A 72,089-nucleotide genomic window follows, 5' to 3' on the forward strand; every position below is an offset into this window, starting at 1 on the left:
CACACTTCAAAACCTTCAGCATAGATATCTAAGAGGTGATTTAGGCACATTTTAAAATAATCCTTCCTTGTTGAAGGATTCAAGCTCTTTAAAAGTAAAGCCATCGTAATATTTGCAGAAGACTGCACATGACTTACACATAGCTCCTTGCAAATTTTTGTATATGGGGGAAAATATAGGTGGGGCAATTTTGTTTCCTATTTGAATATATTGAATGTGATTACTACCTGTTTTGAGCTCCTGAGTCTTTGAATCAAAGTCCATTGACTGGATTTTTCTCTGGCTCTTTTCCACCATTCATCATGATTGGAAATACATGATGAGATTTTCCCTTCCAGTATAGTTCAGTTTTAACATAGTATCTAGTGAGTATGACTGCTGTATTTGGTCATCCTTTGTTACCATTTCTGTGCTCCCCTGTACCCTCGTCAAAACAGATAAACTTACACACAAGACAAACAGTACAGAAATAAAATCAGCACCAAAGGAGAAAAAAAAAAAAACAAAGGAAAAGCAAAATAATGAGAAACTTTTTGTTCCCATGTCTTGGAGTTCATTTCGATAAGTATGTGACATGACCATATGTGCATAGCTACTGAACAACTGTGATTCTCTCCTCCTTTGGTCTCACAGTATGAGTGTCTAGAGACCTGTATAAGACATGTACCAGTGTTGTTGTTTCTGTTGTTTGTTTATGTGTGTTTTACTATCCAGTTTGTTTACTTGCAGATTTATAGGTACATTCTAATGACCACAAATGAGAGGAAATCATGTAGCCTATGTTTCTTTGGCTCTGGCTTACTTCACTTATTATTATTTTTTCCAAGTCAATATAATATAATTTTCCAAGTCACTTAATATAATTGTCTTCATTTCCTATGAATGATCCAATAACATTTTTTCTGATGGAAGCATAAAATTCCATTGTCCATATACCATATGTTTGTGATCCATTTGTCCACTAAGGGGCATCTGAGTTGATTCCACATCTTGACTCTGGTAAACAATACTGCAGTGAGCATGGTTGTGTTGGTAGCTTTAGTGTAGCCTTGTTTATGGTCTATTGGATAAGTTCTCAGGAGTGGAATTGCTGGGTCATAGGGAAGCTTTATGTTCAGTTTTTTAACAAACCTGTAATATTTTCATGGTATCTGGCTTTACACTGAGGTCTTTGATCCACTTCTGCATATGTATAGCCAATTCTGCCAGCACCATGGGTTGAAGAAGTTGTCTTTCTTCCATCTTGTGATTTTGGCTCCCTTATCAAATATTGGGTGGCTATAGATCTGTGAATGCATTTGTGGATCTTTTATTCTATCCCATTGGTCCTCAGGCCTGTCTTGTACCTGTATTATGCTGTTTTATAATTATTGCTTTGTAATAGAGTTTGAAGTTTGATATTGACATTTCTCCAGCACTGTTCTTTTGGCTAAGGGTTGTTTTTGCTATTTGGGATCTCTTATTATTCCATTTGAATTTTTGGATTGTTTCTTCTATGTAACTGAAGAATGTCATTGGGAGTTTGATAGGTTAAATCCTTTATTCTTATCAGAACATCCTTTCTTTGAGTATGTTCTTAAAGGAACTTGGGAAACTGCCAGTCCCGGGCTTGAGCTCAGGGCCTGAGCCCTGTTCTTAGACTTTCTCAAGGCTAGAGCTGTACCACTTGAGCCTCAGCACCATTTCCAGATTTTTTTCTATGCATGTGGTACCAAGGAATCGAACCTGGGTCCTCGCGCATGCCAGGGAAGCACTCTACCACTAGGCCAAACTCCTAGCCCTCTGTGATTATATTTTAACTTCCTTGTTTCATGTGGAGTGCTGGAAGAGACTTTTTTTAAGTTTTGGAGATGGAACCAACCATTTGCCCATGGTACTAGCTTCTCTACTAACTTACTATACTGTAACCCCTTAAAAGACATTTCCTGAACTTGAAATGTGCTGTGGGGGATAAGAGTTGTGTTTTCTTAGGTTGGTCATCCCACTTACTCATTCTGTTAATGTATGTCATTATTTCTGCTCCAGTTTCAGTAGGTAATTAGGGTTGTGAATATTTTCATACTTTCTCCTTCAACAAAAATCACATTCCAAGATCCATGACAAATACATATCTTGGTGCCCAACTAGATGTGAGAAAGGAACATTTGGAATGTGGGGCTTTAGAGACTGTTGATCTCTTTGTAAATCATCACAGAGTTTCATGTGTTATTGTGTGTTTCCACCTGTGTACCTCAGATCACTGCCCTTTCAGGGCTGCCTGAGTAAGAGCTATTGATGTAGAACTTCAAGATCTCACGTTGTTCAGTCAGAAATACAAGGTCCAGCCTTGAGATCAAATCCCTTCCTTCCCAGTGTGGAGCCTAGACAGGGACAGTAGCTGAATCTGTCCCATGCCATTTATCAAAGTGCAGGACTGGTGTTGTCAGCCAAACCCAGCACCCCAAAATAGAACTTTCTTTTGAAATTCCGCTGTAAAATCCTCTCCATGTTTCCTAATTGTGTATGTGTGTGTATAAGTGTGCGCATACACACATGCATGTAATAAGCCAGTACTAAGTCTTACAAGAGTCTAGGCAATCCCTTAGCTTTTTCACTCAAGACGGGTACTGCTTTGGTGTGCTCTTGAGCCATGTCTGTACTTCAGGTTCTTTGGTGGTTTACCTGGAAATGAGTTTCCTGCTTGGACTCATTTGGAACTGCAATCTATGACCCTTGGATTTCAGTCTTCTGAGTAGCTGGGATTTACAGGCATGAGCCACCAGTGCCTGCCATAAATAGATAAATAAATAAATAAATAAATAAATAAATAAATAAAACAAACGTCATACAGCCATAACTTTTTTCCAATCAAATCTGTGCAGGAGGTTTTCTAATGAGAAGTGCTGTTAGGTATGGATTGTACCTTCATAAGTAAGCCAGGCATTTGTGTCATGGCAATCTCACAACTCCAATGAAAGAGTTCACACAACATTAACATGCCTTTGATGAGACACTGGTTTATTATTTTTAGTTATTTCTCAATAATCACACAACTGGCCTAATCACACAATGGACTTTGTAATAATGAATTTTCAAAAGAAAACAAACATTCCCTTTGAGGCTACATTCTCTGATGAATTTGGCATGCTCTGGTTTGAAGACTTTCATCTCCACATAGGCCAGGGTTTCTCTTTTATCTAGCTGCCTGCCTGCCTTGTTGAAAGTTTCTCGGACACACAAAGGAAAGCTTGCAGTATGCAATACAGTCTTACTCATGACTTTAGAAGTACTCAGTGAGCCAGATAAAATCTGTCCTAGGATTTTTCTCTCATCCTGACAAATATCCAGTAAAATCTCACTTCTGAGCACAGTTCTACTTAAAGCACTGATAGTTCCAAGAACAAGTTACACCTAAAAACTTGAATAACTCAGACAGACCTCTTTACCCAAAGGCTGTAATTTTATTAATTAATTAATTAATTTAACATGTAGCCGTACTGGAAGATTGAACTCATTGTATGGTACCTTTTAGGCAATTACTCTACTACTTGGACCACTCACTCAGGCTTTGTAGCTTTAGTTTATTTTTAAGACAGGTTCTTATAGATTTGCCTAGCTGACCTCAGATCAGGATCCTCCTCCCTTTGCCTTCTCAGTAACTGAGATTAGATGGGTACATCCACTAGAGTTGGCGAAACTATGGTTTCATTATATAAGGTCGTGTACTTCATCAAAACTAATAAAGTCAGCCAGATGCCAGTGGCTCCCACCTATAATCCTAACTACTCAGGAGGCTGAGATCTGAGGATTGTGGTTCAAAGCAAGCCAGGGCACAAAAGTCTGGAAGATTCTTATCTCCATTAACTATCACAAACACAAAAGTGGCATGTGGTGGCTCAAATTGGTAGCGCACTAGCCTTGAGCTGAAGTGCTCAGGGACAGTGCTCAGGCCCAGAGTTCAAGCCCCACAATTGAAAAACAAACACAAACAAACAAACAAACAAACAAAAAACTAGTAAAGCCATTCACATGTTAAAAGACAGATTAAAGGACAAAGATTTTGACCAAACTGGTTGGCAACGCCATCACCTAATTCAAATACCTTTCATAAAATTCATTCAAAGAGCAATCATAAGGCCTATAGAACCTTGAAAAATACACTAAAATAGCTCTCTGAAGATCAAAGTGATCACAATTGTTGTTTGATATAATAGACATGTGCTCCTGGATTTGCTTGTATGTTTGTTGGCAGGGTAAGCTTGTGACTAAAGTCAACAACTATAAGATCTATGGAATAGTAAGCTAAGCTGTGAGATTCTGAGCACTACTAGCTCATTAGCTATTACGTGGGCTAAACGCAATCACCTCCCTCTCTGTAGATTTGTTGGCTTACAGACAAAGATGAGACTAGACAATCTTTCTAGGTCTCCTCCAACAGAGAATCTGCTTCTTTTAATAGCCTATAGTTTAAAAAAACCTCCTAGCTAGGCACTGGTAGCTCATACCTATAATCCTTGTTACTCAGGAGTAAGATCTGAGGATCATGGTTCTAAACTATCTGGGGCAGAAAAGTCTGTGAGACATTGATCTTCAATTAATCACCAAAACACTAGAAGTCAAAGTATGGCTTAAGTGGTAGAATATTAATCTTGAATGAGAAGGCTCAGGGAGTTCCAGCCCCAGGAAAAGTACAAAAATCAAAATCTCAATCTGAGATGAGTGTTTGCACAGGATATAAAGTTCAGTCTATATAAGAACATGAATTTTTTCTAGAGTCAGAAATTTTAATCAATCGCTTAAAGTTTATGGATTATTGTTAATCTCCAAAAAGAAAGATAAGTTAAATTAAAAGGCTTAATTAGTATCATACTTTAAGATACACTTTTTTGTTAAAAGGTATACTTGTAGTTTTAATTAATTCAATAATTGGCAATGAATGGCTTTCTCTACTTGGTTAACTCCCCCAGAACTGTGGTATCTATTGGAGGAAATTAGCTTTTCTCCAGTCTTTGATCCATGAAATCCAGGGTCTGTAATTTCCCTAGTCTAGTGTCAGTTTTTGGTGGGACCCTGGGGAAAAAAAAGTTCTTAATGTCCCTTAAAACTACTTCAAACATTTAATAATGCACAGTCAGACAGAAGGTCCTAATATACTTTAGACACAGAACAAAGTTGGGCACTGCTCATAAAAGAAGGACTTTGTATCCAGCTGTCCCCAACAAAGTAGAAGGAAAAACAATTTAAACATTAGACTGTTTTCTAGGGAAATCTTTGAATCTCTTTTTATATCCAATCCAATCATCTAATCATCTAAGTCTTTTATAATAGGCACCAAAATCTCTTCTTGGCTTTTTATCTAAAGATACATTCCAAGATGTCCAATTGTCTCCTTAGAGTACAATAATAGTACAATATGAAAAGTTTGGCTATAAATTCTTTCCACCCCAGTCTATGACTTATTTCAAGCTATGCAATAATGGGATGTTTTTGTTGGGCTTGTTTTATTGCATCCTGTCTTGCTGTCCCCATTTCCTGCCCTCTACTTCATTCTCAGATACTAGTAAAAGGTAAACTAACTCATACATTGCTTAAAATATGTACTTTGCATGATAAAAAATCACATTATAATGAGATTTCTTTTTAAAAAGGGAGAAAAGTAAAGAAAACCCATAACCTTAACCTTAATTCTCTTCGCTTAAAACAGGTAGACTACTTTGGACTAAATTTTATTTTCTATGAGAAGATTTATTTACTTATTTACAGTGCTTGGAATAGGGCTTTAACTCAGTTCCTGGGAGCTTTTCCTTAGCTTCTTCAAGGCTAAGGTTCTACTACTTAAACTGGTTGAAGTATTCTGGCTTTTTCTTTGGCTAATTGTAGATAAGAATCTCATGGACTTTTCTATCATGTGTTGTTTCAAATCCAGAATCTTCAGATCTCAAACTTCTGAGTAGCTAGTATTACAAACATAAGGCACAAGAAGCTGGAAGAAAAGATTCTTTAAAATACATATGCCAGGCTGGGAGTTTGGCCTAGTGGTAGAGTGCTTGCCTACCACGAAGACCCGGGTTCGATTCCTAGGTACCACATACCTAGAAAAAAGCCAGAAGTGGTGCTGTGGTTCAAGTGGTAGAGCTCTAGCCTTGAGAAAATCCAAGGACAGTGCTCAGGCCCTGAGTTCAAGCCCCAGGACTGGCAAAAAAAAAATACATATGCCTTGTAATTGAATGTCATATGATTATTTTCTTCTGATCATGTGCCTACACTTTTGAGAATTGCTTCCTGTCTACAAATGTTATCTCCCTTCATGAAGTTGTCATGATTTGCTAGACATTTTCTCTGCGCAGCTTTATTTATTATCTACTTTTGTTCTGAACCCTAGTTTTCAGACATATTTCTACATAATCATTCTGTCTTCCCTATACAGACTCAAAGTTCCATTGTCCTAAAATCCCTTTCACAGCTCAATAAGTAGAGCAATTTTCCTCCTCAGCAGAGTGGGATTGTCTCAAACAATCTGTGACTCTCTATCTCATTTTCATTGTGTCTCTTGCTTGCCAGCTATCTGATCCCATAGTTTTAACCAAGTTCCTGTATTTACTTTGGAGCAATATCTCTTTCCTGGGGCTCATTTCACATTCTGGTGTAATAATATATCATCTACAAACTCGGGGAAGAAATTAGGAAAACAATCTATTCATAAAAAGTATTTAAGAAGCCTACTGGGTTGGAAGTCATTCGCCCCTATTTCAGATCATTTTATTTATTTTTTAAAGGCTAATCTATAAATTATATCCTTGGGGGAAACTTCATATTGAGTAAGTGCCTACCACATTCATATGTGCCCTATGCTTGCCAAGCAGAATATGTGTATATCTTGCGAGGATCATTGCATTCTTCCAGATGGTGAATTCTACAGCAAAATGGCTGGAACCTGTTCTACATTGAACCAGGAACCACTGGAGAGTGCCATAGATCTCCCTTGGCCTGGACAGAATAGCCCTGGTTTTAATTTGTCTGTGCCAGGCCTCTTTCCTGCAAATACTCAAGAGGATAGCCATTACCAAAGTCCAGATAGAAAGCATTCCTTCTGCAAAATCTTGGTTGAGAAGCAGATATATATATATATATATATATATATATATATATATGTGTATATGTATGCATGTGTATATGTATATCTGAATTTGCAAAGACCGTATCCCATCCCTGAAATTCCAGTTGTCATAAAAGAACTTCTGTAGAGGTGACTGTGGAGTTGTTGAGATTGCATTTGTGTTGGTTGCCTAAAAATCCCTGCCTGGAGCTGTTGGCCAGAAAAATTCTCCTCCCCACCCTGCCCTCTCTGTCTCTCTGTCTCTGTCTGTCTCTGTCTGCCTCTCTCTCTCTCTCTCTCTCTCTCTCAACTGTAACCGAGCGTATGATACCAAAACAAAAGACTGTGAGAGGGGCTGGCCGTGGATTTTGGCCTCCCCATTATTATCCCCACTCCTTCCCTTGTTCTAGCCTTGTTCACTCTACTTACTATAGCTGGGAAACAAATTGCCCCCAAGACTTAGCTGCTTGAAACAATCTCTTTTTTTATGGTCATAAATTTTGTGAATCAGAGAATATGGTTAGAATACAATGAATTACTTGTTGTTTTTTTTTTTTCAACAATACCCACAACCTCAACTGGAAAAATTCCACCTCCAAGGTCGACATGTCAGCTGGGGACTGGAATTTTCCTGAGGCATCTTCACTCATGTCTTGTGGTTAAGGCTGGCTCTCAGTTTGCATGTTAACCTGCACACTTATAGGCCACACTTTTCCACGTGGCCTGTGTTTCCTCACAGACTGGCCAGCATAGAGTTCCAGTTGTGAGTTTCCCAGCAAGCAGGGTAAAAATGGCATCACCTTTTCCAACTTGGTTAAGAAAGCGATGGAGCATTTTATTGGCTACAAGCCAATAACAATCCCACTAAGATTTAGAGAGAGAGGAAACAGACCCTTTCACAGGGAGGAGTGTCAAGAAATTTATAGTCATTCTTTTAAACTATCACACTTACTAACCTTTTCCCTTAAAGGCAAGTTTTATGTTTTCAAATGTATCACTTCATAATTTTCCTACACACATACAAACCCTAAGAACTCTTTACCTGAGGGCACTTACTTCATGAAACTTTTTTCTCTGTCCTTATAAAATAACAATAACAGGAACAATAAAATCCTAAAAGAACTGAGCCTGTAGGGAAAGTAACAAGTCTTGGGTCCAAAGACAAGAGAGTAAGCAAATCCAGTGATACCCAAAGATAGAACATCCTCTCTCAACCCGAAAGCAGAAGGACTTTATGCTAGTTAGCTTTCCATTACTGTAACAAAATAGCTCAGAGGAATGGTACCAGGGACTGGTAGCTCACTCACATCTGTAATACTAGCTACTTAGAAGGCTGAGGTCTAAGGATCATGGTTCAAAACCAGTCCAGGCCAGAAAGTATGTCAGACTCTTTTTTAATTTGCCAGTCTTGGGGCTTGAACTCAGGGCCTGAGCACTGTGCTTGGTCTTTCCTCAAGGCTAGTGCTCTACCACTTGAGCACAGTGCCACATCAGTTTTTCTGTTTATGTAGTACTGAGAAATTGAACCCAGAGCTTCATGTATGGCAGGCAAGCACTCTACCACTAAGCCATATTCCTAGCCCTGTGAGACTCTTATCGCCACTAAACTAGCAATCAAGCCAGAAGTGAAAATTGTGGCTCAAGTGGTAGAGTGGTAGAGTGCTAGCTTTGAGCAAAATAAGTTCAGTAATAGCACCCAGAGTTTAAGCCTCAGGACCAGCATCCAAAAATAAAGGAAGAAGAGGAAAAGAAGAAGAAAAAGGATGAATAGGAGGAGGAAGAGTAGGAGGAGGAGGAGGAAACAACAAAAAGGTAGAATTTCTAGCAAGGCCTGGTGATCCAAACTTGTAATCCTAGATACGGACGAAGCTGAGATCTGAAGATCATATTGTAAAGTCAAGCTGAAGTGACAAATCTGAGACTTATCTCCAATTAAACAGCACAAGGCTGGGGCTGGGCTTGTGGCTCAAGCTGTAAAGCACCAGCCTTGCCAATAAAATCTAATCAAGTGCTCGAGGCTCTGAGTTCAAGCTCCAGTACCAGCATGAAGAAATAAAAAAATAAAAACTCCCTGGAGTTCCTAACTATCCTACATTAACTTAGCTTGCCTCTGAGAAGTCTGAACAAGAACTGAAATGAATGGACAAGAACTAAAAACAAAAATTACATTCTTTACCCCATAAACTGGGCCATCCACTAAGTTAAATAAGACTCTTTTTTGGCTCCTGTGTTATCTCAGGAAACATCTAGCAGCTGCTATTTTAAGTTATTAATATGAAATTGAAGAAAAGAGAAATAAAGGCCCCAAATTGAAATGCATATTCAATTCATTTTCCAGGTACCCATGTCCAAGTTTTAATTTTGTTTCACCTGGTTACAATTTAAAACCCACCAAGAGATGGAATGGGTTGGAAAATATAATGAACAATGTACAATTATACACTGTATGTTTTCCTCAATTCTGTAATGACATAATTGACTGAAGACTTTTCAAGAATCAAATCTGAGGCTGGAGATGTGGCTCTGTGGTAAATTACTTGCTTAGCAGGCAAATGGCCTTGGTTTTATCCCCAGCAGTGATTAAAAAAAAAACAAAACCAAAAAACTATAGGGATGTTTGAAATCAATGACAAAGTGTGTGTGTTTGGAAAGAGTTAAAGCATTGTGGTACATGCCTATGCACCAGGCACACGAGAAGCAGAGATAGGAAGATCACAGTTCAAAATGAAAGTTAAGGAAACCATATCTAAACACGAGCCAGGTATGGGAGTACACAACTGTGATAGCAGTTACGTGGAGGCTAGATTTCATCGGTCTGTAGTCCAAGGTTGGTCCCAGGAAAACACTTGAGATCCTATGTGAAAAATAAAGGAAAAGCCAGGAGTTTGGCCTAGTGGTAGAGTGCTTGCCTAGCATGCTCGAAGACCCGGGTTCAATTCTTCAGTACTACATACATTTAAAAAAAAAAAGCCGGAAGTGGTGCTGAGGCTCAGGCTCAAGTGGTAGAGCCCTAGCCTTGAGAAAGTTCAAGGACAGTGCTCAGGCCTTCAGCTCAAGCCCCAAGGCTGGAAAAGAAAGGAAGGAAGAAAGGAAGGAAGGAAGGAAGGAAGGAAGGAAGGAAGGAAGGAAGGAAGGAAGGAAGGAAGGCAGGCAGGCAGGCAGGCAGAAGAGCTGGGGACATGGCTCAAATAGGCCCTGAGTTCAAACCTCCTACTGTAATAATTAATAATACTTTCCATCACACCTCCTTTCAGGCCCGTAAAGTTCCAGATAAGTATTACTAACGTCTACATCCCTCCATACTAACATTATAGTTATCACAGTTACAAATGTGGTCATATTAAGAAACAGTAATTATGCGACTATCCATATGTATGATTCTAAAACTTTTTCATTCCAACTCGATTCAGGAACATACGGGTCAGGTTTCAAACTCAGCCACACTTTTTCTCGTGTGATTGCATGCCTATGCTGGGACTTGAACTCAGGGCTCTCCCACTATCCTTTCACTTTTTCACTCAAGGCTAGTTAATGCTTTACCAATTGAGCCAAACTTCCATTTCCACCTTTTTGCTGGTTAATTGGAGATGGAATCTTGAAGATTTTTCTGTCTGGGCTGGCTTTGAACCATAATCCTCAGATCTCAGCCTCTAGTTTTAAATTTATCTGTATTTCTAACTGCTGTGAGTATAAGGGAAAAATAACTGATATGTCAGTGCATTATTATATATTATATATATCATTATATATTATATATATTATTATATATAGTTTATATGTATGTATTATATATTATATATCATACAGATGTATGCAAACCTACAAATATTAACATGTACATAGAGAAAATGAGACTTCTACAAAAATATATATGTATATATAAATATATCACAATATTTGGTATATGTGTGTGGTATACACACACACATACCATAATATTTGGTGAGAGATAGTCTGATGATATCTCTTTGGGTAATAGAATCCTGAGGAATTAGATAACAAATGCTCTGAATTTTCTAAGTGAATCAGCTGAGAACGTCAGGAGCTCTGAAGGTTAAACATGACCTCACATTTCTCCTCATCTGTCCTGCTTATCACTCTCATTTATCTTTTTCCACCTGAGACAAACAAATAACAAATTGAAGACTACCTAAAATTTACATTTGCCTTAATCACAGCATAAACAGAATATAGCACCAAGTTTTTCCCTTTCAAATGTCCTTCAAATGTGACTTAGTGTCAGAATGCTTACCTAGCATGGGTTCAATTCCTCAGTACCACTGGAAAAGCCAGAAGTGGTGCTGTGGCTCAAGGGGTAAAGAGCTAGCCTTGAGCAAATGAAGTTCAGGGACAGTGCTCAGGCCGTGAGTTCAAGCTCCAGGAATAGAGGGAAAAATGGAAAAGAAAAGAAAAAAATCAACATCAAGGTTAAAAGCCAATCCCATATGGAATTTTCATTCAGTGCTGAAGATATGCAAAAAAAAAAAAAAAAAAGAGAGAGAGAGAAAAGAAAAAGAAAAAAAAAAGCTATAGAATTCTCAGCCTGGCCAGGAGTTAGGTCAAAAAAGCCAGGCCAAAAGTGGTGCTGGAGCTTAAGTGGTAGAGCTCTAGCCTTGAGAAAACCCAAGGACAGTGCTCAGGCCCTGAGTTCAAGCCCCAGGACTGGAAAAAAATAAAACTTGAAGCCTTCCACCCCATATATAACCTTTGGCTTCCACTAGGGTGAGGTAAGATGTTGCACCCTCCTCCTTCTAACTCTCATCTGTGCAGGCACCAGAAAAATCAGGATTCAGCATCCCTGAGCCTCATAGATTCGATGTCAGTCTGGAAAGCTTGAGTGTGAAATGGAAGCCAAGTTCACTTAGTTCTCTTTACAAAAGTGTCTGCTCCACTCAGAACCCAGCTGTCTTCCCCCTGCCAGCCAAGGAGAAGAAAGCGCTGTGTCCCACAGCTCATCAAGTCAAACCATCTGATGGGCTTGACAGTCCCCCATTTGCTAATTACAGGGCAAACTTCTCAGCAGGGGGGTTGTTGCATCAACATGTCCTAACAATCAGTGATTGTATTTTTTTTGGGGGGGGGGAGTGCTCAGCAATGGGGGTTGAGCATTTTCACATCAATTAGTTGTCATGACATAAAACTATTCTGGTGGAATGATGGGGATGCTGAGGCTTGCCTGCACCCGCTGGACTTGCCGGTTTGAAGAGCATTCTGTTTGGATCCTCTGTTGCTGGCTGGTGAGAATTCAGAGAGAAAAGTTGTCCTCACCACCTCCAGCATTGGAAATACACTAAATTGCTCTTGTCTGGATGATACCACCTTTAGAATAGAAGCTCTCATTTCCTGTAGAAATTGTGACTAATTTTCAACACAGCATATGTGTGTGGAGATTTGCCAATTTTTTAAATAACAAAAGATTGTTTAAAAGAAATCACTAGCTCCCCCCCCCCACCACCACCACCAAGGTAAAATAAAAGAAAGAGAACTAGAGAAGCAATGTACTGTTTTGGTAGATATGGAGTCACAGGGCTTGAAAGGAGGAAAAAATCCAAAACTGAGAGAAGGAAGGTGTGGTAGAGATTGCCTTCAGTCAATCCTCTTTCTGTCTGATGAGACTACATTTCCCAGTATCCCTTGCCCTATATCCTGGAGTTGGGGAGAATTATTCAGCCTCAGGACTCAAAGCACCATGATACATTTCACTTCCACTGGGGAGATTGCCTCTACACTTTTTCATCTTGTCATATATGGAAACTTAACTAGTTTCAACTGTGCGGGTAGCAATTCTCCCAGAGCAGGGATGACAAGAAAGGTCAGAGTAATGACTTCGAAGAAAGCTGTGCCCTTCTGCAATCGTGGAGCATAAGCAGTCTGTATCTGGGACATTCGAAGAGACTATTCGATGAAAGAAAATCTACCTTTCTCTTTTAAGCTACTACACTATGAGGTCTTTGTCACAGCAGCTTAGCTTTTTGCCCTATCAAATACAGAAAATGATTCTCAAAACAGAACCCAAAAGGAATTCTCCATATCCCTCCCCTTCCTGTACCTTCTAAAATACAAAACAGGACTGAAATACATGCCAGGACTGGAGGCCATGAGTCTTCCAGCCTCTAACTTCATTCCCTGGCAAAGCACACCCACCTCTAGATCCAGATTAACTCTCCAGCATTCTGCAGAACTCCGTTAGGAGTGTTTGTTACTCTCATGTCAGGATCTAAGCCTTTGTGCTGAATGATCTTCCTGATCAGGGAAAAACAACCATGGCTCAACGAATAGATAACTGCTACTAAGAGGCCAGCCAGCCAGCGTGAATGCAGGAATCAATGAAACAGGTAGAAATGACTCGAGCTTTTAAGACTTACATGTGAGAATCAAATACTCATTTTTCCAGGGACAAGTCTATATTGGATATTTCTTCATTAAATCTGGTAATATAACCTATTGCTAAGTAACGAGTTTAATTCATTTCCTGGTATACTACTTTTAAAAAATAATATTTGATATGGTTGAGTCAAGAACAGATTAAGATGAAGGGATTGCTAAACAGGTAGTACATAGCTGGAATCCTAGCTATTCAGTAGATAGAAATAGGGGGATTAAGGTTGGACAAAAGGCCAAAAAGGGCTGAATGTGTGTCTCAAATGGCAGAGTTTTTGCTTCACAAATGCATGGCCCTGAACTCAAACCCCAGTGGAGCTAAACAAAACTATGAAAAAAAAAGATTAACATGGGTTATTAATTAATCTAATATAGGTTTTAAGAGAACTTTCTATAATGATAGATATAACAGAGAGCTGGTACTCTATCTACATGTAGCCAATAAACACCTAGAATATACTGGCACAAGGAAAGAACTGGATTTAATATTGCTTAATTTTAGGACACTTACATGTGGTGGGTGCTTATTAGAAGAACTTTATTCGAGGGATCTGCACCCTTTTTCTGCAAAGGATCAGATAATTGATATTTTAGGTTCTTGGAGGCAATGACTCAGTACTGCTAGTGTTGTATACAATAAGCTGTAGACAATTTTGCAGACAACCATGAGCAAGTATGTATTCTAATAAATCTTTATATATAAGGATCCAGGACCTGTGTGGCTTGATAGAAATACTTTGGAACAGAATGGCTTTCCTTCCTCTTCTCCCACAAAGCCCATTTAAGAAACCAAGGCCCCTGCCATGTCTTCCTAGCCCTGCCCTCTCTGCCCCTGGTGTTTCTATGATCCTCTGAGGGCATCTGTTCTCATTCAGTCTTTATCCTTGCACAGCACAGAAGTGAAAGGGGAAAAAAAAACCCTTACCCTTTCCAATACATCTTGCTGATCCAAAGCTTCTCTTTCATACTCACTGCCAAAAGTTGAATCTGAAAAAGGTAAATAAATCAGATTACCGTTCTACCACATGATAAAGACAAATCAATATACTCAATTTCCCAAAGCCTCAGGGAAGCCATGTTTCATTTTATAGGCTGACCTCAAAAGCCATAACTAGAAAGAACAGGACATCCACATCCTGAACCTCAGGGCTTGGTGGGGAAGAGAAATTGAAAAACAAACAAACAAACAAAAAACACACAAACAAATGGGAAGCCAAAGGCCGAAGGGCCACTGCAAATAGAAGTCAACAGAGCATTTGCAAAAGGAATTGCTTTGTGCAATCAGATATTTGGCTAATATTAAAGATACACTTCATTCAGGCTCATATTGGCATCTGAATACAATGCACTTTAAAGACAGATCTCTTAACATAGGCACTGGTGGCTCAGGCTTGTAATCATAACAACTCAGGAGGCTGCGGTCTGAGGATCACAGTTCAAAGCCAGGCCAGACAGGAAAGTCCATGAAACTGTTGTCTCCAATTAAACACACTCACACACACACACACACACACACACACACACACACACACACACACACACACACACACATGCCCCAAATGTGGAGCTGTGGCTCAGGTGGTAGAGTACTAGCCTTGAGTAAAAACACTCAGGGACTGCACCCAGAGACTGGCCTGAAAAAAGAAAGAAAAGACACTGAGCTTGTATATTATCCTCAAAGTCCTTCATTCCTTTCGTGCTAATTTTGGTGTAAAATCAGCCTTTCCATTCTAAAATAATATTGTCACTATGGAATAGAAAATAATCCCCTTCGTGTGACAACCAATATTAATTTAAACCCAACCATACTGGAGGCTGCTCTACCTGCTCTTGCCCTCTCTCTGGGAGGCCGTGCTGTGGTGTCTCCTCAGCTAAGCACTAACAAATCGGACTGGTGAACATTACTTCTCATGCCTTCTCCTAAGTTATGCCCAAGAAGGGCTGGGGCACACAGTGCAAAACAAGAGCCGAAGTTATGGCTGCTTTCTCAAATTGTTCTCTTGGTCCTTACCAGCATTCTTACCTTCCAGTCCTTCACAGTGGCAGCAGTAGAAGTACCTGCTAGAAAGGACACGCAGGCCCCACATCATTTTCATTAGCAGAGCCCTTGCCAGGTTCCTTGGAACTATACAGCTAATTAGTCCTGTTCTGTTACAATGGCTGAAGTCAGTATTCAGCCAGTGATGATCCTCTTGGAGATGAGGCAACAGGTATAGGTGGAAGAGAGGGGGAAAGAGGCCTAGAGACACCACACCCTGCACACATTTTGGCAAAGAGAAGGAAGAACACTGAGAAGGGGAAGGAAAAGCACAGAGCTGGAAGGAGAGGACTCGGTTGCCTTTTACCCCTCCAAACCTGCACCTCTGTGGGGGAAAGGGGGTCCCCACCTTTAGCTGCCTTGGGGGTCCCCTGGGAATGTGATCACCAATGCAGATAACCTGTGGGAAGGATCTCTCTAGAATGTTCCACAATTTTGAACGCGCAGTTCAAACCATGCCACCTCTTTGGTGGAGTCTGGGGTGGGCTAAAATCCTTGCTCAGCAGCTGAAGAAGAGGCTGAGACTCTCTCAAGCCGTGGTGTGCTTGTGAGGCCTCTGCTGATACAAGCCACAGCACCCTGAAATGCACTTAAGAAAGAAAACAGAACATTTCCTTGACCTATAGCCTAGGAAACCTCCATGGCTTGCTCACAAACACGAATTGGGGCTAATCCTCAGGGGTTATTGGAGGAAAGGGGCCCAGAGTCCTCCTTATTTCCCAGAATGTGAACAGAAATATTCCTGCATGTTCAGATCTAGTTGATCCTACCTTTCACGTGTGTGACATTACATTACTTGGGAAAACAGTGGTTGGAACTCAGAGATGATGTAAGAGATGAAGATCTTTTACACCGTAAGAACTCTGGTAACAACTCTGAGCTAGGAACAATTATGTATGTATATGTGTGTAGACATATGCTGTTTATCTATGTACACCATGTATATATATATATGCATGTGTGTATACATATATAGTGTATGCATAAGTACATTTATACATACATGTGTGCTTATGTAGTCTATATTAATATAGTATGTCATTTACATTAAATTTGAATTTAATGCAAGTTAAATGCTCCATTGGAACTGGTTTGGGTTTCAACATTACTGCTTCTTCCACATTTACTTTAAGCCAGCAATGATGACTAACACACACTGCCATTCTGTTTTCAGGAAATAAGCAAAGGGAAGAAGCTCAGCTTTTAGATATCACAGATTACAGGAGCATCAAGTCTCATCAGAATCAGAGCTGGAAGCTGGGAGTAGAAGGGATGCAGCCAAGACCACACAAAGAAAGAAGAGCCCTACACAAAGCTTGGGGTCATTTTGAGCATACTGATGAATTTCTGAGACCCAGGTCAAGTCTAATTTTTTTTTTCTTGTAAAACCAAAGAAAACATCCAGAACATGGAAAACTGGGACTGGAAGTGCAGGCCTCAAACACTTGCGCTTCTCCTGTCCTAGAAAGAGATTACTCAGGTAGTGAGAATAGGACGGATTTGGAGGTGACTGTATATCACATGTCACCGTGTGTGTGTGTGTGTGTGTGTGTGTGTGTGTGTGTGTGTGCGCGCGCCCACGTGCGCGCGCCCCTCCTGGGGCTTGAACTTAGGGCCTGGGCTTTGTCCCTGAGCTTTTGTACTTAAGACTAGCACTTTCCGATTTTTTGGTGATTAATTGGAGACTTTCCTGCCTGGGGTGGCTTTCCAGTTGTGATCCTTAGATCTCAGGCTCCTGAGTAGTTGGAATACCAGGTGTGAGTCACAGGTATTGATATCTCCTTATACTTTATTAATAGGCCTCATGTTTTGTGTGTGTGTGTGTGTGTGTGTGTGTGTGTGTGTGTGTGTGTGTGCGTGTGTGTTTGAGGAATCTTAAGCTCAGCATGCTTAACAACACTGCCTAAATTAATGTCTCAAACTAGTCCACAGCTATTATAAACTAAGTCACTTATTTTTTTTTGCCAGTCCTGGACCTCGAACTCAAAGCCTGAGTACTCTCCTTGGGCTTTCTCAAGGCTAGAGCTCTATCACTTGAGCCATAGCACAATTTCCAGCTTTTTTCTATGTATATGATACTGAGAAATCGAACCTGGATCTTTGGCGATGCTAGGCAAGCACTCTACCATTAGACCAAACTCTTGGCCCCCAAATCACTTATTTTAATATGTAGAGTAAGATAGACAGAGAAAGGGAGAGAGAGAGAGGGGGGGGAACCTGTAATCTTTTCAAGCTATCAGTTATAGTTTACTAGAAGCCAAGGAATTCAGGAGTCTTGGCCATACCTGAGTGGTTGAAAGTCTGTGTAAAGATGTAACATATGGTTTCATTATTTATCAATCTTTAGTTGTTTGTTTGTTTTTTTCAAATTAAACTAGTCTATACATGTAGCAGCCTTCTTTCTTACAGTTTAAAGGCAATCTTCCTAAGCTTTAGGACTTATTTGAAAATCTCCAGACACATCCTTGAGACTTCCAGGGGCCCAGGGCCTCTTTGACTCCAGGCAGTAAGTGCTAGGAGAGCTTTTAACCAAACACTTAATCAACTGGATGTTAGTGGGGGACTGAGGATCCCCTTAAAGACACAATACTTTCACTATTTGAATGTAAACAAGGAAATGTTGTAACACTTTGCTCATATTTGCTAACTGGGAAAGCAATAAATGAGCATAAGTTTACCAACTATATTCAGGCAATGCCCTTATAGGTGCCACTTTCAAAAAAAATTGGAACTTACTCAACCTGGTGAGGGAAGTATTTCTAATAACAAGGACTTGATGCTCCAAATTTGATACAGACTAATAATGGTTTTGAAAGAGCACAAGACCAAGGGCCATTTTACTACATTTTTTTAGTTCTTTTCTTGAAGAGTTCAACATACACAACTATTAATGAGTAGAAATGTCCCTTGCGGTCAAATTTGGACTTCAAAAGTGATTTTTATAATATTCACAGCCAAAACACAGTAGGGATCCATATCCAATTATAACTGAGGATTTGAAATTCAAGTACTTTCCATAAACAGTGGACGAATAGGGGTCTCATAAACATACCTAATGAGCCAGTCACGGGTGGTTCATATTTGTAATCCCAGCTACTCAAGAGGTTTAGATCTGAAAGATTATAGTTCAAAGCCAGCTCAGGCAGAAAAGCCTGTGAGGTACCATCTCTAATTAACCAGCAAAATGCCAGCCTGGAGGTGTGGCTTCAATCCCCAGTACCATCATCAAAATCATGATAGATAGATAGATAGATAGATAGATAGATAGAATATGGTGATGACATATTGTTATTACTTTATCATCAGGCTAGAGCATCTAAGGAATACTTTATTCTAACTGAAAGCTCCTATAGAAAATTAATTATTCTTGGGCCGGGAGGTTGGCCTAGTGGTTAAAGTGCTTGCCTAGCATGCATGAAGACGCAGGTTCAATTCCTCGGTACCACATACATAGAAAAGACCAGGAGTGGTGCTGAGGCTCAAGTGGTAGAGCTCAAGCCTTGAGAAAACCCAAGGATAGGGCTCAGGCCCTGAGCTCAAGCCCAGGACTGGCAAAAAAAAAAAAAAGAAAATTAATTATTCTGGCCAAGAGTTTGGCCTAGTGGTAGAGTGCTTGCCTAGCATGCATAAAGACCGAGGTTCGATTCTTCAGTACCACAGAAAAAAGCTGAAAGTGGTGCTGTGGCTCAGGTGGTAGAGCTCTAGCCTTGATAAAGTCCAAGGACAGGTCTCAGGCTCTGAGTTCAAGCCCCACACCTGTCGAAAACAAAGAAAAGAAAATTAATTATTCTGAATACAATTAACTCCAGACAAACTCTTGAAATGCAGCGTGGAGTTATGGTAGATGATAGCTTGAGTTCCCATCTACCACCTTTCTTACTGCCTTGAACTCAAGCTCAGCTTGCTCACTCACGGCTGGCATTCTGTGACTTGAGCCATATCTCCAGCCTAGTTTTTGGCTTAATTGGAGATAGAGTCTAGCAAACTTTTCTGCCTGGACTGGCTTCAAACCACAGTCCTTCAGGTCTCTGCTTGGTGTGCAGCTAGATTACAGGCATGAGTCCCCAGGGCGCATCCATTCTTGATGGCATACTCACCTTGTCTAACATTATACCAATCCAGAAAGGGTAGAAACTGGCAGTTTTATACCTTATATTGTCAAGTCATCTGGGTTTCATAAAGACAAACAAGACACAGATAAGTAACAAAAATGGTGTCCACTGAGACTTATACTGTCTTGAGAACAATGAGAGATGCCAAAGGTATAATTCTTGAAAAGCATGCAATATTACTTTGAAAAATGACACATACACATGAGCTAGCTATTTTCATAGTCCTCAAGTAGCCATATATCAGAATCAGCATTGTAGGGGCAGACACGATATTAGAAACCGTGGACTTGATCGTGAGAAGACAAAAGAATGAGCAGAAAGGAAATCAAGCTGTCTGCTGCCCCTCCATTCATCTCTCCTAGGACTGCCGTGTGCCATATTGGAATTTCAGGCACAAATTGGATGGAGGTCATATAGCTAAGGGGATGGCCCAGGGAACAGCCCAAGGTCAGTTGCCCAATCCTACATATTTGTAGACTGTACAAGGTGTTTCAAGGGCTGGGTCATGAGAACGGTAAGAGCATGATGGGAAATCTGAGGAATCTTCATGGGAAAACTAGGATCCAAATTACGACATAACAACACCATCAACCCCAAACTATACTGGGGAGCATATGGAGAATGGTGTAGATGAGACAGCTGGTTTCTCACGGTTGGGGGGGCGAGGTGGTGGTTCACACATCAACATCCTGAGGCCTGAGCTCAGGGTGTGTGTAGAGCTCACTCACATTTCCCACAGCTAGCTGTGTCTTTAGATTGCATTATACCCAAGAACTATGTCTGGAACTAATCAAACCTGTGTATGCTTCCTAGAGCCACGTGTGAATTAGGAGAGGAACTGAGTTGCCTGAGACTGTTGACGGGGTGACAGATATGGCTAAGGGCTGCATGCCTTCTGCCACGCATTGCAAGCAGCTGGCTTGAAGAGAGTAGTCTCTGTTTTGAGCCTTTGGTGAACAAAGCTCACACGATCCACCAAAAAAAAGCAAAATATGGGTGCTACATCATGTATTAATCTCGTTAAGTCCTAAGAGAGAAGATTCTCCTCCAGAACCTCATCCACATCAGTGGATACTAGTCCAGTGGTGCTGTGTGCTTGGCTTAGGTGAGGCCCTAGGTTCAATTCTCAGCACCAAAGAAATAAATGGATAAATTGCCAACCTCCAAAGTTATCAGCTATTTCATGGAAAACAGCCAAGAAAACATCTCATCCACTAACTCCACCGTATAAAGCCAACTATAAAACCAAAACTTTTCTAGTGTATAAATAACAACACATAGAAAACATGAATAGAATACTAGTGGTTATAGTTTATTCATCTAAATATTGGAATTTATCTGCTTTTCCTTCCCCCCCTTAGTTGTGCCATGTTTCAATGATTCAAAAAGAAGATTTTAAAAAATGAGGGTCCAGGGATGTGGGTAATATATAAGAAGACCTGGGTTTGATTCCTGGCTACCACATACACAGATAAAGCCGGAAAGGGTGCTGTGACTCAGGTGGTAGTCTTGAGAAAGATCAAAGACAGTGTCCAGGCCCTGAATTCAAGCCCCAGAACTGGCAAAAAAATAAATAAATAAAATAAAATGGGGCCAGGCACTGGCGGCTTACATTTGTAATCTAAGTTACTGAGGAAGATCACAGTTAAAAGCCCATGAGACTTATATTTACAACTAACCACCAGAAAACCAGAGAGAGAGCATGACTGAAAGTGGTAGACAATTACTAACTAGTCTTAAGCCAACAGTTCAGGGATAGCACCCAGGCCCCCGAGTTCAAGCCCCATCAGTGACCAAAAAAACAAAAAAAGGCAACCACCAATGCACTCACCTACTGAATGTAAGAAACAGTATCCTTAACTAATCTTCATTTTGATTATCTTTTTCAAGAAATAAAATATTAGTTGGGTGCTGGTGGCTCATGGTGGATCCTGCCTACAGTCCTACCTACTCAGGAGGCTGAGACCAACAGAAAAGCCATTGAGATTCATCACCAGTCAATCAACAAAAAGCAGGCATGGAGGCGTGGTTCAATTAGTAGACTATCAATGGAGCAAGTGTGAGGCCCTAAGTTCAAGCTGCAGTACTAGAAAAAAAATAAACATATTTTTTTAAAAAAATAAAATATTTTGGTGTGTATTGAAGCAATCTCATTTTTATTGTTCAACTCCTGATACCAGAAATAGACAGGACATTGTACATGTTTTCTTCTCCTGCATAGTCAGAAAGCTGGAAGCAAAGCATACAAACACTATTAAATCTTTAGCAGTATAAGTGTGGTGCATTACATTAAAAGATTTCCTTGTGTAAACCACCCCCCAACATTGGGATAAACACCTTTTCATTAAAAAATACTTTTAAAATATTTTCAGGACTGGGAATGTGGCTTAGTGGTAGAGGGTATGCCTAGCATACACAAAGCCCTGGGTTCAATTCCTCAGTACCACACACATGGAAAAAGTAGCCAAGAAGTGGTACTGTGGTTCAAGTGGTAGAGCACTAGCTTTGAGCCGAAGAGCTCAGGGACAGTGCCCAGGCCCAGAGTTCAAGGTCAAAGACAGGCAAAAAAAAAAAAAAAAAAAAAGTTTTTCTCATTGGCTTGATTCATTGATTTTATAGAAGATTCCAGTACTCACGTTGTAATTGATAGTGACTGAGAAATTTATCTTGTTTTGTTTTATCTATGCTGTTCTAATGCCAAGGTTGAACATGTAAGATTATTTGTCCAACTGACCTTTATTCTATCCTTTGATATAGAATAGCTTATCTTTCTTTTTTTTTTTTTGCCAGTCCTAGGGCTTGAACTCAGGGCCTAGACACTGTCCTTGCACATTTTGTTCAAGGCTAGGGCTCTACTACTTGAGCCACAGCGCCAATTTCGGCTTTTTCTGTGTATGTGGTACTGAGAAATTGAACCCAGACTTGGTTCATGTTAGGCAAGCACTGTACCACTAGGCCAAACTTCTGGTCCCTAGATTAGCTTATCTTTTCTTTAGGATTCTGTGCAATCGACTATGTTTGGTCTGCTTTTTTGGTTTTGTTTTGTGTTAGGAGGGGAAACTAGCCTGTAGAAGGTTGTAGAATATTAATTCAATTCTCTCCTTTGTTGTTTATTAGGCATATGCAAGCTTTTTAATACCATCAATTTTTGTAACTAACCAATTTTAGAACATTGTTTCTGTGCTCCCAAATGAATTAAAAAGAACTTGTTCACTGAAGTTCTCTTCACTGGTTCTGAGATTACCATCAGAAAAATGTATCCTGTTTGTCTTCCACAAGTTCCTCCTGTTAGCTCCAGAGAACAGCTAAGCACTGGTTTTAAGGAAACAGCTTTTAGTCTGGTTGATGTTCAGAATGACTACTTTGATTTTTAGCCCATGTATTGCTAGGCTTATCTTTATGCTTTCCTTCCTTCTGTTTCCTTTCCGTTTCTTCTGAGGTTCTTTTTCTATTGTCCTCTGCTGGACACAGGAATTTTCAGTCTGTCTGATTCTCTGACTCTCTGACTCTGCAACAGAGACTATAAATGTTCATTAAACATCTCTTGCTCCCCCCATTCATATTTCTAGTTAATTGAAACTATTCCATAATATGGATGATTATTGTATGGCCCTTAGAATTTTAGTTATTATTATACAATATTTCAAATATATACCAAAGCAAACACTACTGCACACTGAATCTGTCCAGACTATTCCCATTTTGCTATTCCCAGTTTGCAATATATACTTTCCTGGTTTTTTTTTGTTTTTGTTTTTGTTTTTTTTGTTTGTTTGTTTTTTTTGTTTTTTGCCAGTCCTGGGCTTGAGCTCAGGGCCTGAGCACTGTCCTTGGACTTTCTCAAGGCTAGAGCTCTACAACTTGAGCCTCAGCACCACTTCTGGCTTTTTTCTATGTATGTGGTACCGAGGAATCGAACCCAGGTCTTCATGCATGCTAGGCAAGCACTTTAACCACTAGGCCAAATTCCCGGCCCTCCTGGTTATTTTTATAATAGAAAGCTGTGTGTGTGTGTGTGTGTGTGTGTGTGTGTGTGTGTGTGTGTGTCTGTGTGATTTTTTCTTCTTGAAGACAAAAATCTATACCATCTATGGGTCACAAAGAGTCTAACTGAATGAATTTTTTTTTAATTTTTTATTGTAATTAATAAAAGGGTTACATGATATTTGCCAGATAGAAGGTGCATTAATTCACATATATTGATACTCTTTCACATGTCTTGGTACCCATCACCGTCCCCCCCACCCCCCCACCCGTCTTGGTTTTCCCCCCTTCCCTATCAAATTTCAAATAACCAAATACAAATAAATTCAATATATCAGATAACAAAGTGAGATACTGTAACAATATGAGATACCCAAGGGACAGCAAAGGAGATGAGAGACAACATACTACATTAAGGACAACAATCGAATGAATATTTTTTAAAAATACCAGATGACTAGATTAAAAACAACCCACTTGCCAAAAGGCAACCTGAACTTCATACCCAATTAAAAAGAAATAATTTTAAATATATGATCCATACTTTGATTATTCCATTGTCATCCTTGAACTTCCCTTCAAGTTCCAGGGTAGTGGAACAATCTGTTATTGGGGAGATACTCATTAAAAAAGATACTCCTCTAGAACAAGGCAACAATCAGGAAAGCAACTCCTTTTGCAATAGCCTCAAAGAAAATAAAATAGCTAGGAATTAACTCAACTAAGAATGTAAAGGACCTTTTTGATGAAAACTTTAAAACCCTGAAAAAGGAAATTAAAGCAGAACTGAGGAAATGGAAAAACCTCCCATGCTCCTGGATTGGAAGAATCAACATTGTGAAAATGACAATCTTGCCAAGGGCTATCTACAAATTCAACGCAATACCCATCAATATCCCAATGTCATTCTTTAAAGAAATAGAAGAGGCCATCCAAAATTTCATATGGATGATAAGAGACCCCATGTAGCAAAAACACTTCTTAGCAGAAAGAACAGCGCCGGAGGAATTTCAATACCAAACTTTAGACTCTATTACAGAGCTATAATAATCAAAACAGCTTGGTACTGGCACAAGAACAGGCCTGAAGACCAATGGAATAGAACTGAGGATCCAGATATTAAACCTATGGCCACCTAATCTTTGACAAGGGAACCAAAAAAATAGAATGGAAGAAAGACAGCCTCTTCAACAGTGGTGCTGGCAGAACTGGTTAAGCACCTGCAGAAAACTAAAGTTGGATCCTTCTTTGTCACCCTGCACTAGAATTAACTCCAAATGGATCAAAGACCTCGAGGTAAAAGCCAACACACTGAAAACTTTACGAGAAGGAATAGGAGATACACTAGGCCTCCTTGGCACAGGTTGAAACTTTCTCAATAAGGAACAAGAAACACAACAAATCAGAAAAAGGCTGGATAAGTGGGACTGCATTAGACTGCAGAGCTTCTGTAGGGCAAAGGACATAGCTAGTAAATTAAATAGGAAGCCTACAGAATGGGAGAAGATCTTCACCAACCATACAACAGACAAAGGCCTCATATCTAAAATATATCAACAACTCAAAAAATTGAATCACTCCAAAACTAATCTCCAAAGTAACAACCATCCCATTAAAAAATGGGCCAAAGACTTAAAGAGAGTCTTCTCTGAAGAAGAAACAAAAATGGCCTATAGACACATGAAGAAATGCTCGACATCTCTGGTCATAAAAGAAATGCAAATCAAAACAACTCTGAGATTCCACCTCAGTCCAGTTAGAATGGCCAGGATCAAGAAAACTAATAACAACAGATGCTGGAGGGGATGTGACCAGGAGGGATCACTGCTACACCGTTGGTGGGAATGCAAACTCGTTCAGCCACTATGGAAAGCAGTATGGCAGTTTCTCAAAAGACTAAAAACATAGAGCTCCCCTATGACCCAGCAATTCCACTACTTGGCATTTACCCAACAGTCCAGAAACAAGGACATACTAAATCCACCAGCCCAACAATGTTCATTGCAGCACTATTTACCATAGCAAAGATATGGAACCAACTCAGATGCCCCTCAGTTGATGAGTGAATCAACAAGATGTGGTATTTATACACAATGGAATTCTATGCTGCTCTCAGAAAGAACAATATTGCCCCATTTGTAAGGAAATGGAGAGACTTAGAAAAAATCATAGTAAGTGAAGTAAGCCAGACTCAAAGGAGCATAGGCTCAATGGTTTCTCTCATTTGCCATAATCAGTAGAAACCTTGGACTCTCCTGGCACAGTTTTACAGTAGGACAAAATCTAGATACATAAGGCCGTATAGTATGACGCTAAATGAAAGGAGCTCCAGGATATAGGAACAAATGCCATATAATGAGTGATTGTTGTCCTTAATGTACCATGTTATCTCTCATCTCTTTTGCTGTCCCTTCTTTATCTCGTATTGTTACAATATTTCACCTTGTTATCTGATATATTTTATATATGCTTAATTGGTTATTTGAAATTGGATAGGGAAGGGGGGAATCAAGATGAGGGACAGGGGTGGGGGAGGGAAATGGGGACCATGACATAAGAAAGGGTATCAGTGTTTGTGAAGTAATGCCCCTTCTATCTGGTGACTATAATGTAACCTTTCTATTCATTACAACAAAAAATATATGGAAAAAAAAGATACTCCTCTAAAAGCCCAGCCTAGCCCTTGGCCTCCTGATGGATTCCCTAAGGCCTCAAGGGTCTCCCAGAAACGAGACAACCCAAACTACGCCAGCCACTCTGCACCGCTGAGCCCAACAAAATCCCCACCAAGCCCCAACAGAAAAAAAAATGCATTGTGGCCACACGAAGGAAGGAAAAGTTTCCAGAGCCTTCAGACTCCACCAGCACCAGCTCAACTGCTTCTAAGAATAGTATGAACTGTGGAGGGGGGAAGAAAAATACTGGCACCAGACGTTGGTCTTTAATTGTCTCCAGGCTTTAAAATAGAAGCAAGCTGAAGAGGAAGTGCCCCTGGAAACTGGCTCCAGGCCTCCCTCGGAAAGGACCAGGATGCAGGGAAATGGATGCAGCTCCTAAAGATGCTGAGTGGCCTTGTCACCAAGTGAAGGCTGGACAGCTGGACGGCCACTCTCCAAGTGGAGAGAGGCCAAGGATACGCACAGCTTCGCGGGGCCCAGGCCTCACTCTGAGTCCCACAGATTTTCACAGGGCTCTTTGAATCTCAAAACTTAAAGCTCTCTATCAAATGCTTCTTTTGTTTCCATTTTCCTTTCACAATCTTAAAATTAGCTGCTTGGTTCCTAACCCACATCTTGGAAATAATTCACTGCGCCCAAAAACCACTGTCCCCTTTCCTCCATGGAGGGGCTCCAGGCTGGGAGCATGTCCACAGCTCCAGACCCCACCCCAGACAGATAAAGATAAGGAGCATCTCATACCCCTTCATTTCATCGGGGACACAACTGAGTTGTGTCATGTTTGAATGAGTCGTTTACAATAAGTTTCCTATCAGAAAAAAAAAATCCAAACTTTGGAAACTGCTTTGAAAAAAAAGTTCTGCATGCAAAAGAATTCAAAGAAGCAGTCTGAAGGCTCCTCAGAAAACTAAACATAGACCTTCCCTATGACCCAGCCACACCACTACCTCGAGCACCATTGGTATGATAAGGACACCTGCACAACCATGTTCATTGCTGCACTGTTCACAACAGCCAAGAGATGGAAAAAGCCCAGATGCCCTACTATAGATGAATGGATCCAAAAAATGTGGTACGCATATACAATGGCATTTTACATAGTCACCAGAAAAGATAAAATAATGACATTTGCTGGAAAATGGATGGAACTAGAGCAAATCATGCTGAGTAAGAAAATCCAAGACCAAAAAGAAGCACGGTGCATGGTCTCTCGAATATGTGGATGTTAGATCTAAAACATGACAAGATAAAGTAAGCAGGACTTAAGATGCCATAGGCAATGAAACCAAAAGAAGAAAAGCACCAACGTGTAAAACCCAACAAGTACCTCTTCTTAAAATAATATACAGATAATATAATATAATGTAAAGAATCCCAGAGATAAGGAAACAAAGGACTCCTCTTTAATCTGTCTTATCGTTACTAGATGACTCTGTATTTTTAGGGCGCATACACGAACACACCTGAGGAAAGATGGAAGGAGGACATGTAATCAGTGGAAAGCAGGTAACAAAGAGCAGCACTAGACACAGAAATGAACAATGCAAGGGTGGTGGTGGGATGAAGAGAAGGAGAGAGAACAACTGATACCCCAGCAAAAGGGAAGAAACGACCATAACATCCCATCTGAAAGAAATGGTTTTATTGACAATATTCAAAGAGTGAAAACCTTTTTCCTGTGTAAGACTAAAGATTTGTATATAGTTCAACATTTCTGTTTTGTAGATTAGAATTATGAAAGTAAAAAAAAGTGATTGTGACTTTAGCTAAGTATAATTATACCACAGTACTGGGAAATATATATAACTACTGAATCTCAGTACAGAAATTTTTGGAGAGAGAGAAAAAAAGAATTCAAAGAATCCTTACTCTCTTCTCCACTGAGTCAGGAATATCTTGATAAAGCAAGTAGATGAAATGGGGCTTTTTTTCTCCTGTAAGATTTCTAGTATTTGAGAAATTACTGAGTTAGAATCAAATTGAACCAACACTCAAGCTCCAGTTGCTAGAAAAACATACTCCTTTATAAATCGTTGTGAGGACTGAAGTTACCAGAAACCTGATGGGATTACTTAGCTCTACTCCTCCCCAAGTGGTTTACTGTGGATTTAGTGAGAACAAGGGAGCAGAGGGGAGGAGGAGAAGGGATGGGAGGGGGAAGAGGAAAAAAAGAAGGAGAAGGGAAAAGGAATGGAGGACGGGAGAGAGGAGGGGAGAAAAAGAGAGGAGAGAAGAAGAGAGAAGAGAAGAAGGACAAATGGGAGAGAAAGAAGAGAGAAAGGGGAAGGGAAGTAAGAAGGGTAGAAGGGGAAAAACAGAGGAAAGAGAAGGGGAGAAAAAGAGAGAATAGAGGAATAAAGAGAAGGGACACAGGAGAGGAGAAAAAAGAAAGGAAAGAGGAAAGTAGAGAAATGGGAAGAGAGAAGAGGGAAGAAAACAAAAAGAGAGGGGAGGAGGGGAATAGGGAAGAGGAAATCAAGAATAGAGAAGGGGGAGAGGAAGAAGGGAAATTCTCTCACGTGTACATTTCATAACACGTGCAAGTCAATGGTCGCTACATAGGCAAAATGAGTACACAAGAGGAGGCAACTTAATATGATTCGCAAGCCCCACGTGGCTCAACCTACTAATATCAGGCTGCATGCAAGCACACATCATCCCACTTCATACCCTAGGCTGTTATTATTTTGTTATTGTATTAAAGTATACCGAGGGAAAGTGCTGAAAACATGTTTTATAATGATTATCAAGAGAATGGCCTCCATTTTTCCTTGTTCTGTCTCATGTGAATTTTCCTCCATAAACTTCAATTTAAAATGTTTGTAATTTAAACTCTGCTTGGCTGGCAATTCGGCCCCTAAGGAAGCTTCTTAATCCTTTGAAACACTGAGTGAAGAAGCCAGAGGCACTGACTGAAACCTTCTGACTTCTTAGTTTGTTACCAAAAAAGGCGCTGGAGACCAAAGACCCAGGGTCTACCACCTCTTTTGTGAACTTCCATGTTAACTGAAGTAATAAGGCAAAAATCAGTATGGATTCAGTCAAGGCACTAATAATCCAATAAAGAATATATTTGCTTTGAGGGTTATAGTACTACAATAGCTAGATTTTTAAGCAATTGAATCTGAGTCTGGGGGAACAGCTCAATGGTAAGGCATTTATCTAACATAAGTATAATGACCTAGGTTTCCTCCCAGTACAGGAATAATAACAAAAAGTTCTAGATCTTCCATAAAAGTTATATGAATTAATTTTTTTGGTTTTATAGGATAAATCTAGATAATAGGTGGATAGATGGATAGATATGTTCATACTAGGGTTTGATTCAAGCCATGTTCTCTTTTGGTAACAGCTAGCATTCCACCATGCCTTGAGCCATTCCTCCAATCTTGTTTTTGTTGGTTAATTGGAAATGGAGTTCCTTGGTAGTTCATGCCTATAATCCTAACTACTAAGGAGGCTGAGATCTGAGAATCATGGTTCAAAGCCATCCTGGGCAGAAAAGTCTATGAGACTTTTATCTCCAATTAACAACCCCCCCAAAAAACCCAGAAATAAAGCTGGGGCTCAAGTGGTAGAGCACTAACCTTGAGCAAGAAAGTTCAGGGACAGAACCCAGGCCCTGAGTTCAAGTCTTAAGACCAGCATGCACACGGAAAAAAAAAGAAAAAAAGTAAGAATCAAATAAATGAAGAAAAGGAACTAAAGCTTCATTGTCTGCATGTGAAATCTAGAACATGACACGGTAAAATAGCATGAACCATTTCATTAGCTACTGAACAACTTCCTTTATCGCCTTCAGTCATTGCTCCCAAGGGAGAGCTTATTAACTTCCAGGGCTAATAATTAAGACTTAAGTGCCCTTGACCACTTAAGCAGCTAATCTGTAAAGATGTAGTCATTCTGGTGTGTGTGTGTGTGTGTGTGTGTGTGTGTGTGTGTGTGTGTGTGTGTATCAATTTGTTTATTTACTATCCCCATTGCTGTAGGCATACCACATTGCAAGCCTGCACCATTAGCAAGTACCAAATGTTAAAACATTTCTGTTGGTACCTCTGTTGGTGTCTCTATTGCTGCTGAAATTTGAAATAAAATTGCACCCTCAGCCTGACACATCGAAGCATGCCTCTTGGGCAGCCGATTATTTTCCCCCTCATCTTCTGAGGTTGTGTTTCTTGAACTTTAAAGTGTGGAGTAAGCTCCCACTGAGTTTATGCCCACCGAGAGACTGCCTAAAGACAGAGCGGTATTGGCTATGTAATCACTGTTGCGAGTCTGTGCGGACCGCCCGTCGGGCTTCATTATTCGCCTTGCAGTCAAACACTGGGACAAAATCACTCTGGTAACTGGTGAATGCTGTCTGCCCAAAGGGAGGATGGTTTAATACACAGCAGGATGGCTGGGAACATTTGGCAGGAGCTGGAGGAAAAAGCGCCTTGGTGTGACTTCGCAAGTAGACTGCAGTCCATTTTGCACACCTCTTGTTCCAGTGGAGCTCATGAATGAGTTGCTAAGCACGTGGTAATGTTCTGGGTAGCCACTACTCACACAGGCCTGGGGCCCAGGGAAAAGGAAGTGTTAACTAAGTCCCTGAGAGCTCTGCTCTATTTAGTAACTTCAGACAATCCTAGCTGGGTTTCCATACCCAGTGGTTCTAGAGAAGATTCTCAGGGCTGGGGCATTCACAACTCCTTTGTTTTATGTGCAACACAGGGAACTTTGTTTCCCAGATCACTTTAACTCCTACCCAGCCCTCTTCATTGGTGATATCTGCCCAACGGGGCACTCAACCTCCCTCATAACCCCTCAAGTACTAGAATATAAGGAAATCTTGAGGAACTGTTCTGTGTGTCTGTGTATCTACTGTCTGTGTGTCTGTGTGTGTGAGAGGTGGTGTAATGTTTAAATGCTTGGGGATGGAGGGAATGCTTGGGGAAATTGTTTCCTTCTACATGTAACTCAGTGGAAGAATGTCACAATGCCGTTCCTAGCATCTTGGAACCATGGATCCTGTCTAATGCTGGCTTCTCAGGGTTGTTCCAACCACAGTGGAATCCCCCCTCCCACCATTCAGTGCCCTCAAGTACATACAGAATGATGCATTCGTCACAATGAAGAAATTCTGGAAGCTGTGTGGCACCTAAGGCTTTATTTATTAAAGGCTAATCTATGGCTGGGGCAAAACTGCCCAATGAGAAGGTTATTAAATTTTCTTATTAAATGTAATCAGGGAGCTTTGTTGCTTGGATGTCGAATGAAAGCCACAAGTAGATGAAATTCTTTTGGAGACATAAAGGCACAGTGTTGTGACTATAATTACATATCACCATATGCTGTCACTTGTACTCTAGAGTTCTTTAATCTTAATGAAAAGTATCAAGTGTTGAGTATGCATTTTATAGCTTACATAGAACCATAAGCCAGTGGAGTTTGTACTAGTATTTTCTAAATTGCCTAGGCCCTAGGATTTGTCAGGAGAGTGACAGCCATTATCCCCTGTGTCAAAATTCCTACAAGAACAACCTCCCCACAGGTCTTTATCCTTCAGAGGACACATAACAAGTAGAGGCATTTCAGAAAATATGCAGTAATCAGAGACCATCAAGGACTTCACAAATCATCTGTCCAGACATTTTATTTTATAAATACCCATCTCTGACTTGTCATTGAGACAAGTCAGAGAAATTTTCAAAATAAGGGGAGCTGAAATCACAATTCCCACATTTAGACCTACTGGAGGAAAGAAGAAGAATATAGATGCTAAAGGACCAATTTTAATGCAACCTTCATTCCCCAGCCTACAGAAGGCTGAAGCAGTAAGATGGAAAAGCAGAGCAACTGAATCCTGGGACATTTTTTAAATTGAGGCTGAGAACAGACAGCAAACAGGCCCATAAGAGTCAACTACAGGGCTGGGAGTATGGCTTAGTGGTGGAGTGTTTACCTAGCATGTACAAAGCCCTGGGTTCAATTCCTTGGTACCACATACACCAGAAAAAGCCAGAAGTCGTGCTGTGGCTCAAGGGTAGAATGCAAGCCTTGAGAAAGCTCAAGGACAGTGCTCAGCCTATTAGTTCAAGCCCCAGGACTAGCAGAGAGAGGTGGGGGGTGAGAGCTACAGAATGAGCCAAACTTAGAACCACCAAGTAAAGGAACCCATGTGGATCCAAAGTGGGTTTTGCTCTTTAAGAGTGAGCCCAGCAAAGTCAATAAAAGCGAGAAATCCATAATGTCTTACATCAAAGTCACTTTTGATTTCTTTTTTCTTCTCTTTTCTTTCTTTCTTTCTTTCTTTCTTTCTTTCTTTCTTTCTTTCTTTCTTTCTTTCTTTCTTTCTTTTTTCTTTTGTGCCAGTTCTGGAGCTTGACCTCAGGACCTGAGCACTGTTCCTAAGCTTCCTTTGCTCAAGGCTAATTCTCTACCACTGGAAGTACATCTCCACTTTTGGCTTTTTCATAGTTAATTCAAAATAAAATTTCAGACTTTCCTGCCTGGGCTGGCTTCAAACTACTATCTTCAGCTCTTGGCCTCTTGAGTAGCTAGGAATACAGAGAATACAAGTATTAGCCTCTGGTGGCCGGCTCTTCCAACTTCCTAAAGCTTGGATTTTATTTGTATTTGCCACCTTTGAATTGTGTGACAAAAATCCCTGGAATAAACAACTTTTGGAGGAAAGATTTGTTCAGGCTGCAGTTTTAGAGATGTGTTAGTTCATGGTTGGTTGGGCTTGTGGAAAGACAGCATATCTTGGAGGGGCCATGAAGTGGAGAAAATGTTCCTCTTATGGAAACCAGGAAACAAAGAGAGAACAAGGAGAGATGGTATTTTCACATTTCCTTCAAGGGCACATCTCCAGGGAGCTAACTCGCTTCCACTAGGTCCTATCCCCTAACAGTGACATCACTGGAGATCAGGTTTGTAACACAGGAGTCTTTGTGTGACTCTTGTCTCCAATTAATCACCAGAAAACAGGAAGTGGAGCTGTGGCTCAAATGGGTAAGGTGGTAGCCTTGAGCTGAAGAGCTCAGGGACAGCACCCAGGCACAGAGTTCAAGCCCCATGACCACCACCACCAACAACAACAAAACAATAAAATAATTAATAAATAAAACTAAATACTCTAGTTTGAGTCTGGAGTGTATCACAAAGTATATTTCTACAGACTTGCTCAACAGCTGTGGCACTAGTAGGAGAAGGAGGTGGAGACTTATGGGAGAAAATTGGTATGCTTTATATGTTCTTGAAGGAGATAAGAGGAACCGAGACTCTATTATTTTTGTTCTTCAGCTGCCTGTTGTACACTTCTCAGCGTAATCACAAAAGCAATAGGTTAAGAAGCCATGGACTGAAACCTCTGAAATTCCTAACTAAAAAGAAATCTTGAAAAATGTATATACTGTAACGAATACCTAGAAAGTGGACTTCTCCTCTCTCCTTTTTATAGTTTCATTTTTGCCAGTCTTGGTTGTTAAACTGAAGACTCTTCAGTTCAAGTCACTGACTTGGCTTCCTTGCTTGGTATTTTACCATTTGAGCCATACCTCCAACCCAGCATTGTGCTATTTAGTCATAGAACTGCGTGTGTGTGTGTGTGTGTGTGTGTGTGTGTGTGTGTGTGTGTGTGTGTGTGTGTGTTTCTTCCCAGGTTCTCTAGGAGCTCCAATCTTCAAATCTCAGCTTCCTCACATCTGTAATCCTAGTTACACAGGAGGTTGAGGTGTAAGGACCATGCTCCAAAAACAGCCCAGGTAAGAAAGTGTATGAGACTCAGCTCCAATTAGCCACCAAAAAGCCTGGCAATGAGGCCATGACTCAAAGTGATAGAGCTGGCTTTGAACAAGAAAGCTCTTGAGTGCCCAGGCCCTGGGTTCAAGTCTAATGACTAACAACAACAACAGAAGTTCCATAATCTGGCTCCAATCTGAATCTGTGGTGAATGCCACTTCATGCGTGTATCACCAGCTAATGTGATGTTCTGAGTCATAACACTCTTCTTATAAAGGAAAATATTTGACGTTACTATGAAATATTCATTTGCTTCTGTGGGAATACATTGAAGATTTACCACATGTAAGAAATCACTGAAGTTTTTAAGGAGGAAAAATAAAACAAGTTCCTAAAAATTGCATGGAAACTCAATATTTGTTCATACTTAGCTCCAAAGAATCCTAACATTTTCACATTGTTTCCTAGTTAAAAGTGGGTATTAGCCAGAATAATGAACCTATTACTTTAACTATGTTCAAAGGCTCCTCATAAACCAGAGCTTTGATTTTCCAGTACAGACACTAAATGCTTTTGTCTAATCGTGTTCATTGTAGTTCCACAGAGAGTCCCCATATTTCAAATATGTCTGGCTTAATGATTTTTTTTCTTGTTGTTGCAGCAATCTGTTTTAGTGTCAGCTTTTATTCTAGTTTGGGGGGACAGGGGTGGGTGAGGGGGCAGGGGAGGACTTTGTTATTATTTTCCAGTATTGGACCCTTCCATTTCTGTATGTACTAAGGGAAGACACGAAATAAGTGGTGTGAACAAATCTGTACTATCACCGTGGGGTAGCCTAGGTTAGACATTCAAAACAAAGCCTGTCTTCTTGTGATCAATGAAACAACAGCAGCCTCATATTTTGAAGTATATTTTTATTGTCTTAAGGTCAATTTAATGTAGATCTTGAGAACAGACCTCCTCAATATTTCCCAGGTCAAGAGCAACGAGCCAGCCCTTCCCTCATTTGTTTTTGTGTCCGAGCCTTAGCTTGGTACCACGTTTCTCTCATTTATCATGAATGTTATCAGCTAGGGAACAGTCTGACTCAACAGTCTTCTCAGAGAGTCTGAGACTCTCCATAAACTCTCAAAACATATGATCTGTCCTATTTTACAAGGAAAATATGAACTGGCTTCAAGGTAAAATAATGCCTTGTGTATACTCTCATATAATTTCTCCATTTCCTGATTTCCATTTGAAAATCTACACACAGCACTTGAAGTATCTGCAAATTCCTCCCCACCCCCACCCCCACCTCTGCTATGGTGAGGGGTTCCTGTTTGTGTGCTGTTAAGTTTGCTACATTAAGTACAACGTGAGAGTACAAGAAGAAGGGAGGGAGGAAGAGAGGGAGGAACACTTAAGATATGACCCAGAAAGAACATCCCTATCTTTATGGACTAATTCTTTCAAGTTGCCTGTCAATGCTTGCAGGTCCTTCCAGAAAACAAAATTAAAGATGATCACAAAACATTTGGAATGAAGAGACAAAAGGATTATGAGTTTAAGGCCAACCTGGGCTATATAGGAAGGCCCTATCACAAACAAATAAAGATACCCACTGTCCTGAGAAAAACCAGATTACTTAATTCCATGTTTTTCTTCAGATTTATATCCTTTCTATTGCCCCACCACTTTGATTGAACTCTAACTGAAGTGTTTACCCTGGAGTTTATGGTGCCAAAAATCTCAAAAACTATCATTGTGAATGTTTGCCTTCTAGAAGATTTGAAACTCAGGTAGAGTTTGGCTTTATGTTACTAACAATGTTCTGAATTTTGGTAAGGTTGGCAGGGTAGAGAAGAGATCAGAAAAAGAGGTTGACTAGACAATTAGGCAAAGGCTCCTCTCCTTGTTAACCTAACTTGGATACTGCTATGAAAAACAAACAAACAAACAAACCTGTTCTCAAAGCAGTGTCCTTGCAAAGAATCTTCCATCTGTACTCCCGTCCTCTTGCTCTTCTTCATGCCTCTCTCATTGTGTTTTGGTATGAAAACCATGTATCAGCCAGTTAGTTCATTGTTTTGGTGCAGTCAACTTTAAATCCCAGGAGGTGACCAACCATCCGCAGTCATGCAGGACTCAGGATTTTCAGATGTAAAATGGGAACAATCTCTGGATCACTGGTCACCCCAAGTCAACCAAATGCCCTTAAGGCCCGTGCTGGCTTCCTGTAAGAAAGTTATGTACGGTTATATTACAAAAGCCATCATCTTAGATCTGGGTCTTGGCCAGGAACTAATGACAAAACAACCTTGTCGGTGATTCCTGGAGTCCCTTATATCATAATTTTTAATCAAATAAAACTCCTCTAAGCCAGGCTCAGTGTGATTCTGAATTTAACCAAACCTGCCTTAAACTCCTCAAAAGGACAACAAAAAGAACTAAGTAACCCATAAATGTTTAGGCCAAGAACAGAAAGACTGGGGAAGCAAACATTCCCAGTTACTGGCTGGAAAATCTGGGCTAGAAGGGGGTTCTGGAGTATGTTGCAGCAGGAGACTCAAGACTAAACCAGAGACCAACTCCTTGATGCTAGTTTGGGGGCTTATCTACTGTTTCAAATTAAATGTGAATTTATTTTGCAGATTCTAATGCCATAGGCTCTTAAAACTCCGACCGTAAGAATGCAATAATAATTGCCTACGACTAGAAGAAAAATACCTCTTAATGCAAGACAGCAAGCTTAGAACATGGAGTGTAACTGGTTCTCAGCCATTGGCCACCTTGCAGCAATGAGAATATTTTGGCCAGGGAATTAGTCTTAAGGTAGAAATTGCCCATGTTTCTTTTGGATATGTCCTACCATTGAAGATTCCCTCACCTTAAAATCCTCTGTAGAGAGGGCTGGGCATTTGGCCTAGTGGTAGAGTGCTTGCCTAGCATGCATGAAGATGCAGGTTTGATTCCTTAGTACCACATACATAGAAAAATCCAGAAGTGGTGCTGTGGCTCAAGTGGTAGAGCTCTAGCCTTGAGAAAGTCCAAGGTCAGTGCTTAGGTCTTGAGTTCAAGCCCCAGGACTGGCAAAAAAAAAAAACCTTGTAGGAAGAGAGGCAGGGACGTGAGCTATAGGGAAGAGATAAAGATTATGAATCCCCACATACAAATGGACATATCTCTTGACAGTTCCTGACATTTCTAATTAAACGTCCCACAGCTGAGTAGTGATGGGAATTCCAAGACAGGGTAACTGGAAACATTGAGGCCTGCCATCAGGAATAATTTAAAAAATTAAAAATCAGAATCAAGGCACCAGTGGCTCATGCACGTTATCTCAGGAGGCTGAGATCCGAGGATCACAGTTCAGAGCCAGCCAGGGCAGGAAAGTCTTTGAGACTCCAATAATTTTTTTAAGCCAGAAGTGGAGCTGTGGCTCAAGTGGTAGAGTGCTAGCCTTGAAAGAAGTTCAAAGAAGTTGAAAAGAAGTTCAAGGATAGCACATACACCCAGAGTTCAAGTCCCAGGGCTGGGGGAAAAAGAAAATCAGAATCACAGAAAAGCACTGGGGAAATTGCCTCCAGGTGAAGAGAAGCCTGGTGATACCTGGGTATCCTTTGTCTTTATTCCCAAAGGAGTTGGAGGATTAGCGACTGAAAGCAATCTCACCTCCCCAAACCTTGTAAGCACTCCACATACCCAATTCAGAAACGTCTAAGTACTCATGGTAGAAAAGACACTTATTTTGTAGGACAAGGGGGAAGGCCAATTCTCTGTACTTACTATGCCCTTAAAATGAGAGCCACTCTCAGGGTCTGTTCTACCCAAGCTGCTCCCACTGGAGGGAGGGGGGGTCTCTAAAGAAGGGGCTACTGCTGCGAGGTGGGCCAGCTCATTAGCACATGGGGTCCTGAGCTGTGGTGTGGGTTGGCCCATGACTGAATTTTCCATTCAATCGTTCACATTTTTTTTCCTCTTGACATTTTCCACACTGCCTTAAAATTCCTCTCCAGAATAACATTTATCTTTCTTCTTGCTGCTTCACAGCCTGTCCCTATTAAGAGATTTTCAGGAAGGACTAGCTGGTACCTGTTAAAATATCCACTGACTTTTACAAGTGGAACATCACCAAAAAAAAAAAAATCTTGTTTTCTTTTCCTCCTCTCATCTCCCCTGGAGAACCCATTCAACTCATAAGCTGAGTAAGAAAATATCAACTGTCCTCATCCTTTTTCTCCTTTTTTTCCTCTTCATTTCCTACATTTTTCTTTAAAATAAAATGTCATTTTAAGGACAAGTTTAATGCTCAAATACCTACCGGTTCATTTTCATAAACAAATGAGAAAAATTCACAGAGAGATATCCCAGACCCTGGTTTTACATTAGTGAGTCTGTATGCATGTATGCATGGGTGTTTGTGTCCCTGTGAAACAACTGTTCCCACCAAAGATTTTTTCCATTTTTTTAATAAAAAGTAATGAGCTTTGTTTGTAAGTTTTTTCGTACTGAGGATTGACCGTCTGGCCTTATGAATATTACACAAGCATTCTATCATTGCACTACTCACCTAGCCCCAAAGAAAGAAATTTAAGATAGAATATTCAGAAATATAGAAAGAGGAAGAAAAAACTTCCTCCAAGCTAAAAGCCAGTGGATATGAATACTGATATTTTAGCATCTTTTCTCATTATTCTGTATCCTATAGCTATTGTTCTTCATTTGATTTGGAGAGTGTTTGTTTAGTGAGCTTTCTGGAGACCAGGTCTAACTAAGTAGCTCAGACTCATTTAGAACCTGTTATCCTCCTGCCTCAGTCTCCTGAGTGCTGGAATTACAGACATGTGCCACCATGCCTGGTACATATGATGTCTAAGATTTAAATAGGGGTTCATCAAATCAATCCAAATATTCTCTTTCCCAAATAATTACCAGGTTCTCATCTCAATCGTGATCACACCTATCACACTGAATTCCAAATTTCCCCATGTTGCCATTTGTATGGCTCACTAGACTCAGAACTCCTATGTGACTGCAATCTTGGTCCATCTTTATTAATCTAGGATCTAGCTCATGACAGGCAATTCAACTAACACTCCATTAGCCTGTTCTACAAGCAGGGAATTTGGGAATTCTGGTAGCTTGTATCCTATATATTACCTCTGTCACCTTTGCTGGAGCCAAGAGGAATGCTAGCATCTCTTTTTTTTTCCTTTTTGTTTTTGGCAGTCCTGGGCCCCAACTCACAGCCTAAGCACTGCCCTTGGACTTTCTTGAGACTAGAGCTCTATCACTTGAGCCACAGCACCACTTCCAGTTTTCTTCTATGTATGTGGTACTGAGGAATCGAACCCAGCTCACCATGCATGCTAGGCAAGCACTCTACCACTAGCCAAACTCCCATCCCCAAGAATGCTAGCATTTCTTGATAAATGTGGTTAAGCTGTCTTTGCATCCCTAGTAGTGTTTCTGCACTATGTAAGCACACAACTTTGCAGAAGAGAATCTCTTCCAGACAACTTAGCTTACCGGAGATAAGAAGGTACTTTGTTGTAACTTTCCTCTGAAGGAGCACCAACCAGAGAAGACCCCAGGGCCTGGAGCCCTTCTTACTGAGTCACAAAGCCTCAGGGGGAACCTGAAATAATTGTAGCTGATCATCTACCATACGCTGTATGTATCATTTTAGACATGGACAGAATATCTCGGTATTACAGATGACTTAGAGGCTAAGTAAAGTCCTGAAGGTCCCAAAGCAAGAAAAATGAAAGGACCAGAACATAGCCCGGGATCCTTTTGACAGTGGACTGAGAGTACTACGTCTTTATCCTGTCTCATATGTATCACAGGGATCAAGCGTGTACATTGAAGAGCTATACTTCCATGCATGCGCACACCCACCAAGAGAAGCCATGAAACTGTGTTCTCATTTAAGAACTCCCAAATGGACAGCTTGACAGGTCCTAAGATCTCAGTCACTCCCCCGGTGTCTGTCAGCCTCAGTTATACCCTTTCCCCTCCCCTCTAACACTAGGTTCTCTGGGACCACTCAACATGGGGCCCTCCTGAAGCTTTCCTACAACGCAGGTTCTTTTCTATTTTTATTGGAAAACAATCAGCTGACCTTCTTTCTCCTTGCATGTTCCTGTCTCTCCCTCCCATTTCTCTTCTGAGGACAAGAGAGGAAGCAGGTAAAGGGAGCACGGGCATAGATTCCAGGGGGAGACCTGTAGGAAGAAAAGCAGTGAGTGCAGCTTATGAGGTATCAATTCTGCTTGCAGCCATAACTGTTTGAGTCCACACCACACAGTTTTTGAATTCAAAACTGTTTTTAAAGATCTTAGAGATGCTTGACACTGGTGGCTCACACCTGTAATCCTAGCTAGTCAGGAGGCTGAGATCTGAGAATTGTGGTTCAAAGCCAGCCCAGATAAGAAAGTCTCTGAAATTCTTATTTCCAATCAACTAGAGAAAGCTGGAAGTGGTGCTGAGACTCAAGCAGTAGAGTGCTAGCCTCAAGCATGAAAAGGCTCAAGGATATTATCCAGGCCCAGAGTTCAAGCCCAAGGACTGGCAAAAATAAAACTAAAACAAAGTATCTTCTCTACTGACGTGAAATATATCATATGAAATAGATCTATTGATGTAAAATACACTTCCTCTTTCATTCTTGTCAATGCACTGATTATGACAAGAGACCAAAAGCAAAGATAAGAGCACAGTACTTTAGCCAGGACCCAGAAGCTCGTGTCTATAATCCTAGCTACTCAGAAGGCTGAGATCTAAGGATCACAGTTCAAAGCCAGATGGGACAGGAAAGTCTATGAGTCCCTTATCTCCAATGAGCCAGCAAACAGTTGGAAGTTGTGCTGTGGCTCAAGTGGTACAGAATCAGCCTTCAGTAAAAAGAGATAATGCCTAGTCCCTAAGTTCAAGCCCCAGTACTGGCAGAAATTTAAAAAAAAAAAAAAAGGAGAAGGAGGAGGAGGAAGCAGAGGAGGAGGATGAAAGAAAAAGAGACTAGCACTCTGATTATAACCTTTTTCCTTTCTCCTTCAATTATTATTTTAGCTTTGAATTAGCATATATTAGCATTAGGAGGAAGCTCCATTACAATAGTTCCATGTATGTATACAAAGAATGACCTCTTTTTCTACCTTTTTATTTTTTTTTTTATTGCTAGGGTTAGACAAAAAAAAAAATGTGTTATGTAGACTCATGAGCTCAGAGCAAGTTCTGTACTACTGAACCACATGCCCCGACCAGATTGAAAGCCCTACATGGAGGCACATTAGCACACATACAAGCATTAACCCTCCATCCCGTATCTGTCATACCAGGGATAATTGAAACTCTCATCTAGTTGCACTTGACAGAGCATGGCAACTTTTTACCTCCCATTTCTGAAAAGTGGCTTTGATAGTCAAAGATAGCATAGTGTGGTCTCGATTTCTTTCATCACTAAGAAACTTCCAGATGCTTTCCCTTCATATATAACTGTGATAGAGACAACTAGAGAAGCCTAAAATTAAAGTCTAAAAATAAACATTGATCAAATTTCCTCAAATACCAAGACCTAGAAACAAAAGGCCACAAAGATGCCGCCAGGCACTTAGGTGAGTAAACAGAAATAAATGAGCAGTTTGGTATGAATTACATCTGGAGAGACTTCATTGTGTGTGTTCTAACTAGAACTGCCAACACAGGAAAAGAATCAGCAGATCTTTGACTTCTCAGTCTTGTTTGCTATAACATAATTACTTGTTAACTCAAATAAAGCCTGTAGCTTTGACAGTAAGCAAACTGTATAGAAATCACAAAGGATTCAAATTATTTCCTCAATTTCCCAGTATGAGATGGTGAATTTCAAAATTCCCATTCGTGTGTATGCATAGGATTGTAATGAGCATGGATTACAATGTGTGGATTACAACATGAGAATATGGTGACGTTGCCAGCTGTGACTGAAAAAGAAGAAATCCTGTGGAGACAAAAAATGGAGCCTAAGGAGTAATAGTTCTTAGAGTCTGAAGACTGAAGAAGATGCTGATGAGACAAGGAGGTCTGGAAAAATGATCTAAGGATAATAGTGCTGAAGACAAGAAAAAGGGGGCAGGAGGTGTTTTGTGGTAGAAAGCTTATCTAACATCTGAGAGGCAATGAGTTCCATCCCTAATGATACAAAGGTGTGTGGAGGGGGTGGGGAAAGAAAGGAAGAAAGAAAGAAGAGAAAGAGGAGGAGGAAGAAGAGGAAGAGAAATGAAAGAGTAAGAAACAGAGGAGAGGACAAAAGAGGAAAAAGAGGAAGAGGAGGAGGACAATACTATGTGTTGAAGATAAAAGCTTAGATAGCCGATAAGTCCCCAAAGAGTAATCACTAAATAAAAAAAGGAAAACCAGTGGATAAAGTTAAAAACAAATATCAAAGAACATCATCTTGAGGCTTTACGAAAAAGAAAAAAAAAAGTGTGCCGGGAGTTTGCTTGCCTAGCTTGCACGAAGGCCCGGGTTCAATTCCTCAGTACCACATACATAGAAAAAAGCTGGACCTAGTGCTGAGGCTCAAGTGGTAGAGCTCTAGCCTTGAGAAAATCCAAGGACAGTGCTCAGGCCCTGAGCTCAAGCCCAGGACTGGCAAAAAAAAAAAAAAAAGTCTATGAGACTCTTATCTTCAATTAACCACCAGAAAACCAGAAGTGGCACTGTGGCTCAAGTGGTAGAGCACTAGGTTTGAGCTGAAGAGTTCAGGGACAGCGCCCAGGCACAGAGTTCAAGCCCCATAACTAACAAAAAACAATTTTTTTAGCTATAAAGATTATGTTCTTGGGGGCCGGGAGTTTGGCCTAGTGGTTAAAGTGCTTGCCTAGCATGCATGAAGACCCGGGTTCAATTCCTCGGTACCACATATATAGAAAAAAGGCGGAAGTGGTGCTGAGGCTCAAGTGGTAGAGCTCTAGCCTTGAGAAAGTCCAAGGACAGTGCTCAGGCCCTGAGCTCAAGCCCAGGACTGGCAAAAAAAAAAAAAAAAGATTATGTTCTTGGTGTGGGAATAAGATTCAAATGGTCCTACCTAGACAATTCAAAGACTGAGTTCAAAGACTGAGAGAGGGAGAGAGAAAGGGAAAGTAAAGAAAGAAGGAAGAAAGAAAGGAAAGAAGAAAAGAGTTTGACTTTATGGCCCTTAGATTTTAACTGAAATATGAAAAGCAAATCCCCTAATAGGCAAGAAAATTCTGTATGCAATTCACAGAACCTTAACTCTAAGTAAAGGAAGAATAAATACTTACATTTAAAACAAACTTTGCATCTGTAATTAACTTAAATTTATCTTCAATTTACTTTTCCTGTTCAACTTCCAGAATATTTTAACTGTAAAATCCCTTGAATTAAAAATAAAGTCTCGTACTACTTTGTGAGTCAACTTGTAAATGGGTATAAATATTTCCATGTGTCCACATGCTTCTAAGAGCTCTTTACTGTTTCCTACTGCCTTCCTCTGTGGATCAAGAGACTGGAAGCTGTTGACTAGAGTCTTGTGTGGGGTTGGATCCTAAGGAAAGCGCATGGTGAGTAGAGCTAGAATAAGAGGCTGGGACAGAGGGCAGTGGTTGGGGAAAATGCCAGAGGGGGTTGTTGTGAGAAAAAGCAGTCTTTTCTATCAAACTGTCTCCATCTTCTAACTGATCACTATTCTGTATAGATATTTTCTGGCATCATTTGCTCCTTGACTTCAATCGTAAACATCACCTGTGATATCTATCGTCAGCCAGCCGTGTCAAGTGTAGGAGTCCTTAACAATGGAGTTAAAAAGTAGACAAGCCCACCATCACCTGAAGTGAGAACTTTTCACTGACTTCCCAACCTTCTCTAACCGAAACCATCAGCAGCTCCATTCCCAGACCTGTTCCCAGCCAGCCATGACAGCAGAATGTGAGCTTTTGCCTCCACCAGGACAGCCCACCCCCCCACAAGTCAGGACCTTTCATTGAGAGTTGGAGTGCTTTCTCACTCTGTTGTATTACCCCATCACCCTGGTAACCAATTGTAAAAGATATGAACTCCACTCCTTAGCAACAAGGAGAAGGAACCACTTCACCCCTGAGTCAGAATAAAAACCCGAGTATACCACCCCATTGAGCCATACCTCTAGGCCCTCCAGCAGTCTTGACTTTGATCTTTCCCCTCATTTCTGTTTCTTACCTAGATCCCATTATAGCTACTGGTGAAGTCTTTTGTCACTTTTAGTTTCCATAAATCAATGGAATTCAGGGTTCAGTAACTGCTCATTAGTTCATTTGTTGTTGGGGTGATGTACAGAGGGGTTGCAGGTACATTCATCAGGTAGTTGGTACATTACTTCTTGGACATTTATACCCTTTCTCATTCATTCATTCATTCATTCATTCATTTTAATCTGTCTCTACATTCCCCTCTTTCTCCAAGGGATCCCAGGTGAACTTTTTTCTTTTTCTATCTCTATATATGCATGTACATATATATATATATATATATATATACATGTATGTACACATATATATGTATGTTTTTTAAGTTGGAAAGTTTGATTATTTGCTGCTTAATATTTTGTTTGGTTGTTTAGTTTCTTACTCATTATGTTCATTATTTATTATGTTTACTGGTAATCCCTTCTATTGTCTTCCCAGTAGAATGAATTATCTAGCATAATAGAGCACCTTTCCTACTCGAGTTAACAAGTGAAAAAGGTCTTAGTGCTCCAGTTTTGAAAATTCTAAGAACCTGGCCTGATCTTAAAGCAATGTGTAGGATAAAGGTCATAAGGGTAAGGAGAAAGTGGCTTATTTTTGAGGATAAAAGGCGACCAAATGAGCTAGATGCCTGTGGTGCATGCCTGTAATCCTAGCTACTCAGAAGGCTGAGATAGGAGAACGGAGGCTCGAAGTCAGCTCAGGAGGAAAGTCAGTGAGATCCTTATCTCCAACTAACCATTAGAAAATCAGAAGTGGCATTTGGGTCAAAGTGGTGGAATATTAGCCTTGAGCAAAACAACTCAGAGACAGTGCCCAAGCCCTGAGTTCAAAGTCCACAACCAAAAAACAAAAACAACAGATGATCAAATGGTAAAAAAAAAAAAGAAGAAACTTCAGTGTGATAGTGTGATTCTCTATACTCCAACCACTTAGAAAAAAGGGAATTCTTTCTGTTAATGAGCTGACTGTAAGCACATCCTCTCCAGATATTTGAAGTCATTGAGGCAGGATGGACTTCTTCCAAAATTACACCTATCAATATTAGGTAGCCATTGAAAGTTCATTCTGGGATTACCACATTTTTGATGCCATATGGTAACTATCAGAGGGACAAACAAACCAATACTTATTTGAGAAAATGCCAATCTTAAACACAAAGCGCAGCCAGAATTTACACCTAAAACAGTAGCTTTTTTATAGCAAACAACTCACTGTGGTCTGACACTGAGCCAGCAAAAGCAGGCTTACCCCACATCATACAGGAGACAAAAGAAATGGTGGCCTCACCAAAGTCTTCTTGTTCATGGGCTCTGCTTTCAAGAAATTCCCTCCATTTTTCTGAGCAGCTAGTTTTCCTTGAGGCAAAGGCATGCAATAGCAATCTTGAGAAAAGATACCCTAGTATTTGACAGTCATCTCAAGATGCTATATATATATTTGTTTGGCCTAACCTCAGAAATTCAAGCAAATCAAAGTTATAGTAGGTGACTGACGCTAACACTAATACTTTGTTCAGTGCATGCACAGCAGTGTCTAGAAACAACAGAAGCTGAACACTGAACTATTGGATCAACTAACAAGGAGCTTTCAAGTGATGACCTAGTATTGAAATATTAAGACCACACACACACACACACACACACACACACACACACACACACAATTCAAGCTACTAAATCATCTCTTGTATTCCCAGAAATTCTGCTTGGGCCAATAGAAGATGCCATAGGAATTGATTATGTCCAACATCTTTCTATTTTTTCTCTTTATTGTTTTTCCTCTGGTTTGATTTGTTTTGTTTTGAGACAATCTTGCTTTGTGGCTCAGGTTGCCCTTGAACTTGGGATCTTCCTGCTTCAGGCTCCCAAATGTTCAGACTCCAGGCCTCTCCCGCTATATTGGTTTTTCTCTAATTTCTGAATGGAAGAGAAGTTAGTATTTTAAAGCTTCTTTCAAGGGCAGGGAGTTTGGCCTTATGGTAGAGTGCTCGCCTAGCAGGCATGAAAACACGGGCTCGATTCCTTGGTACCACATACATAGAAGAAGCCAGAAGTGATACTGTGGCTCAAGTGATAGAGCTCTAACTTTGAGAAAGCCCAAGGACAGTGCTTAGACCCTGAGTTCAAGCCCCAGGACAGGTATACACACACACACATACACATACACAAACACAAACACACACACACACACACACACACACACACGCACGCACATGCACACACACAACTTTCGTGAAGAAAAACGTTATCTCAATAGACACATCAGAATCTACCTGAAAATGTATCAGAAAGCCAGATATGATGACTTAAGCCTGTCATGGCAGCTACTTGGAAGACAGAGAGAGGAGGATCCTGACCTAGGCTGGCACTGACCTATCTGAAAAACACTTAAAGCAGAAAGGGCTGGAGAAGTAGCACAAGTAGTACAGTGTCTGCTGAGAATGCTGGGGGCTTGAGTTCAAGCCTCAGTAATACCAAACAATATCAGATAAATAAATGATCAGAAGATGACTACTTTTCAAATCCACCTGTTTTAGGGGAAAACATACATGCACACACTATATAGGATCTGAAGAATCTTTTTAAATATTGACATTCAGAAGGAAACTCTACCCCAATGTATCCATGTATCCATCTTACCTGCCCAGAAGGTGAAGGCTTAGCCCTGTCTGAGACCCCACAGCACAGGGCAGGCTCCAGGTGAAAAACCCAGAGAGCCTGTATTGCACTTGTGTAAAATGGCAGGTTAAGGTAGAATCCCAGCTCTCTTCATTTGGCTTCTCTCTTCAACTTCAAGTCCAAACTCCCCATCTAGAGAACTGGAAAAGTACTCAGACTTAGGCCGTAATTCCACTGCATTCCACAAGCAAAAAGGGCAGTACCACTCCTTCAAAGCCCACATGTATGTGGGATACTTTAATGGTAGGGTACTGGAGGTCAGTTCTCCCTTCCTTCCTTCAGTGAGAGAAATGCCAGGTGCATCATTAAAGTATTGGATATGACTCAGAAGCAGAACACTTGCTTAGCCTGCCGGAGACCCTGAGTTCTATTCCCAGCACTTGGGAGAAGTGTTTGTAGGGAAAGACTCCTGAATAAATGAGCCCCATATTTGGTACATATGCTTTATAAAGACACCCCAGTTCCAACAGAAAGTCCTTCCGCATTCCCTTGAGTAAGTCTTCTTCCAGATAAACGCAGCCCTAATGGAGAGACTTGGCTGTGCCCCACTGGGTTTATTTTGGCAAGGACTCAACTTCTGCCTCTGTAATTAAATGGGGCTGCTCAGGACCACAGCAGCTCAGTTAGAGATCAGAGACAATTGGATTTTATCTCCTAGCTTTTTGTTTTGTTTCTCCTGTCTACTGTTTCATATCCTTGAGCATTCTGTTGTTGCTGTTGTTGTTTGCTATTACAGAAGAGCACATTTAACCCACAGCTTGGCCTCATTGGCAAGATCAGGGATGACAGAGAAATTTCCAGAGGGGCTTTTCATTCATCTTACCCCTCTGCCTGCATGGGTGGTTTTCCTTCTCACCCATCAAGAACAATAGTTTGGTTTTTGTTTTTCTTTTGCCTTTTGCTTTTCTGGAGTCTAGCTACGTAGTCATAGCCCTGGAACTAATTTTTGTAACCCAGTCTGGTCTTGAACTCTCCATTACCTTACATCATCTTCTGAATGCTAGGGTTAGCATCTCTGTGGCTGTCCCCACAGAAGATGAGAGACTTGGCCTATAATTCCTGCTGTCTCAGAATAGTGTAGACTACACCATAGGACTTGAAATGCTCACTAAATAGCCTTGAATCCACCATAGGAAAGGCTCCATCAGTCATAGACGAACATGAAGAAAATCTACAAACCCACAATCAATGACATGTTTTCTAAACTAATGAAGCCTCTAGCAGAAGTGTTTATTGAACATGTCACTTGCTGTCTCACATGACTCACCAATTGCTATCTCAGCAAAGAACCTGATGTGTAAATGATTTCTCCTTTCCTCTAACCCAATTTTCTTTCAGATTTTGATTTATGAGTGAATTACAGGCCAGGCACGAGAAGCTCATGTCTGTATTCCAAGCTACTCTGGAGGCTGAGATCTGAGGATTGCAGTTCAAAGCCAGCCCAGGCAGAAAAATCAATGGGATACTTATCTCCTATTAACTACCAAGAAGCCAAAGTGGAGTTGTGTGGCTCAATATGGTAAAGTGCTAGCCTTGAGCAAAAAAAACAGCTCAGAGACAGCACCCAGTCCCTGCGTTCAAGCATTTGGTGACAAATCTAGTCTTGTGGCACACCACCCAAGACCTGCTTTGGTGGATACTTAGCTAGTCACGCATTCTGGACCTTAAATTCCTTCAGGCATTTGAAGTGTTTTGAGGACTCATAATGTCCTTGAAAAATAAAATAAAAATTTACTTAATTTTCACTCTTTTATTAGTACATGCTAATTATACAATATGACACAATTCACTATAATATTTTCATGCATGCATATGTGTTCCTATTTGCCTTTCCCTTATTCTTTCTTTTCCTCCATCTCCTTCCTTGAAAGTTTTTTAAAAATTCAATTTCTTTATGATCACGCCTACGAGGTAATTTGACACTATTTGCTTCCCCTCCCTCTTTTTCCCCTCCTGCTTCCTACTCGTTTCCTCTTCCCCCAGATAATCTCCCATTTATGCCCCCCCCCTTTCTCTCTCTCTCTTTTGCTTTTTTACTTTTTTTCTTGTCATTGTTGTTGGTTATGGGGCTTGAACTCTGGACCTGAGCACTGTTCCTGAGCTCTTCAGCTCAAGGCTAGTGCTCTACCATTTTGAGCTGTAGCTCCACTTCCGGTTTCCTGGTAGTTAATTGGAAAGAAGAATCTCAGGGACTTTTGTGCCTGGGTTGGCTTTGAACTGTGATCCTCAGATTTCAGCCTCCTTCCTAGCTAGGATTACAGGTGTGAGCCACTATATCTAGTTGTATGAGAAGACGTGATGTTTTTCTTTCTGAGTCTGGGTTATTTTGCTTAACTTGATGATCTCAAGTTTCATCCATCTTCTTGTAATGTCATAATTTTGTTCTCCTTTGGGCTGAATAATACTGCATTCTATGTGCTCTTTGTCTATTCATTTATTGACAGTCCAGTGTTCTTTACAATTCCTTGATAAAGAAGTTCCAAGTTCAGGTAGCTTCCTTTTGATAAGAGATTATAATCACTTTGGCAGCAACAACATACTTAGAAAGTGGAACACACTACTTTCTGTGTTAATTCTGGAGAATCCAAAGTACCAAAGTAGTGTTCCGATTATCAGAATGAAACGTGAGTGAAACAATTAAATTATCTCATGGACAATATCAAAATGTCTTAGCTTAGCTCGGTGTCATCCTTTTAGTGTTTTGTCTCAATGTATTGCTTCAGTTCAATTGCTACCAACCCAAAGCCCAACTGTTAGTGTGTACACTGTGTTTTCTGACTTAAATGTCTTTGTATACTTCTTTACCCTCTCACTCTGCCTTTTTTCAATGAATAGCAAATAACCTGAAGTGGGTGTGTCATTTCTTATTTTGTATTTCCTTAAGGCATCCAATTCTATGTGGAATGATTACTCAAGATTATTGGTTCTTTGATTAGGTTATTTTGTAGAGTGTACAAAAACTTGAACAGAGATAAGAATATACCTTATATGCTGGATACCAGTAACTCATGCTTCTAATCCTAACTACTCAGGAGGCTGAGATCTAAGGATTGTAGTTTGAAGTCAACCCAGGCAGGACAGTCCACGAAACTCTCATCTTCAATTAGTCACCAGAAGGCTGGAAATGAAGCTGTGGCTCAAGTGGTAGAGCACTAGCCTTAAGCAAAAATATGTAGCTTAGGAACCGTGCTCAGGCCCTGAGTTCAAGCCCTAGGACTTGCACAAAAGAAATAAAGATAAAAAAGAAAGTGAGAGAGAGAAAGGGAAAGGGAGAAAGGAGGGAGGGAAAAGAAGGAGGGTGGAAAGGGGAGAATGGAAGAGAAGGGAAAAAGAATTTACATTATATATGCCATAGAACAGATCAAAAGCATTTTTTCATATATTTTATTGTAATTAATAGAAGGGTTACATTATATTCGCCAGATAGAAGGTGCATTAATTCACATACATGGATACCCTTCTTTCAATGTGTACTCTACCTGTGTTAACATCCTTCCAAATCAGACTGTAGTTATTAGAGCCTAGAAACAAAGAAAACAGAGAACAACAAATAGCAACCAGACTGCACAAGTAAAGATCTACCCAGAAAATCAACGGGAGAAATTAAGACTCCAGCTCTTGTGTTCTGAGTAGGTGCTGAGATATTGTGGGGAGGGGCTGTCAGATAATATTACTGGATGATACAATCAGTACCTGTTTCTGGAATTTCAAAACCAAACCCTAACCCCATTCAGACATCTTTGAGAACCTAACTTGATACCATAAAAGGTAAGCTCTCATTTCCTCGAAGTGATCCTACCAACATCTCATCTAAAATAGAATTGATACTGAGGCTTCTGAGCAGTCTAGGGATATGTTGTCTACACAAGTTTTCCAAGACTTACACACCATCAAGACAACAATGCAAAGCAGAATTACTTACCTTAGCCATCACTGTATCAATCTAAGATTAAAATAAGTAACAAATTCTGCTAAATCCACTACCATACTAAGGTAGCCTACAAACTTTTGCTATCTGTTCATCATCCTTTTCATCTCTCAAAATAGAAACATCAGGAATGTATCTAAGTTTCCAATCATAACAGTTCATAGCTTGCTGTTTTTTTCAGTGTGGAATACAGATAATCGCATATGGTCACAAAATCTTATTCACCATGTAAAATAGAAATATATAGAAAAATTGAATGATAGAAATAAGAAATTAATTTAATCTCCCTTTGATCAATGCCTTTCTAATTGTCCTCTGTATGTATTCCAGGTGTGAAAAGATATCAAACAGATTTGAATAACACATCCCAAGTCAGCCACCTAAGCTGGACCTTGACATTGGGCCTCCCCAGTATCCTACTTCTATCATAAAAGGATAATGCTAAAAGAAAAGACACTTAGCCAGCCACCAGATGATTGAAACTTATAAATCTAGCTACTCCAGGAGTTGAAATATGAGGATAGTCATGAAACTCTTATCTCCAATTAACCACCAAAAAAGCTAGAAATGGCTCAAGTGGTAGCCTTGAGTGAAAACGCTAAGGGAGAGTGCAAGATCCAGAGTTCAAATCTCAGTATTCACACACACACACACACACACACACACGAAAAGAGAAAAATTTCTACTTTCTGTGTACTGCGCCTTGAAGACTATGGACTTCAGACTTCTCTTTCTCAGTCATTTTTCATCATTTTATTTCAGTATGTCTGTTGACAAACAACCAACTTGAGAACATTTTTAAAGTCCTTAGTTGTGAAAACTCTGGAGCTAGAAAGAATTGTTGGTGTTTTGATAATTGTTTTTACAGCATGTTTGGGCCTACCACATAATTTATTTCATAAACATCCCAATGTGAACTTAATTAAGTTCTGGTAAGAAGTAACAACACTCACAAGAAATACACTATTAAGCAAACTGCAACCAACTTGGCTCTTGGTTCTCACAATTTAGATTCAGATTACTCTAAATACGTTCAGTTGTACGCACTGCCAAATACTGCATTTCAGTGTTTGTTCATAAAATGTAATTTGAAATGCATGTAGGATGATACAGGCTTTTTGTAAAAGGAAGTTATTATCTGTGATAAAAGCAGTTGTTGACATTAGAAATGCAGATGCAAGGACCCAGACGGGAAATTTAATAAAAAGAAAACAAATGTAGCAGGGAAAAGGGGGGTGGGGGTGGGGATAAGGAACAATATGGCAAAGCAAAGCCAGATGTGGCTGTGAGATCTGCCTACAGGCAAAACCTGGGCCCCTACCTTTTAGGTGGGCCATCCATGTCTCCTCTGGGAATAAGAGCAAGAAAGTGAACTATGGCAGCTTGATACACACAGCCTTTACATGTAGAAAAAACACAATCTGTGTGTGTGTGTGTGTGTGTGTGTGTGTGTGTGTGTGTGTGTGTGTGTGTGTGTGTCTGTGTGACTCAGGGTCTCAAACTCCTGCTTAGCTTTTTGGCTCAAGGCTGGTACTCAATCACTTGAGCCATACCTCCCCTTCCTACATTCCTTCACTCATTTCTCAGCATCAACTTCTTCGGGTAGCTAAAGATAATTCCCTGTGGATTTCCATATTACCAATCTCCTCATTTCCATAGCGTCCTGGTAAAATGTCTTCCAGCTTGCCTCTGCACTGTAGTTTAATAGACTGGCTTTAATTATACTCCCCACAGAGCTACAGAAATGGGAGCGTGATCCTGCAGGAACTCTACGGCAACATGTCTGACTTGGGCTCAGATAATCTGTTAAATGTGATGTACTAAAGTACATCACCCTGATGGCAAATCTCTCTGCCCCACACTCAGTTCTCCTCCTGGAAATCATCATCATGGATCATCAGTTTCCTGTGTTGAGGCTCCCGAGTTCGTCTTCCTGTTTCTTAGCAAACCAAGTAGTTGAGTGCAACAGCCAATGGTGTGTTACAGCTGGGATTTTGGCTGTTATTAGCATTTCCTATAAGACAGTGTTTAAGTGGTTTTTTTTTTTCAATTTCAACTTGTGCTTTCCCCAAAGCAATTCTCTCTCCTTAATATCCAAAATAATTCCTTGCCTATGCAAACGACAGAAAACCCCATGTCTTCCAGAAGGGACTGGGAAAGCACCAACTGAAATTCATCACTGGATTCTAAGCATTCACTCCTGTTTGGCTTCCAGGTTAGGGATCGGTTCTAAAAGCCAAGGAGGATATATTGAGAACTTCAAAGGCAAGGCAAGTTTTCTGGGATATTTTTAGTCCAAGTGCAACTCTTTCAAGACAGAAGCTTTTGATAGTTCTCCAACTTTCAGAAGAATTTAGCAAACCAGGCAACAATGATGCCCTTTCAGGTTCTGAAATTCCTATCACTCGAGACAACCTACAATCTTAAATATCACCAAGTTTCCTTGCTTTTTTCCTTCTCTTCTGAGAAGTAAATTACTGGAGGATTCAAATTATAATGAAACAAACCAGCATGAAACCTGTGGGTGGTATAGAAATACTTGGTCTTGCCTCAAAACCACAGAGAGAGAGAGAGAGAGAGAGAGAGAGAGAGAGAGAGAGAGAGAGAGAGAGAGAGAGAGAGAGAGAGAGAGAGAGAGAGAGAGAGAGAGAGAGAGAGAGAGAGAGAGAGAGAGAAAGTTCCAGAAGGAAAGCAGCACCCAGGGGTGTGTGCAGCATGATGTAGAGAGGAACAAGATTGACCTTGACCCCCAGAAAGATTGGCTAAATATTTTTGGTTTTGTATCTTCAACTATAGAGGACAGTTTCTAATAACACAAGTCTCAACAAGAATGGAAGGATTCTCCAAGTCTGTCCATAAATATGTGTGCAAACAACAATAACCACGTTCATAAAAATCAGATCTGAAGTTATATACCCAGGTTATTACAAAGATATATCAAGAAAGTTGTGAACCTTAATGCAATATTACTCATGAATTCTAAGGGGCACCTAATTGCTAGCTGAGACCCAAAAATCTGGTGAGTGTGGTGTTGGAACTCTCAATCCTGGGTCATTCTCAGGTTTTGGGTAAAAATCCAGCACCAGACACTGAGCGTATGTCCAGCTTTAACAAACACAAAGACAACCCGTGGACTATTCAATAAAATATTGCTTACATGCCTTCAAGATGTGGACCCTTTTATGATATTGGTATGAGCACCTAGTAATTTCTCTTAAAATGTTACAAATAAATATTGGAGAAGACTAGAAAAACTAGTGCTCGGGAGCCTAAGGCAGGAGAATGTCAGTTGAATGGTCACATAGCAAGACCCTGTCCAAGAGGAAAAAGAGAGAAGGGAGAAGGGGGAAAGGGGGGAGGGAAGGGAGAGAAGAAGGAAGAAGGAGATGATGAAACAGTCAACCTCAGGTTACATGGCCCTGTACCTGTCCTAGTCTTCTAACTCTAATTATTTTAATGCCTTCTTACTACTGGAATATATCAACATAATTTAAAGTTTAAGGTAATACAGTTGTGCAAGAAAAGAAGAAAATTACGTTCATCCCTAATCTTCCCATGGAAGGAGAGAGAATGATTGTATGAAGCTCATTACATTGTTTATTTATTATTCACTAACTCATTTACATAATACCTCCTACAGGCGTAGGAACTATACAAATCAAACTATTTCTTGTCTATTACAAACAAGCCTGAGTATTCTGAAGCCATAAGCATTCCTCCACTCACATACATTCCCCTCCTTTGTCCCAGGAGGTGATGGTTGAGTTATATATAAGTCACCACAATTTTCCTTATAAATTTGACCAGTTGTGAGCCAGGAGTTTGGCCTAGTGGTAGAGTGCTTGCCTAGCATGCATGAAGACCCGGGTTCAATTCCTGGGTACCACATACGTAATAAAAAGCCAGAAGTGGTGCTTGTAGCTCACGTGGTAGAGCTCTAACCTTGAAAAAGCCCAAGGACAGTGCTCAGGCCCTGAGTTCAGGACTGGTAAAAAAATATTTGACCAGTTACAACCATACATTCCTATACACACACACACACACACACACTCACTCACAAATGGAGTAATTACTGTCATACATTCTAGTTTAGCCCTTCATCTCTGACTAAATACCCTTGATATTTTTTCCTATTTGTAGTCATATGGAAAATTTTCTATGATTTAGTTTTTGTCCTCTCAGGCTGGCACTCCACCACTTGAGCCATACCTCCAGCCCTGCTTTTTGCTGATTTATTGAAGATGGTGTCTTATAGTTAAACCTCAAACCTCAGATCTCAGCTTCTTGAGTACCTGGCATTATAGACAAGAGCCACAGTTCTGTGTTCTGATTTTTGCATTATAATAATAGTTATTATTATATCTTATGTTTTTACTTGATCTGTGTTGAATGCTGGCTTTTGATTTTCACTGATGTAAAGTCTTCCATTACTTAGTATATGCCAATATATGTACTATCGTATCATTAGAGGGCAGTTAAGTGTAGGTTGTTTGCTTTTTCTCTGTTTTAGGTTGTTTACTGTTTATAACTCTCATCAGCAATGTCCCTATGAGACATGTCAGGCAGCTCACTTTAGTGTATAGACTGAACCACATGACATAGTTATTTTGGAAGTCGTAAGTGACAGAGCTCCTGGCTTAGATTATCCAGGTGTTCATTCAGCCTCATTTCCAATAAGTGGTTTTGGAAAATGGCTCTTATACAAACAGAAGTGCCTCAAAGTTCCCTCCCAACACTTAGTGTTAGGAGTTGTAGTCATTACAGGCAGCCTGGAGGGTGTACAGTTATACTTCTGAAATGTCCCGATAGCAACACAATTGAGCACTTTTCATTTATTTCTTAGTCTGTGTCCTCTTCTATATTTTATTTGTTCATACCTCCTATTCTTTTTGTTGTATTGGTCTTTTCCTTATTCGTTTATAAGCACTGATGGATACAGAGATGGAGATAAACAGAATCAGAATATCAATCGTTGGCCAGTTAAGTGTTGAAATACCTCAGTTTTAATTGATTGAGATGAGGGGCTCATGAATTTTCACCTAAGTTGACTTCAAACCATGTGACGAGGGTGACAGATCTGAGCCACTGCACCAGTATTTTTATTGATATTCATTAGTTTTTTTCATTGCTTGTTTTGAGGCAGAGACTCCTTAGGTAGCCTAGGCTAGCCTTGAACTCAGTAGCCTCCTACTTCTACCTCCTGAGTGCTGGAATTTTAAAAGAACTGCCTTTTTGTTATTGTTGCTATTTGGCTTTCTTTGTTGTTGTTGGTGGTGGTGGTGGTGGTGGTGGTGGTGGTGGTGGTGGGTTGGTTGTGTGGCTTGAACTCTGGGCCTGGGTGCTGTCCCTGAGCTCTTCAACTCAAGGCTACCACTTTACCACTTAAGCCACCCCTCCACTTCCAGTTTTCTGGTGATTCATTGGAGATAAGAGTCTCAAGTGCCTAGGCTGGCTTTGAACCTTGAATCTCAGCCTCCTGAGTAGCTAGGATTAGAGGCATGAGCCACCAGTGCCTGGCAAAAGGTCTGCTTTTTATAATTTTCTTTAATGCTCTGATATTTGCTAAGGAAATTAAAGTTCTAATTTAAATCCAGTTGGCTAACATTTTACCATGATTGGTTGATAAAAAAAAGTCCATCAAATACACTGCTGCAACAATTGTAATCACAGGATTTTGCTCCTTAAAACTATTAAGATGTATTACATGACATATTTTAGAATGTTCAATCAGCAATATAGCTTGCTGGGCTGTGGCTAGCTCTAGATTATTAAAGCTTTTTGGATTTGTGTCTTTAGATTCATGGGAGATGGGTCTGTGATTTTCCTTCCTTCCAAATGTCTAAATGTCTCCATCTGCTTTTTGAAATCAAGATTATATGCCTCATCCTACAAGTGGGTAATGTTCTCAGAAAGAATCTATGCAAGCTTGGAACTATCTGTTGCTTAAATATATAGTCAAAACTACTTATAAAAATATCTGGGACTGGTGTTTATTTTGTGGGAAGATTTTTAACTACTGCTTTAAATTCTTTAAAGATTATAGGCTCCTTTAAGCATTTATTACTACTTAAGTCCATTTTAAAGTTTATACTTTTCTAGGAAATTTTCCATTTCACCTATGATTTTAGGTAACATCCAGTTGATTATAATATTGCCTTGAAATTTAGGCTCTGCTGTGCCAGTAGCTAAAGACTTTATTCATCCTGACATTGTCTGCAACTTCTCTTTATTTCTTAATCTGTTTAGCTAGAAAATTGTCACTGGAGCCTGGGATAGAGTTCAGCTGTAAAGTGCTTGCCAACACACAACACAAAGACAAAAAAAAAAAAAAGAAGGAAAATAAAAACTGTCATTTTAAAGCAATGTGGACCTTGATAACTTTGTCTTCCTTTTTTATTTCATTTATTTTTTTCCTATCTCAAGATATATATGTAGCTTTTCTTCTTTTCCCATTTAAGGCTCCAAATCTCACCCTAAGCTACCCTTTACTTGTGCCAAGTACCTGTAGTATTGCTGTACTTATTATCATCTTATTTAACTATATTTCAATTCACTTCCTTGAGGCTTAGTGTCTCCCCTCCTCTGCTGTGGCCCTCCCCCACCTTCCCTGTTGGTTCTGGGGCTTGGATTCCAGGCCTGGGTACTAACCTTTAGGGTTTTTTTTTTTATTTGTTTGTTTTGCTTAAGGCTAGTGCTCTACTACTAAAGCCCAGATCCACTTCTGTTATTAGAGGGGTGTGTGGGGGGGAGGGTGGATTACTTAATTGACCATAAGAGTTTCATAGACTTTCCTGCCCAGGCTGGCTTTGAACCACATTTCTCATATCTTAGCCTCTTGAGTAGCTAGTATTATGAGCCTCCAGTGCCCAGCTGTGTCACATCTCCTAAGAAGCCTGATTGCCTGGTCAGGATAGATGACATGGTCTGGCCTTTGTGACCCAGTTAGGATACTCTGTACCTCCAGTTTCTAGGCAATCCTTTGCAGATAGATTGCTTCCATTCAGTTGGATTCCTACTTGCAAATTTCAGAACTAAAATGCCTGGGTTTTTCAGATCTTGTGACTGACTTTTTTGAGGGGAGGAGGAAGGTGGAAAGATGGAGATAGAAATGACTAAAATGGAGGAGAAAATAGAATCAAAGACACAAAGAGGAAGGAGGAAGTAAGGAGGGGAGAGAAACAAAGGTAAAAGAGAGAAAGAGACAAAGACAAAAAGACTCTGCTGGGTGACAGTGACTCATGCTTATAATGCTAATTATTCAGGAGGCTGAAAACTGAGGATAGAGGTGAATTTCAAAGACCCCCCCCAGGCAGAAAAATCAGTGAGACTCTTATCTCCAGTTAACTACCAAAAAGCCCAGAAGTGGAGATACGGCTCAAGTAATAGAGCGCCAACCAGTCTTGAATGTAAATGCTAAGAGGCAGTGCCCAGATTCTCAGTTTAAACACCAGTACAGGGAGCTTGAGGCAGATTTAGAGGGAATTTGCTGGAAGGTGCTTGTTAAGAAATGTGCTCCTGCTGAGAAGCTAGGCAGGAAAAAGAAACCTTATATCATTGAGGTTTGTTGGTCTCACTTTTTAAACTCTGAGAGAAAGAGATAAGGAGGTCAGGAGGCGACTGGATGGGGAGGAGAAGGCAAAGGGAAGCTGTAAAACATTTCAGTACATTAAGCAGAGGGAGGATTTTGTTACGTTGCTGACGTTTCTTTTGCTGATTGAGACTACACTAGCTGAAGGAGGCATTCACACCCCCTTCCATCCTCTCCTCTCCCTTGTGCAGTGTCTGCACCTCTCTCCTCTGCTCTGTTAGCCAGCATGCAAGAAAAGTCACCACTTATGGAATGAGTGCCAGCTCTAGAACCAAGCTCAGGGGCCTGCTTCCTCATCTCAGGGGTCAGAGGACGCACCAGAAGAGAATCCTTGCTTCATGCAGAAGCTTGCCAATTTGCCCAGAGCTGTAGAAAACCTCCAGATCCATCCACAGATATTTCCAGATTTCTCCAGATCCAGATTGTAGTAACAACAGAGGGCCCATCCGAGTCCTGCGCTGCTTGAAGCAGGGTAGAGTGTGTGCTAGTTTGAGAAACTCCAGCCTTTCCATCCTGCTGGGCCCTAACTCTGAACCCTCCAGCGCCTGACAAAACAGGGTCTTGTTCTTAGAGGAAAGGCTCCATAAATTTAGAATCAAATTGAATCTGAGGCCAAGTGAGAGGTCACACAGCTCATTAGCGGTAAAGCTCATGTCCCCCGGGATGCTCTTTCAACCTGTCCACACCCCTTTCCCTGGGAATCCATTGCCTTTCCTTCTTCCAGACAGGGTAAGTGTTTACTTGCACACCATCTACACTCAAATGACTTCCTATTTTCTTGTTTCCCTGACTGTTCATTGCTGTTCTCTTTCTAATCCAGACTCACAATATCTACAAATTATCAAGTTTACAAAAGTGAAAGTTGTCTGTTGTATTAGACACACATAGATCTTTCTTTCCCTTCTTTCCTTCTTCCCCCACCCCACCTTTCTTTCTTTCTTTCTTTCTTTCTTTCTTTCTTTCTTTCTTTCTTTCTTTCTTTCTTTCTTTCTTTCTTTCTTTCTTTCTTTCTTTCCGAGCCCTGGGCTTGAATTCAGGGCCTGGGCATGTTCTTGATCTTTTTTTCCTCTCTCTCAAGGTTAGTGTTCTACCTCTTGAATCACAGCTCCACTTCGGGCTTTTATTTAATTATTTATTTTGGGTGCTCAGTTGGAGATAAGTTCCATGGACTTTCCTGCCTGGACTGGTTTTGAACTAAAATCCTCAGATCTCACCCTCTTGAGTGGCTAGGATTATAGCCATGAGCCACCAGCACCTAGCACACAGATCATTTTTATTGAAAATAATCTTCTATACAATCATTCACCCATTCTTCCATCTACCCATCTACCTACCCATTCCTCCATCCACCCATTATTTCATTCTTCCATTTATCTACCTATCTACCGATCCATCCATCTATCCACCCAGCTATCTCTCCATCTGTCTATCCATTCATCTATCCACCCACCCCTCTATCCACCCATGCTTCTATCTATTCACTTACACAAATCCATTCATCCACCCATCATCCATCTTCCATACATCTATTAGCCCATCTCTCTATCATCCATCCATTTACCATTCATTGTTCCATCTTTTGATTCTGCTCTTCTCTGTATTGGTATGTTCTTAAGCATATTCCACTCATATAGACTGTAAGATGACACTTGAAAGCTCTGTACTTTTATCTTTCTTGGGGAGACCACTCTCTTTCCATATCCATATCTGTCTCCAAAAAGTCAGCCTATTCACTCTGTGATGAGAGTGATGTTGCTTTCAAGTTCTTCACTGACCAACCCACCACAGCTATATAGAATGAAATAATCCAAATTCAAAAACTGGTTGGTGTCTCTGCATAAGCCTTTACTTTAAAGCAATGAAAACAGCTATCTGTGCTGCATAATTGGTACAATAATATACCTGTATACAAATTCCTATTACATATGTAACAAGTAATTAAATATGCTTAAAATAGATTGCACAAATACAAAGATGAAAATTATAATATGTTTAAAGCCATTTCCATATTACCAATACCCATCTGCAAACACACACATACACAGATACACATGTGTAGACATGCATGTGAATGGATTCTAATGCAACTATTCACTAAAAAAGTTCATCGGAAGCTATTGGGTAAGAATTTCCACAAAAAAAAAGGTGAGAGACTTTATTGAATCTCAGATCAGCTATGCTCTGATTTTTAATGGTGTTATATGAAGTGTAAAAGAACTGGCAGAAGAGCTGAGAGTTTATTTAGGTGCTCTCTTAGACAAGAGCCGGTGTTCCAGACACTAAACTCTTTCTTTTGCTGGAAACCCCAAAGCCAGGATTGCAAAGAATGAAGTAAAGCACAAATGAGTTTCCTGAAAGGTGGAGAAAGGGGCATAAAGGCCTCTGGGTTTTGATATACAGAGTGGAGAGTACAGGTCAGCAGGAAAAAAGTGGGGTCATGCAAACGGAGGCCCCCCCAGAGGCCCACAAATGTGTCTTACTGTGTGAGCATTACATGTTTTGGGGAGAGGGAGGTTTGCTGGATATTGATTTATGGACCAGCTTGCCAAATGGACTTTCTGTCTATTTTTTAGGAAATGGAGTCATTACCTCTGAAAGAGAATGAAATCCAACTAGCAAGCTTTTGATTAGGCAGGAACTAGGTGTCCTGGGGTGAGAGGCTTAGACACTCTTCCTCCTTGACAACCCCCCCCCCAAAGTAATTGCGTCACCCTGAGGACCACAGGACAGGAAGAACATAAAGTGTTAACATCCCAGGTTAAGCAGGGACGGAAATCCAGCAGCTAAAAGAAACATTTTATAGCAGCAAAAGACCGTCATCAATGCCTATACTCTACAGTGCTTCCGAGTACACAAAAATCACAAACTGTAAGAAATCACTTTTGTTGTTTGTTTTAGTTTCTTGGATGGTGATGGTAGTGATGGTTGTGATTTTGAAGATTTACTTATTGTGTTTGATCGTTTTGTGCTGGTACTTGGGCTTGAACTTCGGACTTGTGCTTGGCTTTTTCATTCAAGGGTAGTGTTCTACAACTAGAGCCAAACCTCTGCTTTCAGGTTTTTGTTGGTTAATTGAAGATCAGAGTGACATGGATTTTTTTTTTCTGCTTAGACTGGCTTCTAACCTTGATCCTCAGATCTCAGCCTCTTGAGTAGCTAGGATTATAATGGTTAATAACTGGCATGTGGCTAGAATGTAACTTTTTTTCTTTTCTTTCTTTCTTTTTATTTATTTATTTTGCCAGTCCTGGGGCTTGAACTCAGGGCCTGAGCACTGTCCTTGGGCACTTTTTACTGAAGGCTAATGCTCTGCCACTTGAGCCACAATGCCACTTCCAGCTTTTTCTGTGTATGAGATGTTAAAGAATTGAACCCAGGGCTTCGTGCATGCTAGGCAAGCACTCTACCAGCTAGGTCACGCTCTCAGCCTAGAATGTAACTTTTAGTAACCTTCATTTCCAGTGAAAACTAGCAAGTCAACTAATTTGAGCTGTTTTCTCCCCCTGCATTCTGTAGCTGTGCACAATTTCGTAATTTTTAGAAATGTTTCCTCATAACATAATTTTTTTCATGTTTACTAGCAGTCCCAAATTTAGTTATCTCTGCTATTTTTTTTTTGCCGGTCCTGGGCTTGAGCTCAGGGCCGGAGCACTGTCCTTGGACTTTCTCAAGGCTAGAGCTCTACCACTTGAGCCTCACCACCACTTCCAGCTTTTTTCTATGTATGTGGTACCGAGGAATTGAACCCGGGTCTTCATGCATGCTAGGCAAGCACTTTAACCACTAGGCCAAACTCCCGGCCCTATCTCTGCTATTTTACAGAAACAAAATGATAAAACACACATTCTTTATGTTTATCAATTAGTGTGTCAGTATTTTAACTCAGTTAAAAATTATGCAACCAAGCCGGGCACAGTGGCTCATGCTTGTAATAGCATGACAAAAAAAAAAAATTATGTAACCAGTTCATAAATACCTACTGCTTAATTTAATAAAATTTCAATTTCCAAGTTGCTGAAAACAGCTTTAAAAACGTTTGAAAAATAATGACAAGATTTTGAAAGTCCTGCTGGATGTGGTGGCTCTAACCTATCATCCTTGCTACTCAGGAGGTAGAAATTAGAGAAAGTTCCAGGCAAACCCAGGGCAAAAAAAAAAAAATAAGAAACGTCTGCAAGACTCTCATGTCCACAGTAGTTGGGCTCAGTGGCACACACCTGCCACCCTAGCCACATCAAGAAGTAGAATAGGTATGTTGGCATCCAGGCTGGCCTGGGCAAAAAGCAAGGCCTTAGCTCAAAAATAATCAGGAAAAAAAAGAAGGGGCTCAAGTGTAGAGCATTTGCCCGGCAAGCTTGAGGCTCTGAGTTCAAACCCGTGTATAACCAATAAATGCAAAAACACACAAGTAAATTGAAGTAGGGGATACAGATGCTTATGCTCATGGTTCATGCCTTTAATCCTAACTACTAGAGAGTCTGAGATCTGAGAATCAAGTTTCCAAGCCAGCTGGGGAAGAAAAATCTTCAAGACACCAATTAAACAGCAAAAAGTTTGAGCTGGAGGAGTGGTTCAAGTGGTAGGATATACCATGCATCAGTGAAAAAGCTAAATGAGTGTGCAAGGACCTAAGTCCACTCTGACATCTCTGCCAGTAGCCAAGTTCTTATCCAGCTACAAAATGACAGACAGACCCAAATCCTTCTGTGGTGAAAATAAAAGCATCTCCTTCCATTTTTGTTTTGATTTCATCCCCAGTGTTTGTATGGAGGAGAAAGAAAAAAAAAGAGCCTTCGTCTCAAAGCCCAAAACAATTTTCAAAGTTGCGTGCCCGCCGTGGCCAGTGGCTTTGCTTTATTTATATTTCTGCCCAACAATTTCCAGTGACTCAGACAACAAAAAGACAGTCTTGGAGGTGCGGGGGAGAGGGGAGCCCCGGAAAGGAGCTTCATAAAATGCCAAAAGAAGCCTGTTTTCACCTAAACTATGGCCTGCATTTTCCCCATTTCTTTACTTTCTTCTCCAATCTCCATCCCTGCCCCAACATCCTCCCCCATCCCTTTCACGTCCACCACTCTAATTTAGCTTTTCTATTGCTAATGCTCTGGTTTTGCAATAAAGATCTTGGGCCAGTTCCTCTGCAGGCTAGTCAGAGCCACCATTTGGAGAGATTTAACTTCCAGTGGTGACACAAGCTTACCTGATCTGTAAGCTGATATAATAGCTAACAAAAGAAAGAGGTTTATTATTTGTGCTTTGTGAAAACCATCCCTGATAGTTTTAAGATCATGGGGCTTAAATAAGATTTTTTTGGTCATAAGGTTATTGAGAAATAACAAGATTTACACGAAAGGAAGGAAGGAAGGAAGAAAGGAAGGAAGGAAGGGAGAGAGAGAAAGAGAGAGAGATGAAAGAAAGAAAGAAAGAAAGAAAGAAAGAAAGAAAGAAAGAAAGAAAGAGAGAGAAAGGAAGATGAGGGAGTTACCAATAGACTTTTAGTTCCTTAATAATTCAGATTCCCGGGGCTGGGAGTTTGGCCTAGTGGTTAAAGTGCTTGCCTAGCATGCATGAAGACCCGGGTTCGATTCCTTGGTACCACATACATAGAAAAAAGCCAGAAGTGGTGCTGAGGCTCAAGTGGTAGAGCTCTAGCCTTGAGAAAGTCCAAGGACAGTGCTCAGGCCCTGAGCTCAAGCCCAGGACTGGCAAAAAAAATAATAATTCAGATTCCCAGAAACTACTTTCCAGTGTAGACAGAGAAAAGTGGTTCTTCCATTACAAGAATTTCATCCCTTTCTCCTCTCCCCTTTGTTGGTATTGGGGCTTGAACTCAATACCTTCCTTGCACTTTCATTTGGCTTTTTTGTTCAAGGTTCCTGTTCTACCACTTAAGTCACACCTCCACTTCTGGCTTTTTGCTGGTTAATTAGAGAAAACAGTGCCATGAACTTTAACCACCATCATCAGATCTCAATCTCCTAAGTAGCTCTGGTTACAGATATGAGCCACTGGAGCCCTGCTCACTATAAGAAAGAAGGAAGGAGGGAAGGAGGGAAGGAAGGAAGGAAGGAAGGAAGGAAGGAAGGAAGGAAGGAAGGAAGGAAGGAAGGAAGGAAGGAGGGAGGGAGGGAGGGAGGGAGGGAGGGAGGGAGGGAGGGAAGGAAGAAAGGAAGGAAGGAAGGAAAGAAAGAAGGAAAGGAAGGAAGCAAAGAAGGAAGGAGAGAGAGAAAGGAAAAGGAAAGAAAAGAAAAGAAAATTAGCAAATTTGAGCCCAAGTTGAAAAATGGCCACCTCCTGTGGAGTTTAATGAAAGCCCCATCATCCTGATTGAAATGTCCTGCTTCTCTTTTTCTTTGTCCCTTCTGGCTCGCTCACACCTGTCATCCTTACTACTCAGGAGGCTGAGATCTGAGGATTGCCATGCAAAGTCAGGGAGATGGCTAACACAGAATCTACTATCATTTTGTTCAATGTCAACTTCGGAGAGGCATACCTATGGACAAAAATCTGTCAAAAAGGGACAAATTCTCTCTTTCGCCATTCTTTTTTTAAATGTTCTTTCTTCCCCAGCCTATTATAGTCTACCACTTGAGCCACAGCTCTACTTCCAGTTTTTCAGTGGCTTATTGGAGATTAGTGTCTCACAGACTTTCCTGGCTGGGCTGAATTCAAATTTTGATCCTCACGTTAGGTGTACAGGAATGTGCCACAGACCTTAGCTAAAAGTATTCTTTCCTCCTTCGTTAAAGAATTCCAATAATCTTGTTGTTTGGCTCCCATCATTGATATTTGGCACTCAAATGTCCCCAACTTCTCCAGACTTCAGCTTGGATCGCCCATCTCACCACACCATACTGGGTTACAGAGCCCCTGATTATTTTAAACAATCTCCCCCTGCCCCTCTCTCTCTCTCCCATCTTTTCTTCCAGTTTCCTTTCCAGCAGGGTTTACTCTCTGCTTCCCCTTGGTAGCCCCAAACAGTAGGCACTCAATACATATTTGTGAAATGATTCTTTCAATGGTATGTGGGGACGCCAGTGTCTGGAGTGGATTTCTTGCATTTAGGTCTCTGGCAGACTGGAAGCCACAGTTTAACAAAGCCCGGGCAAGGTCACGGGAACCGCTTTCAAGTTGAGTAATGAAAGTCTATGTTAATTACTGACATGGGCCATTTAGAAGGAAGAAAAATGCTATCTCTTATTAATTTTGCTGAAATGGACACACTCTTGTCAGTGGCTAATGGTTAACAAAAGCTGTCCTTTTGTTGGAAGACAGAGCAGGAAAATGTCACTTACACAAGACCCTGAGCAGGCACAGCCCAGAAACTTCCTGCCCTTTACATGTCTGAGCTGGCCAGAGATAACGTATCTTGCTTGCCCCCCACCCCCACCCCATGGATAAAGTTGGATAGCAAAATTTCCAACCAAGGAGAAAAAGTTCATTTATGCAAAGATGGCTTGGGCCTCAGAAACTAGCCTTGGCTAAGAACAGCAAAGCCACCTTAGCATTTTAATGGACAAGAGGGGAAGGTGGGGGGTTGGGGAGGAAGCCAGCTTGTGGAATTGGGAATTCCAGCTCTTGTTAGTAGGGAACACTAATTTAATTAAGGGAGAAAATGGGGGAGGGCTTATCCTGCCAGATAAGCTCAGTGCAAGTTCATAAATGCTTCTCAAATGCTTTCAGACTTTCCACCAAAATGCTGGGTTTACCAGTCGTGAACTTCCAGTGGAGCTATTTAAGCTGATCACAGGAAGCAGACTGACACTGAGCTGATTAGAAACCTTTTAGAGACCCTTCTTTAAAGAGGGAAAACAGCTCTGAACTTCTTTTTCCCCCTCATCTGCTCCAGAGAGCAACTGGGTATGTGTAATAAAGACTAGAGGGGGGTGGGGTGGGGGGGGCAGGAGTGGGGGAGGGAAGGGAAGGGAAGGAGGGGTTTTAAAAAGAGCACACACACACACACAAAAAACAACCCTTCAGCCAGACCTTAGCCAACCTTCTTGCTCTTGTCAAGCTCCCCTTCCAGGGAATGTTTGAAGATAACAGGAAAAGAAATAAAGAACTGATATGGTCTGGACGAGCTAGATTTGAAGAGACGAGAGCAAGCTGTTTTCTTGACCCAGGCTTATCTCAAGCCTGAAAAAAAAAAAATAGCCATCTATCAGAGACCCATAAATAGGTTTAGAAGCACTGGAGTAAAATGCGGCTTTCAACCATAAAAGTGCAGAGAAAACAATACTCCATTCATCATTAGCATTGTTGATAGTAAATCAAGCCAAGGTGTATTTACTGTCCATTCAGGGAATCAGAGGTAGGGGCTGATTGGGTTTAACAGGAATTAAGTGATGAGGAGTGAGACAATCTGTTTGAGAAATGTTCTAAACATATTAACATTCAGAGGAAACATTTCAAAACCTCACTCCCCACCCTCTAGGGTAGACCGAGCAGACATAACCATCAACAACATGCATGGAGTAAAGGATCCCGCTATAGCATCTGAAGAAATGAGCAAAGGGTTTGTTTGCAATGGAAAGATCATGGTTTGACCCAAGCTAGACCTGGCACATGGGGATAGGGCAGTCTGCAGCCTGTGAAATGCAAGGCTGTAAAGGCCGAAACAGCCAAACACTGCATCACCACTTTTAAGAACAGAATAGCAGTTTAGCTTCCAGACCTTCAACTGAAAATGAAGTTTACAAATTAGCTTTGAATAAATATTATCCTTCCCGTCTCCACTGAAGAGCTGAAACTCCCAGGGAAGCCAAATCAGAAAAAGACACGATTCAGCTCCTAAGTACACAGAATCAAACCTAAACCAACCTGGCACACTCCTCTAATTCTACCAAAATAGCCTGGTGATGTCATGCTTTTAATCCTCCCCAAAACCAGCCACCTATTCCCTCCTAAAAATAATTCCACAAAGTTCTAAAGGGGAAACAGAGAGGGTGGGGTGGGAGGGAAGACAAAATATATATTTTTTTTAAATTCCTTTACTTAAGCCAGCAAGCAGTAAATGTGAATCTTCTCTTTCCTGTTTACTCCACCCCCCTTTTTTTCCATAACCCCTCCGAAAATTACATAAGAAAAGTATATTTACCAAAATAATTTGAATTAGGTGGACTTACTTCCAAAGACTGCTGATCAGCTGAGGGTTTTTTTGGTTCGTTTTTCTGGGGGTCCAGGGCTTTGAACTCAAGGCCTGAGTGGTGGACCTGAGCTTCTTTGCTCAAGGCTAACTTTACCACCTGAGCATTGGCTCCATTTCTTGTCTTTTTTGCCGGCTAACTGAAGATTAGAGTCTCAACAAGGGGTCAGGAACATAGCCTAGTGGTAGAGTGTTTGCCTAGCATGCACAAAGCCCTGGGTTCAATTCTTTGGTACCACATACACACAAAAAAGCTAGAAGTGGCGCTGTGGCACACGTGGCAGAGTGCTAGCCTTGAGAAAGCCTAAAAACAGTGCTCAGGCCCTGAGTTCAGACCCCAGGACTGGCGTGTGTGTGTGTGTGTGTGTGTGTGTGTGTGTGTGTGTGTGTGTGTGTGCATATATATATCTTAAGCTGAAGAGCTCAGGGACAGCGCCCAAGCCCAAAGTTCAAGTCCCACAACCAACAGAAAAAGAGAGAGAGAGAGATTAATAATGAAAGGTTTCGGACTCACTGGGGATCTGTTGAGTCACTAATAGTGCCCAGGTATCCTTATTGCTTGAAAGGAACCCAGGACTGGCAGTGTGGCCCAATAATGAGATGCATGCTTAGTATGCGCCACAAATACAGCATTCTCTATAACAAAGGAAGTGATGGGGTGATACTGGCTCGTGTCTTTCATCCTAGCTACTCAGAAGGCTGAGCTCTAAGGATCATCGTTCAAAGCCAACCAGGGCTTGAAATGTCCACAAGACTCTTATTTTTAATTAGCTACCAAAAAGTCAGAATCTTAGAGTTGTGCTCAAGCGATAAAGTACCAGCCTTGTCGGCAAAAAAAAAGCTGAGACACGGTGCCCAGTTCAAACTCCAGTATCAGCCCAAAACGGGGGGGTTGGGGGGGAGAGCTAGATGCCATGTGAGGCTTCTCTACTGTGATTCTGTTAGGGTGACAATCAGAGTCACAGCGGGTAAGCTCCCTTGTCCTGGGTCCACACTTGGAGAGCCAGGCTTTGTCCTGACTCTCATGCATCAGCAGAGGCCAGCTCTTCCAGCTAGACTCACAATTCTAGAATACCCCTTAGAGGAACTTTGTGTCCTTCCACTTCCTTCCTTTCTCATAAACTGTGACACACTGTCTTTGATCTCCGAGTAGAATTCCTATAAAAAGGAAGCAAAGTAGGTGAGATGAAGGAATCCAGTAAAAGATGAGTTAAGAGCCTGCCTGCCAGAGATGGGAGATTTCATCTGATAAGTCTTAAGACAAGCAGAGGGAGGGCAAGGGTTAAAGACTTAGGGCCAAGAATGCCCTCTGGTTAGAAGACTGGGTGTCATTTCTTAAAAAAGACTTTTTATTTTTTAAGATAGGGGGTCACTATGTTACCCAGACTGGTCATTAATTCTAGGGTTCAAACTATCTTCTTGCCTCAGCTTTTAGCTGGGATTACAGGCATTTCTTTTCTGATAATAAAAAGACCTCTCTCTTCAGGTGTTCTATTGTGGTTCATTTGCCTTCTGGTTTTTTGTTGTTCTTATTGATGCTTTTAGTGTGTAAGGAGTACCAAAGTTTGAAGGCCCTTTCACTTGCTTGCTGCACAGACACCCTGCCACTGGAGCCATTCCTCAGCAATTTATACTTTTAGTCTATTTTTCAAATCAATTCTTGTGGTTTTTAACCCTGGCCCAATTCAGACCTCTATCCCTGTTACTTCTGCCTCACAAGTAGCTAAGATTACTGATGTGAGCCACCATCCCAGTGTCTAATTTTCTTAAAGTATTTATCTATTATCTGTTTTTATTGCACACTCTATAAATAACTTTATATTCATACTACAACACTGCCATCATTTCAGAGCTTGATTATGAGTAATATGGGAATTTTTTTCTCTTTTGTGTGGGTGAGGGGATTGAAGATACAAGGGATCAAATCTAGGGCTAAGCAAGAGAAGGTACACCCTTAATCCTGGTAACCTTTGCTACCACATCTCAGTATATGTATAATTTGTACCTTGAATTTCACTTTTTAAAGTCAAATATCAGAGCTATTTTAAAAGTATTCTATATTTGGGTCAGGTGCCAGTGGTTTACATCTGAAATCCTAGTGAGTTAGGAGGCTGAGATCTAGAGGAAGGCAGCTTGAGCTGAGACGTTCAAAGGACTCTGTCTCCATGCTGGGTGTCAGTGGTTTATGTCTGGAAACCTAGTTACTAGCAGATGAGAACTGAAGATTGCACTTCAAAGCCCGAGAAAGTCCTTAAGACACATCTCTAATTAACCACCAGAAAAATGGAATTATAACTATTGATAGAGTGCTAGCCTTGATCCAAAAAGTTCAAGGATAACACTCAATCCCTGAGTTCAAATCCCAGGAATAGCACCAAAATAAATAAATAAATAAATAGCAGAGTCATGAGAAGACTCTCCTAGCAGTTCTTGTAGTGGAGCTAAAAGTGACATATAAGAGGTTTAGGCTAGCAATTTTGTACAAAATGCAGGGGAATAGAGAGAAGTTTGCTATCCAAGTGAAAAACTAAACTACACTGCTCAAGACTGAAGCAAGTGCCTTGTAAAGGCCAAGCTACATTAGGCCTGGCCTTGCCCTTCTTCTAGCAGGACAGTGGTGAGTTATAAAGGAAAGACAACAGCTTTCTTAGATCTTGTGTCTCCATCCAGGAGAACTGTACATAGTACCACATCTCTTAGAATAAAAGTACATGCTAAGTTAACACCTCCTACTACCAGTCCAAAAACCACATTAGAACCACAATAGTGCTTGTGGCTCAGGCTTATAATCCTAGCTACTCTGGAAGCTGAGATCTGAGGAGCATGGTCTAAAACTAGCCTAGGCAAGAAAATCTCCAAGATTCTTAGGTTGAATTAACCAGCAAAAAGCTGAAGTGGAGCTATGGCTCAAAGGAAAGCATCTAGGCCCCAAGTTAAAGCCTCAAAACCAACACACACACACACACACACACACACACACACACACACACACGAATCAGAAAACACAAGCATTGGATGAAAATTTAAGAAGCAGTTATAGGACTTGCAGTGAGCACAAGCCCATGGTTTTGCATTGAGAGTCAGCCTTTTGCCTAGAACGGAGCTGAGACTGAGAAATAAAGGGCAGTGTCATACATGCCACAGCACTATTTTCCCACCAAATACAGTTGTCCGGCCCAGGAATATCTGTGAGCCTCTTATCTCCAGTTAACCACCCAAAAACTAGAAATGGCATTGTGGCTCAAAGTGGTAGAGTGCTTAGCCTTGAGCAAAAAAGCTCAAGAGCAGTGCCCAGGCCCTGAGTTCAAGCGCCATGACCACCATCACCAACAACATAAAAGACCATAAATCCTTGTTCACGTGGGTTTTTATGGAGCCAGATTGAACATATGGACAGATGGAAATAACTAAATACACAGAAATGTCATACATATGTGATCATTGTGTGATATACACAGAATATGTGCAATTCATATAAATGCAAAAGTTAGTACATTCTGTGCAACCAATTTAGCCAACACAATCCAGAGCACAAAGCTTTCCCTTGCTTTAACTTCTTACAGAAAAAAAGGAAAAGAAAGCTAATGATCTTTATCATCAGGTTCCCTGAGGAGAGGGAATCTAGGAGGAGGAAAGGGTGGATTTACAAGTAGCACTCTCATTTATTAATGGATCCTGCCCTCCCCCAGGACTACAAAGCATTCCACTCTCAGAATCTGCTTTCCCATCCTGGGATGTTTTCACTTAAGACAGGCAAGAATTGGTGGCATTTTCCACCAGGGGCAGCCCTGCTGAGTTCGGTCCTGTGGTTTATTTCCAAGGTAGAGCTTTTTAAAGCTTCACCGTTCACAGGATGCTTGTGGATTTGGCTTTATCTCTGGATATGGGACCAGGCTCTGACAAGCTGTCCAATGAATTTACTTCTCACAAACTAATGAGAAGATTTGAAAAGCTATCTAAGTAAATAACTTGATCAGACAATTTTTTTTCCTCCCCAAGTCTCTTTGCAAAATAGCCTTAATTTCTCTCCTGGGACCTGAAGTAGGGGTTACTGGGACCTGAGCTCTGGGGACTCCAATGACATTCCTGTGATGAGTTGGCTACAAGGAGGGCTTGCGTCTGATACACCTGAAGCAGCGGCCCTGAAGAGCTTAGTGAAAATGGTTCTGTTTTAGCTAAGACCAAGCTAGAGGTGAAAAGACAATCAACAAAGCCACAATGTTGAGACTCCCCAAATTGAAACCAGCAGCTGTCTCTGAAGGGAACTTTGGCTGCCCCTGTATCATGGTGGGCTGCCCGGTGGCAGCCACTCTCCTCCAGCTTGATTTTTCAGCAAAGCAATTCATGTTCATGTTCATGGAAGGGGAGGGGAGATTGAGAGAGAGAGAGAGAGAGAGAGAGAGAGAGAGAGAGAGAGAGAGAGAGAGAGAGAGAGAGAGAGAGAGAGAGAGAGAGAGAGAGAGAGAGAGAGAGAGAGAGAAGCAGAGACAGAGAGAGACAGAGAGAGACAGAGACAGAGAGACAGAGACAAAGAGAGAGAGAGAGA

At 40.8% G+C, this 72,089-nt stretch overlaps 1 long non-coding RNA gene across 1 annotated transcript; it reads right to left on the reverse strand.

Moving 5' to 3' along the window:
• Nucleotides 1-35,581: 35,581 nt before the first annotated feature.
• On the reverse strand, nucleotides 35,582-46,988 carry LOC150046050 (uncharacterized). The gene is made up of 3 exons (XR_016532673.1): nucleotides 46,844-46,988; nucleotides 40,100-40,202; nucleotides 35,582-36,209 (listed from the first exon to the last, which is right to left on the reverse strand). It is a non-coding gene; the product is annotated as an uncharacterized LOC150046050 (long non-coding RNA).
• Between the last annotated feature and the right edge of the window lie 25,101 nt (nucleotides 46,989-72,089).

This window comes from Megascapheus bottae, chromosome 26, assembly GCF_031878675.1.
Source record: "Megascapheus bottae isolate mThoBot1 chromosome 26, mThoBot2.hap1, whole genome shotgun sequence".
Classification (NCBI taxonomy): Eukaryota; Metazoa; Chordata; class Mammalia; order Rodentia; family Geomyidae; genus Megascapheus; species Megascapheus bottae.